General features: G+C 41.3%; 2 protein-coding genes across 11 annotated transcripts; one reads left to right on the top strand and one right to left on the bottom strand.

The window, feature by feature from the left end:
* Nucleotides 1–13,992: 13,992 nt before the first annotated feature.
* rabggtb (Rab geranylgeranyltransferase subunit beta) lies at nt 13,993–27,970 on the bottom strand. Of its 2 annotated transcripts, none has more exons than XM_061237318.1 (9): nt 27,839–27,970; nt 23,646–23,753; nt 23,345–23,542; nt 23,017–23,122; nt 19,980–20,032; nt 19,275–19,385; nt 17,671–17,796; nt 16,842–16,991; nt 13,993–14,844 (listed from the first exon to the last, which is right to left on the bottom strand). In XM_061237318.1, exons 1-9 carry the CDS (start codon nt 27,839–27,841, stop codon nt 14,704–14,706), a joined length of 996 nt encoding a protein of 331 aa, XP_061093302.1. In that variant the 5' UTR covers nt 27,842–27,970; the 3' UTR covers nt 13,993–14,703. The 2 variants fall into 2 exon arrangements, with proteins under 2 accessions (XP_061093302.1, XP_061093303.1); XM_061237319.1 differs by lacking the exon at nt 27,839–27,970 and adding an exon at nt 27,437–27,593.
* Nucleotides 27,971–37,775: 9,805 nt separating this feature from the next.
* On the top strand, nt 37,776–70,716 carry erich3 (glutamate-rich 3). 9 transcript variants are annotated; one of them, XM_061237311.1, is made up of 12 exons: nt 37,776–37,979; nt 39,634–39,727; nt 47,556–47,681; nt 52,268–52,339; nt 52,607–52,681; nt 59,660–59,830; nt 62,238–62,435; nt 62,535–62,715; nt 66,612–66,798; nt 66,915–67,159; nt 67,239–67,442; nt 68,607–70,716. In XM_061237311.1, exons 1-12 carry the CDS (start codon nt 37,960–37,962, stop codon nt 69,017–69,019), a joined length of 1,986 nt encoding a protein of 661 aa, XP_061093295.1. In that variant the 5' UTR covers nt 37,776–37,959; the 3' UTR covers nt 69,020–70,716. The 9 variants fall into 9 exon arrangements, with proteins under 9 accessions (XP_061093295.1, XP_061093294.1, XP_061093292.1 ...); XM_061237310.1 differs by having other exon boundaries at nt 52,553–52,681; nt 59,675–59,830; nt 62,241–62,435; XM_061237308.1 differs by having other exon boundaries at nt 52,553–52,681; nt 59,675–59,830; nt 62,538–62,715.
* Nucleotides 70,717–72,089: the final 1,373 nt, after the last annotated feature.

Here is a 72,089-nt window from a genome sequence, read left to right as displayed (position 1 = left end):
TCTCTCCTGGCCTGGGAACGCCTCAGGATCCCCCAGGAGGAGCTGGATTGCGTTGCTGGGGAGAGGGATGCCTGGAATACCCAGCTTAGCCTACTGCCACCGCGACCCGACTCCGGATAAGCGGATGAAAATGGATGGATGGATGGATAAAATATAGGCAGCGATTGCACAAGTGTTGTGCTTCAGGTGGATATTTGTACATTCGGGAAGCTAGTAATCGCTAATTTGCTTGTTATAGCGAACTGGTATTGTTTTCTAACGAGATAAGCAATAGTATACAGAGTTTCAGTGATCGCTTGTCTGGAGTGCAATTTGCCTCAGCTGCACGTTCCTTTTGTCTTTTTACATGTTCAATTATCCTTAAACCTTCATTGCAGTTGCATCGTTTGTAGTAGACTATGATATCTTAGTTATATAGCCAGCTAGTTATGCAGCCAAATAACTTGCTTGCTCACAATTTAATTGGTTAGCTAAAGTTAGATAAATAGTGTTGTGTAGCACACCAAAGTCAAGGTCTCATAACATCACCTGTTCAGCGAACATTTTCTTACTATAACACTACTCAAATATGGCCGGCTCTGTTGCGTTTGTCGCTGTCAGCTTTCGAAAACAATTTATATTACGCGTTATATTCATAGACTGTGGGAAGCATAAACAGTGTTGTGGTTTGAGATGTCTGTTGTTGCAATTCCTCTCTTGACTGTTACGAGTCCGAAATGTGTATTGTAAAACATACATTCCTATAAGATGATTTTATCAAGGTTATCTTCAGTTGTATGTAAATGTTATATAGCGCCCTCTGCTGCCTTTATGTGACAGATGATCTGTGCGTAGACTACTAGTCTACTACTGAGTAGGTTTGCTCCATGTGTCCACCAGAATCCATTTTGCATTGCAATAGAAGGTACGGATCTGGTATGTGTTAGATAATGATAGACAGAGATGAAAAGGTTCTCAACTCTTTTGTCAATGAAACACATTCAAGCCCCCAATCCCAATTCCCAACACATAACTCTGCATTTTGTAAACAAGAGCAATTCAGAAGTAAGAACTGTGTAACCACATACACCCAAGTCCATTCTAAAGGTCTAAAGGTGAAGTCTCATGGGTGGACGCGATTGCCTGCCTGAGGACGCAAAATAACTAGTCTCTGTCTCTTTGTCAGAGTCTGCTGCAGCCTGGGAGTCTGGCTGGTGAGTCTCAGGTAGGTGAGAGAGGTTTCTCCATTTATGAGAGTCCATCCTCTGTTCTCACCAGGTAAGACCTAGGAGCTGCTGCCTGTTCAATCACTGTTCCTTGAGTGTTCTCTGTGGTCAGCCATACACTCTGACCTGGGTGCACTTCAGGAAGGTGATGTGCTCTGTGATGCTTGTTGTAGCACTGCTCTTGCCGCTCCTTCTCGAGCATTTCCGTTCTCCGGAACTGTCTGATGTTGGGCCAGTGTGGAGCCAGAGACTGTGGCAGCTGGGGTAGGTAGTTGTCTCCCCATTAGGAGCTATGCTGGGGAGTAGCCACACTCCAGTGGAGTGGTGTAGTAGGCCAGCAGAGCTTTTACTTGATCTCCTCCTTCCTTCCACAGCCCTTTCACTGTAGCAATGGCTCGCTCTGCCTCTCCATTTGCTTGGGGATATCTGGGGCTGCTAGTGATGTGAGTGAAACCGTACTCAGTAGCAAAGTCTTTGAAGAGGGCGCAGACATATTGCAGGCCGTTGTCTGACATCATGGTCTCTGGGACCCCGTGGCGGCCCCAAGCCTTCTTCAAAGCTGATATGACAGTGTTAGCTGTGGCCACATGGAGACGAGCCACTTCAATGTAACGAGAGAAATAATAAATGACCAGTAGGTAGGTTTCCTTCTCCCAAACAAACAAATCAGTCCCCACGCGTTGCCATGGCCTCTCTAGTATGGGTGTTGTTATCAGTGGTTCTCTTCGTGCTGCTCTGTGTTTCACACAGGTGTTGCATCGTTCCATTTTCGGGCTGATATGGACAGACAGCCCTGGCCACCAGATGGACTGACGGGCTCTGGCTCTGCACTTAACTATTCCCTGGTGGCCCTCATGCAGAATGTGAAGCATCTCATTTATCATCACCTTGGGGATGACAATCCTCTGTCCCCTTAGTAGGAGGTCTCCAGCCATGGACAGGTTATTTTTCTCTGTCCAGTATGCTCTGAGCTCCGGGGGTAGGTGACCTTTGTCTGGCCACTCAGTTTGACAGTAGGCTATCAGTTTGTTACAGGCGGGGGTTGGCTTTCTGTTTAGTGTCGATCTCTTGGAGTCTACCTTCTGTAGCTGGGAGGCTCTGTCTGATGGAGTCAACAAAGACCCTGACCTCTGCCTCTTGTTCCTTCTCAGTGTGTGTTTCACTGGCGCTCTAGACAGCATGTCTGCTGTGATTAGCTGTTTACCTGGGACATGTCGTAGAGAACTTCAACAGTCTCAGACAGAATCTCAGAACTCTAGGGGGAAGCTTGTCTAGTGCTTTGGTGCTCAGTAGTGACAGCAGGGGCTTGTGATCCAGTGTGAGTCTCAGACCAAGCAGGTAGGAGGATAAACGGTCACATGCCCAGGTTGCTGCTAATGCCTCCTTTTCAATCTGGGCGTAGTATTTTTCTGCCTCTGACAGTCCCCTGGAGATGAATGTGATGGGCTTCCACTCACCATCTTCCTGTCTCTGTATCAGCACAGCCCCAAGGCCGAATGACGACGCATCAGCCGACACGTGTTTCGGCTTTGGGTGAGTACTGGGCTAGGACTCTGGGTGAACTCAGTTCTGTTTTCAGTTTTAGGAAAGCTTGTTGTTGTGGTGTCTCCCAGGACCATTCATTCTTCTCTGATAGGAGCTCTTTCAGTGGACAGGTAAAGGATGCAAGGTGCAGCAGGAACTTTCCTAAGTAGTTTGCCATGCCCATCACTCTTCTGATGTCTGCAACACAGACATCAGAAAAGGATCTGGCATCTTGAGGATCGCTCTGATCTTTCCTGAGAACCGGATGCAGCCTGGCATTGTGCTGCCCTAGGTTTTCTGCATACACCAGGAAACCATCGGCATGACACACCGCTTCCTCACAGCCTTCCAGCATCTGTGTCATTCGCCGCTGGAAATGCTCTGGGGCTGATGATATCCCGAATGACAGCCTGTTGAAGCAATAGCGACCAAACAGGGTGATGAAGGTGGTCAGGAGGGCACTATCTATTGACAGGGGCACCTGCCAGAAGCCTGATGTAGCATCCAGTTTAGTGAAGACTTCTGCATCTGTGAGCATGGCCAGTGTCTGGTCCACTGCTGGAAGGATCAGCCTCTCTCGTCCGACCCATTTGTTCAGGTGAGTCAGGTCCACACACAGATGTATCTTCTCCTTTGCCAAACTCCTTTGGCAAACTCTTCCTCCTCCTCTTCTGTATGTTCCCCAGTGATGTCATGTACAGCTCCAGTAACTCTGCATTTTTTTGCATAGTGTCCGATGACTCTCCGACACTCAACGTCTCTAGGCAGGGCATTCCTTCCATGGATGGTTCTTAGTGTTCCCACATCTCCCACATCCTGCTGATTGGTAGTCCTTCTCCTGTGATCCACTTTGTGTGCCGTGGCTTTTCTCTCTTGAACCTCACCATGCCTGTCTAGACCTTGTACTTATTGCTTCCATATTGTCAGCTGTCTGTTCCTCTCTTGAGCTACTTTGCATGATAGGCTGTTGTTTCTTCACAGCTTCACTCTGTCTTACTCTGGCTATTGCCTTAGCTAGTGTGAGATCAGGGTCTAACTGCAAGCTCTCAGACAGTTTTGCATCTCGTATACCAACAACAATTCTGTCCCTGATCAACTCTCTCTGAGATCTCTGAATGCGTACTGCTCAGCTAGCATATGGACAGCTGTTACCAATGCTTCTACATTTTCACCTGGCTCTTGGTTCTGCCTGTTGAAGCATGCTTGCTCAAAAACCATGTTACGTCTACTCACTCAATGTGCATCAAAAGCTGCTTTCACTGTTGCATATTTTGTCTTGTCATCTTCTGTTATTGATAGGATATTCAGTATATCTTCAGCCTCATCTCCCCAATGTGTACTGTAGTGACCCGCTGGTTGAGAGAGAGAGAGAGAGAGAGAGAGAGAGAGAGAGAGAAAAAAATCCCCACGTGCCTGCAGGGCACTTCAATCATCCAGCACAGACAAGTGCTTTCTTTTTAGAAAAAAACCCACAAAAGGAAAAACGGAAAAAAGCCGGCATTCACGTGGCCACATTCGTCCGTCTTTAATCCGCCTTTGGGTCGTTCAGTCCCGGCAGTGCCCCGGCCTCTGAAGTCTTCCTCGCCTAGTCGTCCATCTGATGTGATCCCGTCTAGGTTTAGCGAGAGAGACGTTAGTGAGCTTATTGCGGGAATGATCTGCTCACATGAATCCGGGACTTTGATGGTTCGTCCGCGGGGGTTTCCTCCATGCGCATGGGCTCTCTCGCAGTCCTCTCCAGAATCGCTCCCCAATACGATGTATTGCTCAAAATAAGTAGCCTAATATTTTGAAGATTCATAATATGCCATGCCATGCTTTGCATAACTAGCTAGCCTTAGCCGCTAGTATATGAAACAGTGAATACAACGCTATAGGCTAATCTATGCCAGTTCACGTTACGTATGATAACATTTTGTACTTTAAAAGTAAAACCATGAAAACCTTTTTATTTCATATCATTCAGAGAGAATACACACAGATCGCCTGTCACTGATTGCACTGAGGCGAGACAAAGTTCGACCCGTTTACACATACCAGACGTGTACTGTTTCATTGTTAGTTCAAAAAGATGTCATATTTATTTCCATCCATGTTCACTTTCCTTCCTCTGACTCTCTCCATATTAGATAAACTTTTTTAAATATAAACATGAATTGTATGATTAGTCACTTGACTGTGCCTTTTGAGTGCCTACTGGGACCTGGAGGTTAATCATTGCAGGGAAGGTCAGGCAGTGGAAACAAAGTGCTAGCCCTACCTATGATGCTTAACACAAAAGTTAGAACCCTACCCAACCCAGAAAAATTCTACAAATAATAACTTATTGTAAGAGAGGACAAGAAAGTGACATTTTATTTAATTATGTGAAATAAGTATTATATTAAATGATTTATTAAAAATAAATATAATATATATATATAATCATATATATATATATATATATATATATATATATATATATATATATATATATATATATATGATTATTATTAGGGTATTGACGAATATGGCACGCTCGGGACTTCCTACTAGATTACCCCTCATTATATTGCAAAAACAGATTGAGAAGCAGGAGGGCGACAGTTTCCGGAAAACCAACGACGTCATTGAAAACACGCCTCCTGAAGAATCTCAGCTAGTTGATGCACAGTCTCTGTTTGCACTGTGTTCGCACAGATTCTGACTGCTAAGCAAAGACATGGAGCGGAATACGAAATTCAAATTTGGGATGCTCACCTGTGCAGAAAGGAGCGATAACACCGTGAAGGCTCACCTTAAGAATGTATACGAAGTAAAGAGATTTTCGACAGACAAGGGGATAATCGAGAAGGATATCACAAATTCAGTGCTGGAAATAAATCGAGCGATACAGGACATTAAAGAGACATTGGGGGAGATAAAGAAAAACAGCGGATACTATCACAGAGCACGGACGCCTTCGTGTATGTCTGTAAGTGACGCCTCCTGTTCCAGTCTCTCAAATAAGCTGTTGCCAAAGCCATTCTCAGTAGAAGAAAAACATATCAAGCATTCCGATTTAATGTATGGATTGGGAAGCAAGCTTTGCAGTAGAAACAATGAAGATATCGTGAAGCGAGCTCACAGGCGTAAAGTGACAAGCAATTCGCCGGATTCAGGGTATCAGTCCTCCGATTTGAGAGAGGAACGATGCATGTCTGATGGCATGAGTGTTGTTTCACCTAGTCAAAGTTGTGAAATCCACCCAAGTCCAAAAACATTGCATGAAAAAGAGTTTCGAAATTTTAGAGGGATAACACCAACTTCCGAAAGAAGTGCGTCAAGTTCGTATATATGGAACTCTTCTCCAGCTGCAACTTTCCATGCAGGAACAGGTAGGAACGGTTCAGAAACATCTGCGGACAGACAGTATCCTACCCCGAAATTGCTATCAGAATATAACAGTGATGTCATGAATCTCGAATCGGCTGTGTTCCCTGTACCCATAATTACAATCCACGGACATAAGACGGAGAGAAGTGCACCTGTGACACATATGAATGAATCGATGAACACAGCGAAAACGACGCAGTACATTTTATCGAAAATGACACTGAACGCCCGCAGAAATAGTCATCAAACGGAGCTGTTTACTGAAAATCCTAGCCTTCTTGCAAAACAAAGGGAGTTATGTGAAACACCTTCAAACCACAATCTGATCCAAAATATTCGAGAATCCGTGTCAAGTACGAGAAAATTGCTGTCTAAATCAGCAGCGAGTATGAGTTACGCCGGCTGTGTCAGAGACAAGGAAAAATTTCAACCTGGGACACCAAAGTCCTTAGGAGACGAAGATTGCATTAACAGCAGGCAGACGCACAACCCAAGGCGGTTGCGAGAGGTTCTAGTTCGAGCTCCTGCTTACTCTCTCGGTACCAGGGACAGCGCCAAAGTGATAATGTCGAAATCGGCTATTCAAAGGAGCCTCAATCAAATGACTTTGGAGTATAATAAACCAAGAAGCATCACACACCTGGAGAAAGAGAGGCAAAAACTTTTGCATGCCCGGGTTACAGCTTTTGTAAACTTACTGTTTATGGATGGTAAATGTACATTATAGAAAATGGTTTGTCTGTTTAATGTCGCATTTTAAAACTCAACACAGCGTATATTTGCATTGGTTACTTGTACGCTGTTTACTTGCTTTCACCGTGTCCCCATGGCGATGATGCAAATTTGAAAAACAAGGAATATTCCCAGGTTGGCGTTATGTAATTGCGTGACGTATTTAGACCATCGTTTAAACTGGTAAACGGTACTGGTAACTTAACGTTATGACGTGTGTATGTAATGTATATTAGAATAAATCGGTTATATATTAGTTTTAACCTAAATTATGCCAAGATTGAAAATAGCATCCAGTTTGGTCTCTCATTAACAAAGCGTTTCTGTCTGAAGAAATGCTGTGCACCGCATTTTAATTTCACCACTCCATTCAAAATCTAGAGACTAGTGTGTGTGAAAATCCCAGGAGATCAGAAGTTTCTGAGATACTCACCCTGTCTGCCACCAACAATCATTCCACGGTCCAAAAAAAAAATTTTGTTCCCCATTCTTATTGTTGATATGAACATTAACTGAAGCTCCTGACCCGTATCTACATGGCTGTATGCATTGCACAGCTGTCACAGAATTGACTGATAAAATAATCGCATGAATAAGGTGTAATAGGTGTAATAAAGTAAAAATGTTCCGAATAAAGTCCTCGGTGAGTGTATATACCATGACAGTGAATTGCCTAGCCTTCCTTGTTTTTCACACACTATTAGAAATTGTACATGGCTGGTATACACCAAGTGTAATTTTACATGAAAAGCCTGGAATTCAAATCACACACATGCACAATCACATGCACAGCTAGTAATAATTAAACCCCTTATGTTGTACTCCATTTTTTTCACACAAGCCTAAAAATGACATCCCCAAAATAAAATGGTTGCTATTCCTGAACCCTTTTGACTACTTGCAAAATCCTTCTGTAAGGTCATCCTTGGGCGTTTGTGTTGCAAGGGTCAGAATTACTGAAGCAAAGTAAAAGTGGATTATGATGCTTGTGTCTGCTCAACAATTTGATGACAATACCACAAAAAATTAGTCTTAGTCTTGGATTGTTTTTTTCTGAGCCTGTCTAGGTGGCAAATTTGGCCTTGAATCAGTACTCAAATTACTCTTGATAATATCCAGAAAGATACTTTAAACTAAAAAAGAATACAGTTCTTGACATTATTTTCTAACAAGTGTAAAGCATTGTGCTATATTAATGATCAGCCAAAGTCTTATATTTAAACAAATATACTGTATATACAGTACCAGTTAAACGTTTGGACACACCTTGCCTTTTTTGATTAATGATTCATTTCCACTGTTTTCTAATCAAACAATTCATATAGTGCCCTTGATGACATTAAACCACTTAGCCAACAAATGTATTCCCTACTGTTTTGGGGGTAATTTACAGTTTTATATTGTCCCACCCCTCAGTTCCCATAGAGATCCATTCAAATGAAAAGAGATTTTTGTATCACTTGTACGACAACATGAAAATATGATATCCAGACTCTGGTGATGTTGATAGGTCACAGACTTCAGGAAGTGATGGCATGCAAGCAACATGCAGCCAAATACAAAACATGACTATTTTATTTGACACTATGTAAATTTGTCTCAAACATTGAAATGCAGGGCTATGTATAAAAAGTACTATACTTATAGTATAGTACTATGTACAAACATAGCCTTTAATAAAAGCTGAGAATCTGCACTTTGACCGTGTATGAATTATTTGATTACAAACAGAGAAAATAAAACATTAGTAGGAAAAATCAGAAAAAGGCAAGGTGTGTCCAAACTTTTGACTAGTACTATATATAAAACAGGTCACACAATTATTGGCACTCGAGGTTTATTATTTTGTGCGAACACCCCTGGCAAAGATGCTATTCATGACTATTTTACTAGAATTTGTGATAATGTTAGAGAACAGACTTCCATGTAGAACATTTCAGAATCATCAATATCCATGAGGTTGTGCTTATGGATCCTCTTCTTCAGTTCAGACCACTTGATGGGATTTAAGACTGGAAACCCAGAAGGCCATTGCAGAACATGTTTGTAGTCATTGTCCTGCTGGACAATCTACCTATGACCAAGTCTCAGCTTTCTAGCAGAGATGACCAGATTACCAGGTACCAGGTACTTTGTTGAATTCACTATGCCATTTATCTTAAATTGTGCCCCTGGACTACTGGCAGCAAAACATCTACAAAATATCATTGGCTCACCTTCATATTTGACAGTAGGTATGAGATGCTTCTCCATGCATTCCTCTTTTGTTGCCAAATATGTTGATGGTATGTATGGCCAAAATGTTACATTTTTCAGCCTTCATTCCAATGTCGTTTGCCATGTCATTAAATGTACATGTCATTTAGCTGACGTTGTATCCAAAGCGACTTACAGTTAATTAGACTAAGCAGGAGACAATGCCCCCTGGAGCCCCCTCAGCTCAGATCAAGGCCCTTGATCTGAGCTGAGCAAGGGCCTTGCTCAGCTCAGATCTTACTGTGGTTACATTGTGGTTGGCATTTATATAGCGCCTTTATCCAAGGCTCTGTACAATTGATGCTTCTCATTCACCCATTCATACACACGCTCACAGCGATTAGCTGCCATGCAAGGCACCAACCAGCTCGTCAGGAGCATTTGGGGGTTAGGTGTCTTGCTCAGTCACTTCGACACACCCAGGAATCGAACCGGCAACTATCCGACTGCCAGACAACTGCTCTTACCGTCTGAGCCACTGACCTTACAGGTCCCAGTCACGTGCCTTAACCATTTCTCCACTGTTTTTGAAGACTTCTGAATTGATCCTGCTGCTACCATCAAGAGTTACATCATCAATAAAGATTAGTCAGCCCACTCCAGAACAAGCCCGAGCGAAGACACTTAACTTGCTTCTCCATGTCTTTTCCATCACTTAAGCAGAGGTTAATCTTGGTCTCATCAGTCCATAAAACTTTGTTCCAGAACTTTTGTGGCTCATCTCTGTACTAATTGTAATCTCGCCTTCCGATTCTTACTACTGATAATGCATCTTGTGGTATAGCCTCTGTATTGCTGCTCTTTAAGTCATCTTTAAACAGTTGATTGAGATACCTTCACCCCTGCCCTGTGGAGATTTTCTGTCATCAACTGCTGTTTTCCGTTGTCGATCTGTTTGATGTCTGTTGCTCATTATGCCAGCAATTTCTTTATTTTTTTAGGACATTCCAAGTCGTTGTACAAACTATCCCCAATGCTTGTGCAATGGCTTGTGCGATTTCCCCGCTTTTCTTAGCTTCAAAATGACTTGTTTTTCTCCCAAAGACAGCTCTCTGGTCTTCATATTGGTTGATCTTTTCTAACACAATTGTAGTCTTTACAGGCAAAACCCAAGGCTAAAACCAAGAGTAGACATTCAGAACTATTTATTGTTTAACCAATCAATCTAACAGGACACATTTGGGAAACAAGAAACACCTGTCAGTCCAATACTTTTGCTCACCTTAAAATTGGGTGGTCTGATACAAAAGGTGATATGTTCTAAGTTGTTTAACAAATCTCGATAAAAAAAAAAAAAATAGCTGAAATTCAGACCTATCATCTCATGTACATCTTTTGACCTCAAACTCATCTGTCTTCAGTGTATAGCAAAAACAAAGGAATTGACCTTGCTGTTCAAATACTTTTTGAGGGGACTGTATAATACTAATTTTGGCTCAAAATGTCACTTATGCCGCTTGCGCACCATACCCTCACTATCCTTTTCCTGTAACGGCCTGACCCTAGACCGCATTGTAACCAATCTCTTAAACTGTGATCTCTGGGTTCTTTATGGCCTTCCTCATCATCATCCTCACTGTCCATGGGGACAACATGCACCTGCATCTTCTTCCTTTGCAACCACTCAATATGTTTAAAATGTTTTTGTTACTCCCCTTACAGTGCTAAGTGATATGTTTAACCGCTTATATATTTATTTTGTACCAATTACTGGACTTGTGATGGTCATTTAGCATTGGTCTCTTCTGAATTGAGGCTTTTCCCATGCTGATGGAAGACAAAGGGATTTTGCATGCTTATTACCTCATTTTTATACTATATGAAACAGGAAGAGGTGGAATGACACTATATAGTTTAGACTCAGATTAATTAAATGAAGTAAAATTGTATTGCCAATTTAACTTTGATTTTATTTACAATAATTGTTAGGGGTGCCAATAATTTTGGAATGGTTCAGACTACAGGAAACAGAAAGGAAATGCCATGAAACAGTTAGGACAAAACAACCACTGCAACTACAGTATGTGATTCATAAAATAAGTTACTCTGAATCCTACTGAATACAAATATTAGTTTAAATATTGTACAGTAGGTCATATTCAATATGTAAATATAAATCAATAGCTTATTACCACTGTGAAATGACACCCCCCTCCCCCAACCCCTTTGGAATATTGATATTACCCTTGAGCTCTTTTGAGGAAGCTCAGCACTTGCTCAGCACATGCAGTTCCTATCATCTCTTCAAAAAATAATTGGTGAGAGGCAAGAAGTACAGCACTTGTTCCTTTGCAGCAAAACAAAAGTGACAGATCTCACCTGGGGCCAAACTGTGGTACGTACAATGCGGTTTCAACAGTAATGAAGCCCTACGGGGCTCTGCAGTAGCCTAACAACCACAGCCTTTGTCTCAGCTACTCTCATTGTGTGAAATAGCTCTCCTGTGACAGAAAACATGTTCTTGCCTGTTTTGCCCAATTGTTTTTGTGTGTGTGTGTGTGTGTGTGTGTGTGTGTGTGTGTGTGTGTGTGTGTGTGTGCGTAAAAATTCATCAAATGTGTGACCAAGGTCACGGTCTCGGTCCAGCCACATACGAATACCTGTCCTAAATGCACCATTGTATTTTACTTCTATGCCACTGTACAAATGTGCTTATGTGCATCTGTATTGCTACAGTACAACACCTGAAACTGAAGATAATTGCAGTGTCTTGAAGACTACATTTATTTTGTTATGTTTATTTATTACCAAAATAAATAAACATAACAAACAATTTAAAATTGATTACCTTTTAGGCATATCAATACATGTAATGCACATAAACATACTTGAAATTAAACATGAAAATCAACAATATGATGAACTGGGAGGAAGCCTCATCAGTAAGAACAGAATTTCAAATCTAATTTTAAAATGAATTGAGTCAGGTCTCTGACATAATAGGTAAATGGATAAGACTGGTGAGGAGCAAGTCTAGAGGAGTATGCATTTCCAATCACATGGGTAATGGCATATGGCAATTGCATAACAATTATATTAGGCAGTGGCATAACAATTTAGGCAATGGTATAACAATTGAGTTTAGAATTTGATATTCTGAAATAAACATTTAGATTACAACAGTTTTTAAATTACAAGATATTTTGCCTATTTTTCTTGTAATTCTGAATTGTGTTCACCAGCCTGCTTTTTTCACACTGCAGTCCACAAGCTGAGCTTGGACAGACATGATTTCATTATGTTAATGTAACCCATGAGACTTTAAACCGATATAATTGATTTATTTGGTTCAGTCTTTTCATATTGAGTCATGATAACCCTGTTGTGGAGTGTTGAATTGAACAAATTATTTAACATTAACTATTCCACTGCATCAGCTAAATAGAGAAGAATACGTAGATATTGACCTTTCCACGCTAGCTTTCCGGATAAGATTTCTGCTTTTGTATTTTAGTTTTTTTCTTTAAATTCTCCATTTGACGTCCTGGTGAGTTGCTAATCTTAATAGCCTTCATTATCAATAATGCTAGCCAGTTAGCTACAGGGTATACCGTTCACTAATTAACTTATAGAAGATGTTTTAATTAAATTTCCAGTGACAAAACCCAGTCAGGATAAGTAAAAATAATATGTTTCATACTGAAGTGGGGTATTAACATTTTGGACTGTGTAGTATAATTTTTTCTTCAGTTATTCCAAGGAGTAAAAAGGTGGTTAGTTTTTTATTTAACCCAGCTTCACTGAGGTTATGCCATGCTGGAATATTTTCGCTGCAGTGTTTAAACTAAAAATTACATGTTTATACTGTTGTTGGTTGCCTTTGCATCTAGCTATATTTGTAATGTAGTATCGATGAATGATAGAAATCATTTTTGGTTTTTTTTATACAGGCTTTTTATTTTATTTTATTTTTTACATATTAATATTGACTTGATCTACGCCACGGAGCTCAAATCAACTGCAAGTTGAACTTTTTTTTTGGGATGCGCTGAAGTTGAAGTTAACTGGTATAACTCCAAGTTAGCAAGAGAAGTTTTAAATTGGTTGCCTGATTCATTGTGTCATAGACTCAAAGATTCAAAGATAAATGTTCTTCTTGAGTAACTGAAAAGGTTTATGCATTTCCCTGAGAAGATAAAGAGCAACAACTAAAGTCTCAGATTATTAAAATAAATGCAGGTGAGAAGGGATTGATTCAGAGAATTCACAACTATCTTAATGGACCTCCAGGAATAGGGGGGAAACTATCAAGACACATACTGGGGCATGATTTTCAAGGGAGCCACGGCAGCATCAGTAGTGGCGTTACTGATTGTATCAGCTCCGACTTGCAACCTTCGGGTTTTAATAAAACAACATAAAAAGGATGCTGAGCACAGGAAAAGGAAGGCTTTAATGGAAGCCAGAACACAGCAGTCTGTGTGTAGAGTCATCTAGTGTTACTGGGGCTGCCCTCCCTTGGTATGGCTCCATTGTGGTTGTTCCTGGTATCCAACGGTGTCAAACATATTTCCTTATGTCTACTATGCCTGTGGCCTTTTTAATAAGGATGTGTTGTTCCTGAGTTTTATAACTAGATATGTAGTCTTCGCTTGGATAATAAGTAATAGTATACAGAGTTTCAGTGATAGCTTGTCTGGAGGGCAATTTGGGCAGCTACACGCAAATCAGAAGAAGCCCCCGAGCCATTGGCTGTGGTCATTAGAACCAATTATATAGGCCCGTCAGCTGTATACTTTGAAACCCGAATTTAAGGACTATAAACACAGGCAGAGGGTGAGTCAACAGGTCAGTGAGCCTTTTTCAATGATAGGAAGGGATTTACAATGGTCTTGTAACAATGTTTTAACACAAAAATCTTACCTATTGTACCTTTAAAGATCTTTCAGTAATTCGAAAAACCAAACAATGATCAAGGTACTGAAGGCAATGAATACATTTATTGACTGAGAATGAAATGCATGACAGTAGTGCCACTGTCATGCTTCATGGAACTGCTAATATCACGATTTAAAAAAACAATATATGGGTGTAAAGATGATTTAACAATAAAACAGACTTGCATTTACAAAAGTGAGACTTGGTTAAAGACATAAAGGTCAAGGGACCATAAAATGAACACCCTACCCGTCCATCCAACAAAAAGCTTTCGTTAATATTAAGAGTAAATCTGTAACCCTACATAAAGGTGGAATTTTAGACAGAACACAATTTTAAGTAAGTGAAAGCGTAATCTGACCTCCCATTAAACGATTCCAATGTCACGGCTGTTCTTGAACATAAACGTGCGTGCAAGATCAAAAAGGATAATCATAGTCATAATTATTATGTGTGAATGTATACATAATGTAAAATACATGTTATTGTACTTGAACTTGAATTTGCATATTACACTTTCTAAAATGCTGAGAACTGAAGTGATAAACTACTGCCAAGACTGTTCTATCCCATCAAAACTGCATGCTTTCAAAAAAAAACCTTTTGAAATAACATTTAACTTTTTTCTCCCTTGTAAACAATGGAACATGACAGAGTTTCCATCTCAGCTTGCAGCAAGGTGAACAGTCACAAGATCTCAGGCACCTGGTCCTCAAGGTCTGGTCAACAGCGTCATAGTATGGAGGTAGAGGAGTTAGCTGAGGAGCTCTGGGTACAGGCCAATCCTTTGGAGGACAGCCTCTGGCATACAGAACACTGGGTTGACAGCCTTGATCTGCTCATCACCCAAGAGGGATAGGCCTGCAATGCCAAACAAGGTGTGGAATGGGTCCACCTGCAGTTCATGGGAAAAACAGGGCATGTTTAATAAACCACAACAAACAATTTCCAAAATGGTCACATGGTTTAAAAATGTTTCAAATGCAACATTTCTTGCCAAGTTATTAAACTAAATGATGTAAAAACCTAAATTAAACGAGGTAAAGTATGAAAGGCTTATTTTAGCTGTACTGCCCAAAAATCAAGGTACTGATATGGAGAATGTCATCTGTGGAAATGTGGTATTTTGGCACAAACATTACTTCTGCACATTTTGATACTTTGATGCTACTGACAAGAGCACAGGGAGTACATTCCAGGGATTCCTTTCATGCACTTGCCTACTCCACAAAATCAATTATTTTGCAGCATCAAAAATATTGCGAACCATAAATAAAAGCATATAAAACGGCCATAAAATATAAACAAAATAACGTCCTAGTAATCCCTGCATTTCCCCCAGGATTTCTTTTTAGGAGTGCCCGTAAGATTGTGTGATTGCAATGCAGGATAAAGTGTGTGAGAGTGGCTTGAGGTGTGTACATTGTCGCTGGTTGCTTGTTGTAGTTACAGGGGGCCATTTATTTCTAGCAATAATCAGTCAGCTATCTCTTAGCTGCCTGGAAATGTGCATTTTTGGTGGAATAATCCACAAGGAGGTACGCACTTGGGGGTTTTGACTATAAAACTACAAAACATTTTTGCTGGAACTAATTACTCCGACCCTATGAGGCGGTGGATGCCTTCTATATTATTTGCAGTTTACAAGCTTCTAACGCACATGGAGTAGAATGGAATATTCACCCAGACCACGGTATACTGTTATAGTTTTATTTGTGTTGGTATTCAAAGGGCCTACTCAAGTAAGACTGTTGTTACTTTAAAATAATAATTCCAAGTATCCAAAAAACTACCTGAGTAAGAGTAAGTAAAACTACTGAAAAAATTCTTATGTACCAAGTTATTTTATAGGATCTGATTTAATATTCAATAGAACAAGCAGTATAATGGCTACAGGAACTATAACCGCTGAACACACATGTACCCTTCAGTCTTCCATTGGTTGAGCTAGATATGACACAAGATAGAGATGGGTGCACTGCAGCCATCAACATCAGCAATCGCCATCAGCCATCATTTTGACATTCTACTGGCTCCATTGCAGCCAATGGCAATATCAAAAAATCTGACAACCTACTTTTGTGTTTTGCTAGCTCACTTTACATTGGATATCAACAGCTATGATGTTTTCACTCATTAGATTAAGCGACAATTCTCTGGTTCAGTTGTAACCAGCTAATTTAACTAGCAAAATTTCAGACTGTGATGATGTAGCTGACGTGAATAGCCGCCAACCTTTATAATTTGTATGGAGTTAAATAAGAAAAAACAAGCAGAACAACTACATTTCTCATTAAAATGAATTCTCTATATGGGAATAAACGTGCCCGTCTTTGGACTGCAGGAGGAAGCCGGAGTACCTAGAGGAAACCCACGCAGATACGGAGAGAACATGCAACCATCTAAACCTTCTAGTTATGAGGCAACAGTGCCACCCACCCGCGTATGTAATCGTTATTGCGCTGAAGTCTGGAATACAGTCCAATTTCAATAAATCGCTTACTATAATTTTGCAAGCTAACATTAGTTAATTGCCTAACGCTTTATTTTCTTTCGACGATGGCAAGCCAGTGAACCTTTTTTTCAGTGATGGTGCAGTTGGCTTTTAGTTGCTGGGGAGAATGCTGTAATTACTGAAGGAAAAACCCTGAGTCATATAGAATGTGGATTCACAACCAGCTCCAAAAATATAATAAAAAAAAATATTAAGGGCCTAAAGATAACACATAAACAGTACATTTCAGGATGACAAAAGAATCAAGAGCATTTAAATCCTGCTGTTACAATAGTGATATTTTAGTTGAGGGCTAATAAACCTTCTCAAGGGATGTCAGAACTCTGCTTATAGAGCAGAGATAAACAGAGAAAGGAAGGAGGTAATGGGTCACTTGCCATATCTCCAGGCCGGTCGGCAAAGCCACCAGTCTCCTCATCTTGGCACGCCAAGATAAAAGAACGCAACTTGTTTTTGTCAATCCAGTGGATTCTGCCAATGATTTTCAAGGAGGCCAACACCCACCAGGAATAACAAACATCTGGTAGCTGTAGTGTGAGAAATGGGAGAAGCTTACGGCATACATTCTGCACACAGTCTTCAGTTCTTGTCGAATCGCCAACCAATAAAAGCACAATTAACTATATTTAGTAAACGTTACTTTTAACGTTCATTATTGACCTTACAATTTCAAACTCTTTTCATCATCTGTTAGCTTATCTTAATTTGGTACTTGTCACATTTAAAGGGAATATATATTGAAATTGCAATGCATGCCACAAAGAAGTTCCATACTCATATTGAGCTTATTGTGCTATATTTATTTATTTATATTTTTGCCGATCAAATTAAAGTATTAACTCCTAAATAGGTTGCTGACCACAGGCCCATTAATTTTTCCCTTAAACTTACACAATGCAGATTTGGCTCATTATCATTTTCTTTGTGTTTGAATACTTCATTACTTGATAGGGGACCTCATTCTTCATGGCATGCATAGCAATTTCAGAGATGCGGCTTAAAAGGGTAAAGAAGTACCTAATTTAGAGAAGTGAAATGCTTTTTAAAATTCTGGGATTTCGATTGGAAAGAAAACCAGCATGCATGGCCGCCCCCCAGGACCGAGTTTGAGAAACAGTGCTATAGATTAACTCTACATATAATGCATACAAAGTATTTTACAGATTTAATAAGAAGCAGCTCCTGTATTCAGTAATGTTGATTTACCTTTTCAGGACGCCCGTTGAGTCCTCCGGACGGCAGCTGCCTCTCGCACAGCCACCAGCCCAGCAGGTCGGCATTGACTTGGTGTAGCTGCCCCGTGATGGAGAGGAATCCTGTACAACAGTATATCTGAAACAACAGCCAGGCCAATGAACACAATACAAAAATATTTGTAGCATTTATAGAATACCTGCACAGATGCATGGTGGGATGTAGAGAGAACAGGTGTGAAAACTGAAATTGGAAACACATGCCCTTTTCTCCAGCCACAGCAGCCTCTAACATTTTTTTGTTAAATTTCTCAAATTCAGGGGAGCCGCGGTGGCGCAACAGGCTAAGACGCAGCGGACTTGCGGTTGCAGTTTGCTGCAGTTGCACACCGGGGACCGGGGTTCGATTCTGGGTCCTGCCAAAAGGCCAAGTTTGGCCAGCTCACATGGGGCAGCAATAATTGGCTCGCTGCTCCAGAGGGAGGGACTTGGCAGGGTTAGTAGATCGCCGCACAATAAGCACCTGGGGCACCTCGGAATCACGGCAACGGGCATGAGACGAGACGGCTTGAAGAAGGCGTGTCATTCTCCTTCGGGCCGCCGAGGGACAGGGTACGGGCGGTGCATCTAATACTACTACCTCCAATTGAATCAGACGAGGTACAATTGGCTACCAAATTGGGAGAAAAAGGGAAAAATCCAGAAAAAAAGAAAAACCTATGCACTTGTAAGTTGCTTTGAATTAAAAGCCTCTGCCAAATGACTAACAATGTAAAAACAAATGTAAAAAAATATATATATTCTGCAATAATTAATTTTTCAGTTTTTATTTCTGGAAATGTATCTATTTTATTTAGGGGATGTATGAATAAAGAGATAAATCCCCCAGATGAAACAGATCTAATATAGATGTAATGTATGTCCCTGTATCTGTAATAAATGTATATGTATAACTAATATCTGATCTCAAGGCACAGCTTAACAACACCTGTCCTTATCTTGAATCAGCTAACCAGAAATATTAAAGTAATTTTGTGTCCTGTTGCAGGTGTAGGTGTTAATTTTAAAACAAAGTTTAAAAAAACAACTTCAGGAATAACTTTCATGGTTTTGTTTAACTGAAACATTGCAGTTGCCCAAACTACCTTAGTTCCTGTGTGGTTCTGATTAATGAGGTTCTACTCTATCCCAATATTAAAGTTAGCAAGCCAGAGAGATAGCAAGCAACTTTTCTACGTCTGCTACATATTACTCATCTAATAACTATCCAATTAGCAAGGGGACAGTCATACTCCTCTACAAGCAGGTCAGGACCATGTCCTCTTCATGATTATAATAACAGAAGCTGCCATTTTCAGCAAAGAAAATGGTATTGATTTATTAAAATGGTGAGTTTTAGAAACTGAGTGAATTGGAGAAAGAAAGCTTACAGTAGGGCCTAAGTGACATGACTAAAGATAAGGGCATGTGTTGATTGACATTTTGACTTCTCAAAATCTGTGCTCCCTGCATCTTGCAACCCCATTGTCAATGTTAGGTAACCTTAAAATGACCTGAACTTCACAATCTATCACAATACTGAGAATGAAAAATGTGAGTTGGATGCTGAGACCATACCTGACCAGCATGAGACTCTGAGCCTGGTCTGCAGCCAAATCCACCATCAAAGTTCATACACGATAGAACAAACTCTACTGCCTTGTTCACATTAATTGCATCCAACTTGCCCTGAAAAACAAAGCACTTCATTACTTTCAGGTACACCCCCATCAATTCTGCAGGACTAAATCCCGCAGTGCACTGGCATATTGGTGTAACATACAACCTTAGGTTTGAAAGTATACTCACTTCTCGGTTGTGATAACAAATGGAATAAAGGTTAAAATACCATTAAGAATACTGTTGTGTCACAAGCATTTTGTGGCCCATGGATATATATTTTTCTTTTTAATTTATTTCAGATTTTTTCTCAGTTTTCTCCCAATTTGGCAATTATATCCATTCCAATTGCCCATGCTAACTGCTTATGATACGTCTTCATCCCTCGGCGGCCCAACATGATCTAGTGATCTGTAAAACGACCGTCTCCAAGCTGCATTGTTCCAGCCCGTGACCGTGATACTGAGGTGATCAGGGCGCAGCTATATACGGCAATCCTACTAACCCTGCCGAGTACCTACCCCATCCTTAAAGTGGCGGGCCAATTATGGCTCTCCCATGTGAGCTGGCCAAACTCTGCTTTTTTTGCAAACTGCTGTCCTTGGGGCCCATGGATAGTTAAGACATATACAATTTTATAGATTGGTGAAAAAATATTCATACCAATAATGCCAGAGTTGCTGCTGCACAGAAGGAAAACCGTGTATCTATTTCACCTGACAAGAAAAAAAAAAAAAAAAGATTAGGCAAGTGAACATTTACTTTGCAACTGTCCAATTCTGAAGAATCAAAACTGAAAGTAAACAAAATAAAAACATGCTGTGATTTGAGCAAAAAAAACGGTTCCACAAGCAATGTCACTATTTTCAATTAAATATTGCAACAGCAACAAATGACACATCAAATTTATTCAACCAACATGAAAAAAGCAGTTTTTTAAAATTAACACAATACACATACATGATGTAAAAACAGAATACCTTTAATACCAATTTAAGGGCTCTATCTTCATGGTCTTAGCGCATTGTTAAAATGCAGCAGACAAGTCCATTAAGGGCATGGCCAGACGCACTTTTGCTAGTTTCATGGCGGATAGTTCAAGATTGCCAAGATAGCATCGGATTTGAGTAGGGTATGTCTGCAGACCGGAGAATTTGCGTGGGCAGAGTTCCTGTCACTCACTTTTCATTCCATCCAATCAGAAGGCTTGAATTCATATACAGTGGGAGCAATAATTATTTGATCCCTTGCTGATTTTGTAGGTTTGCCCACTTACAAAGAATGGAACTGTGCAGAATTTTAATCATAGTTACATTTTAACATTGAGACAGAATATCACAAAATAATCCACAATAACAACATCATATAAATTTTATAAAGTTATTATCGTATTTTTGCATGAAATAAGTATTTGATCCCCTACCAATCAGCAATAATTCTGGCTCCCACAGACCAGTTAGTTTTGTATTAAGAAGCACTCCTAATCTCAACTCATTACCCAAAACACCTGTGTCAACTCGTTACATTGTTATGTAGCTGTATAAAAGACACCTGTCCACACAATCAAGTCACCGCCAATCTCCCTCGGTCTGGGGCTCCAAGCAAGATCTCGCCTCGTGGGATATCAATGATCATGAGAAAGGTCAGGGATCAGCCCAGTACTACACAGGAGCTTGTTAATGACCTGAAGGCAGTTGGGACCAAAGTCACGAAGAGAACCATCAGTAACACATTACACCATGAAGGAAAAATCCTGCTGCGCACGCAAGGTTCCTCTGCTTAAGAAGGCACATGTACAGGCCCGTCTGAAGTTTGCCAAAGAACACCTGGATGATCCAGAGGAGGCTTGGGAGAAGGTCATGTGGTCAGATGAGACCAAAATAGAGCTATTTGGCATCAACTCGACTCGCCGTGTTTGGAGGAAGAGAAATGCTGAGTACAACCCCAAGAACACCATCCCCACTGTGAAGCATGGAGGTGGAAACCTTATGCTTTGGGGGTGTTTCTCACCTAAGGGGACAGGATGACTTCACCGTATCGAGGGGAGGATGAATGGGGCCATGTACCAGGAAATCTTGGACGACAACCTCCTTCCCTCAGTGAGAGCACTGAAAATGGGTCGTGAATGGGTCTTCCAACATGACAATGACCCAAAACATACAACCAAGGCAACAAAGGAGTGGCTCAAAAAGAAGCATATAAAGGTCCTGGAGTGGCCTAGCCAGTCTCCAGACCTAAATCCCATCGAAAATCTGTGGAGGGACCTGAAGCTTCGAGTTGCCAAGCGACAGCCTCGGAACCTTAAGGATTTGGAGAGGATCTGCAAAGAGGAGTGGACCAAAATCCCTCCCAAGATCTGTGCAAACCTGGTGAAAAACTACAACAAACGTCTGACCTCTGTGCTTGCCAACAAAGGTTTCTCCACCAAGTATTAAGTCCTATTGTTCTATGGATCAAATACTAATTTTATGTGAAAATATGATATTAAATTTATAAAATTTATATGATGTTGTTATTGTGGATTATTTTGTGATATTCTGTCTCTCAATGTTAAAATGTACCTATGATTCAAATTCTACACAGTTCCATTTTTTGTAAGTGGGCAAACCTACAAAATCAGCAAGGGATCAAATAATTATTGCTCCCACTGTAAACCCGACCAGTCACAATCTAGAATCAGTTGTCAATAATTTCCTAACCCGGCCAATGAACTATGCGTTTCTCTCTTATTATTATTATTTTACTTTCCCTCCTCCTGTTAAATTCCATGGTGCCCAAACACTCTTTAGAATAGTTTTGTTTGCTAGCTAGTTTTCTAGAGTTTTACCTTTTACAAGTCTATAAATCCTGTTGTTCAGACATCATCATGAATGCAATTGTTCAAAACACTCCTTGCACTTCCTAAAGCATTTTTGGGCACACAGATTTCTCTAGGTTTAGAGCCAACAGAAATCAAGAGATTTCCCATCTTCCAGGTACACCCCCATCAATCCTGGTGATGATACCGTTATTAGAACAGGATTTAAAGGCTGCTGAAAATGCTCTAAAATGAAATGCTAATTTGTGAGTGTATGTTTTGCTATAACTCAGAAAAGAATTTAAATTAAATGAAAAAACTTTGTAAACTCGTATAAAACAATGTGAATGCCCTTTTAGAGTTAAATCTGAGACCATAAGGTGGGAGCCATCAGTTCACTAGTTGTAGAATGACTCGATTGTGGGATGTCTGATATTATGATCATCCATTATGACATGTTGTATTTTTATTATTTTTCGCATTGTAACCTTGACATTTTTATACATGTTAATTTGTGCCCCTGCCTATGTAACAGACACACATTGAGCAGTAGCCTATGTAGGTGCATTACTAATATTATGGAGGTAAAATAGCAATGGATCTATGAGAAAAGTTAAGATCAGGTTTTGGTTGTCCATAAACACATTCAGTTGCATCTAAATGGCAATATGCTGGGAATTACCATGACCACAACTAATTTTAAGACTAACACACCCAGATAGATGTATGGTCAGTTGCTATTTTAAAAGCAAAGGCACTGGATGTAAAAAGAGCAGTTGCATCTCTCTGAAACTAGCAATGACTCTTGCGTTCGTTTTGCCTTCAAGTCCGAGATAAGAGCCCAACTATTTCTTAACAAGAGACAAAATATGAGTTGCAATCCAAGCCTTGCATTAAAATTACCCCATTTGTCCCCAGCAAAAGATCCGTCTTCCTGCTGCAGTCCTTTCACATACTCAACCACCTTATGAACATCTATTGCACTGAGGTGATCATACAACGAAAGGATCTGGGAGAAAAATAGAAAATCAGTTGGATTTAAACCCATGTCCATGTTTTGTGCAATGAAAGCACATCTCGCTGTTATTCTTATACATGCAGAACATAAGAGTAATGTAATACTGTAACAAAATTAATGTAAAATTCAAATATGCAGACAAGTCACATCTAACATCACAACTTCACATAGCAGTTCAACCTTGGAAAGGGGAAGGGACTCATTCTTCCTCACCTGCACAGTGCTCAGAGTGTAGAGTAAGTGGGGGTCATGGCCAATACTTGCGCTGATACCGCCACACTCATGCTGGCATGCCCTGATGAATGCAGTGATCTCATCCCTGTTCATGCGGTGCAGCTGCCCCATCAAGTCCATCACAGTCAAGCCCCAGTAAATACCACTCATCCGCAAATATTCTGATAATGTGTATTCCTGGAGGAAAGGAATTGAGCATTAAAAACTACATAGGCTACAACTACATCATAAATATTATTTCAAACAAATAAGTCACATTGGCCTATCGACTCATGCTTACATAGTCATCCTTCTTGGAGCCATAAGCTGCAATGTAGTCTGCATGCTTGTCCAACAGAAGTGTGTTTGGTGCATCAGGTTTTAAAACTACATCTTTCACTTGGGTCCCCTGAAAAAAGTGTGAATGATAAAAGAAACATTTAGCTTTTTGTTGTACTGCATGACAGTATTTATAATCAAAACCACAAGAATAAAAAGAAAACAACAGGTTTGTGTTGGCTTAAATCAGGTTAAAGGAGCACAGTCACGCACGTTTCAGTTGAGCTTGTTTGGATTACATGTTTTGGAATTATGTGTGTAGGCATTTTTAAAATCACCGTCAGTGTGGCTGTTTCCTGAATATGGGGCAAAACAGTGGACATCTCCAGCCTATGTTTGCCAGAAGGTGACGGGCGCTCAAACCCCACCCTTGAACACAGAGACTGGTTTATGGGTGGCCACCCATCCAGGCGAACACGACACTTGCTTGAGCGATATGACGGACAGCTCCGAGATAGAGGACCAGCTTTTCGATTTTGACAAAGAAATACAACAGTTTTGATACAAGAATACAATAAGTTTTGAACCGGAATTTACAGGGGAAGAATTGCGTGAGCGAGAGAGACAGACAGCGGAGAACGAGGCAGCCAAAGCTAACGGAGGAGATTAATTGGAAGAAGATTTTGATACAGCTTGTTAGCTAGATATTTATTTTGTCATCGCTTAGTTGCCCTCCCGGACCCCTTGGTTGAGGATACTTCTTCCAATGAATCCTCCTATTGCTGCAGAAGAAGTTGGCAAGTACTGCAGGATGTAGCAAGGGTTCTAAGTTATTATTGGCAGTGATGCAATCTCTATGTTCAGTTTCTGCCAACAGCCGTTGCCCTCAATCCCATTCACGGCAGCAAAGGCTCTCCTTCTCGGTAATGTTAGGCATGGGTTCACACACTGAAACCAATTTCTGTTCCCACAGCTCTGCTATTGGTTAGCTTCAATGTCACCGCTGTCTCTCGTGCTCACGCAATTCGTCCTCTGTAAATTCCGGTTCAAAACTGTATGGTTGTATTTCTTCATCAAAATCGAAAAGCTCATCCTCTAACTTGCCAAAAACAGAGTTGTTCGTCATATCGCTCAAGCTAGCCAAGTTCTGTGATATTTGTATGGTAAAGTTACAGTATTTTCGTGAGAGTGTCATCTGATCGCCTGGATGGGTGGCCACCCATAAACCAGTCTCTGTGTTCAAGGGTTGAGTTTGAGGGCCTGTTACCTTCCGGGAAACACAGGCTGGAGATTCAAGCTCATTTACAATGCCTATGCACATAATTGAAGCATTTAATCCAAATAAACTCAACTGAAACAAGCGCGATAGTGCTCCTGTAACTGTAAAGAAACAAAGAAAAAATTATTATGATAATAATCCAAAAAAACTGGACATACTACCTACACAGACTCTCAGAACAAATAAACAAAGCATGCAGATATAAAGGGGCAACAAGACCTAGAATTAGGGTAGGCTATATAAGGGGAGTTATTACTGTCTCATAAATAATTAAATAAATATAAGCTGTACACAAATAAAATGAGATTTACCAATCTTAACTTGAAAAATAATTGGTTAACAAATAAGCGTAATTGTTCCAAAACAGGACTCCGTTGTTGTACTCACAATCTCCACCAAACGTAATAAAACATTTACATTTTTGACACGCCTTATTACAGTAGCCGCTTTCACACAGAAGCAACGACACGGGAATGTCCTGTGTTTGCTTTTGGTGTGAAAGGGTTGTGGCATTCTTCACTTCAAGAAAATTGTTTTGCATCTCGTATTTTTAATATAGGCCTAAGTTTCAAGAACAGTCAATTAACTCCTCCAAAACTGCCATCAAAAAAGACAATAAACCAGAAATATTCATAACTGTTCTGTGTGCTAACTCATTTCACAAATAACGATGTTCAAGTCCTGCATTTTATTGTAAATTATGATGGCTAAAGTTAGAATTGGGGTTAGGAAATGTAAGGCTCAACCTGGAGCTGCATATCAAGGTGCATTCAAAGTATGATTTTAACAGAATAAACAACAAACAATAACGGCAAACAACTTGTTAGCCTAAATACGTTCATATAGGTTCATCCTAATGTTTCCAACGAACAGCATATGTTAAAAAGTCGCTGTAAAGCTTATGGTGCTCATAACTACAGTGAGTTTTTTGCCAGCTGCTTCCAAGTTCACAAGGAATGCAGCAACAGTAGTCAAACATTTTAACTCATTGTTGCTGTCCCAATGTAGCCTGCATTCTAGCCTGCAAGAATAATAATCTTGCTAATGAACTTTCAGAATAGTCATATGAATAACTATAAATTATCACAGAAGGATGTATCCACTACACATCCACCAAATATCTATTCAACTGAAAATAACTTTGATAACACACATTTCAAGTCAGACATAAATGATTTGTCAGGACTGTATGAGTGTGGTCTGGACTGCCTCACCACCCCACCTCTCTTCCCAACTCCTCAAAAAAGGTGCCACCTACAAATAAATAATATTGGAGAAAGAAGGACACTGGGAGTGCGATAAGGTCGGTAGAGGGATTGAGAGCTGAAAAATCGCAAGATGCAAACTCCACAGAGAAAGACTCCTGGTTGGGATTCAAACCCTTGACTTTGTTGTTGCGAGGCATCGGTGTTATCAACTGCACCACCATGCCGCCATATAGCTCAGGCTACAAATCTCTCCACAAAAAACCTCTACATATATATATACAAATCTCAGGAAACTATGGGAGGAGATATGCAATAAGACATGTATTGGCCTAATGGCTTAGATCAGGGAATGTTTGATGTCATCAAGCTACCTGACCCAAAAGCTCAGGTAATAAATTGAACTCCTCCTATTCCATCCCCACATAGGAAAATATATACTTTACTCATTTTATACTCATACAAGTTGATATTACAATGAATTTGATTTCTCAAATTTTGCTGATGCTTAATTCATACCATAATAACACCATTCAATGTAGTTTGAAGCCATTCAAAGATTTACCTGTACAGTCTTTTAGCCCTTAATTCTCATTGGCCCAGGGCCATTTTGGGCATGTCATTTTTATGCTTGTGTCAAGAAAGGGGGGGGGACACTTAAGGGGTTAACAACATGGACATTTAAATCATAACGTTTTGTTTCTATTTCTACACGACTCTGATGAAGTTTTAAACATGGATTTCTTTGCAACATTTTTTTTTGCCTGTAGTTCATTGAATGCAGACCAGACAAAAATGCGAAACTCTACACCCGCAATACACTCAAATAAAATGGCATTCCTAATTGGTAGCGGGTTTAAACATCGATGCAAACACGCTCTGTTGAACAAAGTGTTTTTGTCCTGTAAAATAAAGCAGATATGAAGAAATTATGCAGTTATTACAATTGTCCCACAGATACTTCACATTTGTAACAATGTTTACGTTTGTGTAACTTGTACGTTTGTGCAACTTTTGACTGCATTAGCTTTGAGTAATTGAGTAAGAAGTTAAAACCATAAAAACTTGGTAAGAGTCACATATGCAATCTATTTCAGCATACAGTGACATGGTAATTGTGATCGGGAAGCTGTTGCTAACGAGAGACTACGAACCCGACAGGCTTATACGACCATCCTGATCTAACACGGTCTTCCGAACAAAGGGAACTGCAGTTATTTGTCGTTTTCTCTATAGTGCTCCAATTTACATCAATCAAAGTGTTTTAGTGTCTGGGATAGTCAATAAGCAAGCATAATCATAAACCACATTCCTGAGGCGAAAATCTACCATTAAACGGACGCAAACTTCTGGTGGAAGAGGCCGCTTCCCCGTGTTGTGTTCGGAACGGTGAACTTACGTTGACTAACGTTACTTATATCGGAACGTTACGGTAAGACACATTCCATGACGCTAAATTCAATGCAAGAACAGTGGCCAACGTTAAAGTAAAGCCCAATTTTATGCAAAACACGACCGATTGTCGATAAGCTAGCATCAGCACCCAGTAAAGATATTGGCTAGCAAGCTTAGCTAACGTTAATTTTTACCTATTCAGCTTAGCCAGCTGAGCATTGCAATATGTCATTTTCATTAAAAACATACACTGTCTTCAGTTATCGCTCCCTATACAGTTAAATGTAAATTGACGTTAGTCTTTAAAGATAGAACAGTACTTTTGTGCACACTTGCCATTATTGGGTGATGCCCAGGATCTCACTACTGTTCTCCTTCTGCTTCTTCAATGAAATTACTGTTGCCTGTACCCAGCCCAAAAGCACTATGCCGCCACCTACTGTGCTGGAGGGTGGATACACATTCTTCTTCTTTTGGTTTCAAAATTAGTGCATTACTGCCACCTACCGTATGAATTGCCATTGTAACGTCTCCTTTATTTCTAAAAAAAAAAAGAGAAAAAAAAGAACCCGCCTATACCTGTATGATCTTTAGCTGCGTCTTGCACAATTAATCAGCATGGCAATACATGGCAAAAACCTTCTTCTTTACTCTGTGTTCATGTCCTTTCATTACATTATATTACATTATTGGCATTTGGCAGACGCTCTTATCCAGAGCGACGTACAACAAAGTGCATACCCATAACCAGGGATAAGTTCCCTGAAAGACCCTAGAGGGAAGTACAATTTCGACTGCTACCTGTACAACAAAGATAAGGACGAGGGCCAATTTTATTTTATTTTTTTTGAACAAAGAAACAAACAAACAACAGAGCAAAAGTGACCAAAGTTAACTACCCAAACACTGCTTACCTAGCCAACTAAAAATACCGATACACAAAGCAAGTCACAGAGACAACAATTAAGGTTCACAGGGAGGTAGGGAGGGATGGGGAGAGGTGCAGCTTGAAGAGGTGTGTCTTCAGCTTGCGCTTGAAGGTGGGGAGAGATTCTATAGTTCTGACCTCAACGGGGAGTTCGTTCCACCGTGGAGCCAGAACAGACAGTAGTCGTGAGCGTGAGGTGGAGGTTCGGAGAGGGGGAGGTGCCAAGTGGCCTGTGGAGGCTGAACAAAGAGGTCTGGCAGGGGTGTAGGGTCTGATGATTTTTTGTAGATAAGCTGGGGAAGACCCCTTAACTCCTTGGAAGGCTAGCACCAATGTTTTGAATTTGATGCGAGCCATGACAGGCAGCCAGTGGATGGAAGTAAGCAGGGGGGTGACGTGTGAGTATTTGGGAAGGTTGAAGACCAGACAAGCTGCTGCATTCTGGATAAGTTGGAGGGGTCTGATGGCGGATGCTGGAAGGCCAGCCAAGAAGGAATTGCAGTAGTCCAGGCGGGACAGAACCATCGCTTGGACCAGGAGCTGGGTCGAGTAGGGGGTGAGAAAGGGGTGGATTCTCCGTATGTTGTATAGGAAGAACCTGCAAGACCGGGTCACCGCCGCAATGTTCTCGGAGAGGGACAGTCTGCTGTCCATCACCACGCCGAGGTTCCTTGCACTGGGTGACGGTGTGAGTGTGGTATCCCCGAGGGAAATGGAGAGATCCAGATGGGGAGAGGTATTAGCAGGGATGAATATAATTTCAGTCTTGCCTGGGTTGAGCTTTAGATGGTGGTTGTCCATCCAGCTCTGGATGTCCCTCTGGCAAGCAGAGATACGGGCTAAAACCTGCGTATCAGATGGCGGGAACGAGACAAAGAGTTGGGTATCGTCCGCGTAGCAGTGGTAGGATAGCCTGTGTACAGTGATCACAGGGCCAAGGGAGCAAGTGTAAAGAGAAAAAAGAAGTGGGCCTTTCCACTTCACTTTACCTCTTCCTACTCTCACATTGCTTTGCCCCTACTTTGTGATTTTGCCCCCACAGTGAAAACAAACAGCCTGTCAGGTTCTGTGTTTTCTGTTCTGTTTATTTTTACCCTCTGAGCACACCGTAGTCGGTCTGTCAGTTCATTTATTCCCTGTCATTCGTTTCACCTGTTTCCCACTTCCTGATTGTTTCCCACACCTGCTTGTCATTACTTGTCTCATTACCTCTGTATAAAAACCCCGTTGTTAGTTTAGTTTGTTGCCAGATTGTTATGGGTCCCAAACATACTCTCCAGCATTAGTTCTTGAGTGCTCTCTGGATTTACTCTTTTGTTCTGATTTGGCCCATTGTGTTTGGACTCTGTTTGGCTATTCGGTTTTTGATTTTTGGATTCTGCTTTTGTTTGGATTTCCCATATGTTATCGACTCTTTGCTTGTGACATCGACCACATATTACATTATCCCTGCTGTACCTGTTTGCTTGTGAACCAAACCTTTGCCTTCCCTCTCTGTCAACCTCACTGCTCTAACTTCTCTAACTGTCAGGGTTGGGAGGTAGTGACTGATTGTGGCCACCAGGGGGCAGGGGTTCATTATTTTCACCTGGCCCTCATTAGTGCCAGGGGAGCCTACCTCCTGAGGGTTTTTAAAGTACTCACTGGCAGTCTGTCGGCGCTTTGGTGCCCTTGCACCAAGCTGGAAAAGCATGCGGTAGACTCGGGTTGAGTCAGGTATCGTGCTGGTTTTTGGTTTCTGTCTTCCTTAAAAGAAAAAGTTAAGGAAGGTGATCAGATTGTTAGTACTGTGTGCACTTCTGACACCTTCCTAAAAGGTTCTTTTTATTTCTAGCTCGTGTGAGCTTTTGGGTGAGGGACGTTGTCCCCGGTATTGTATTTTGGTTTGTGTTTTTCTTGAGCTGTGTCTCAAGGTTCTTTTCTTTTGCGTGCCTAGTGTTTTGTACTAGGTTGTACTTTTATTTTGGTCCCCGGTCTGGGGTTTCAGTGTTCGTCACCTAGCACTTATTTCGGTTGGGTTGTTCGCCCTGTTTTTCAAGGGTCGCTTTTATTTCCTTTTAGCCGTTTTGGGCTTGTCCTCTAATTTGGTCGGAGTTTGTCTCCGGGTTGGTTTCTGTTCCCCTTCCTGTTCCAGGAGAGGTCTCCCTCTGTATTGTTTTCTCCCTGTTCCCTTATCTCCCAGGATTTTGTGGCGAACACGTTATCGTGTCCGCTTATAAGGTATTATCCTTAGTCGCTCCTGGTTCTCCGCCAGTCCCCGTCACTACACTGACTTCATCTCCTTCATAAATCTCCCTATTTCACAGATGTCATTAAAAAAGCAATTTGCTTCCCATCCAGATCCACCCACCTTCATTCAAACTACATATTTCTCATCCTTATCTTCATTTTCAATCTTCATTTTTTCTTCCTTCCACCATTTCATACTCCATTTGCACCTTTCTTGGCAACTCACTAGGAATCATCCCTCCAGAGGTGAGCATCACAGATATTTGAAAAATGGCAAAATGGCTTAAATGAAGACACATGTACCACTTACAATAGTTACTTAATTTAGTTTATTTTCATAATTTAGGTATAAAGTTCAAATGTAAAGCAGGTAAACCTTCTGAATCATAAGCTCATGAACCTCAATTCTGAATCATTACCAAGTGGGAATTATTATCTTGTCATCGGCATGGGGGCCTTAAAATATCTATGGGTCCAGAAACCCACTCTTAAAATTATGAAAATACTTTTTGTCCATTGTAAACATGTAATCATTCACTATCAAGTTTTCTGTATGTAATCTTTTGTTGCCAGTAGATTTCAACACTCCATTTCATTGACATGAATTCTAACAAAACATGCCACGATGATCCAGGACTCTCGCTATATTTGGGCAAAGTAGTCGCAGCTGAGTATAGTGCACCTATACTCAGATGCAGCTACTTCGCCCGAATACAAGCATGCCTAGCATTATTAGCTAAGAATAACTGTTGTTTATTACAGCCAATACTGTCAGGTTTCGTGTTTATCACTGTGTAGTCTTTTGTCTAATTCATTCATTGTTTTGCGTTTCCGTGTCTTAATACCCTCTGTGTCACCTTGTCAGTTCATTCATTCATTATTATTTGTTAACCGTAACTGTGAACCGTTATTTGTTTCACCTGCGTTTTCACTTCCTGATTGTTTCCCACACCTGATTGCCATTTCCTCTTGTTGCCTGTATTATAAAAAAAACCCTCGTTTTGTATGTTTCATCACCAGTTTGTTATGTGTCAACTCCATTCCTTCCAGCGTTATTTTGTGATAGATACCTGGTTCGACCTGTGTTGTTTTCAACTTCCACATTCCACCTATTCTGGCTGTATCGTTTTGAACCACTGTGTATCGACCCGTTTTCTTTTTTCGACTTCATTTTGTGGATTCCAATTCTGTCTGATTTGCGTGTTTGTTTTCAACCCTTCATGCATGACCACGACTACATGTTGGATTATCCGTATTGTACCTGTTTGCTGGAGCGTTGACCCATTGCCTCGACTATTGACTTCAAACTGCCTTATCCCTGGTGATTCCGTTTGCTGGCTATTGACCTAGCTGTCTGACCTGCCTTTATTAAAGACAAGCTACGTCTTGGTCTCACATCTGGGTCTGGGGTTCTACATACCTGATACAATATACATAAAACAATATCAAAAATATGACTATGCAAATAATTGAAATATTACAAGCAGTACATCTTTTCCATGTTCACAATACTTCCTCATCTGCTAGTGATTCACTCCCCCCAAATCTGTCAGCATGTCTTGAATTGGCTTTAGCAATGTTGAAGTGAAAAGAAAAAGAAAGACCACATGAAAAGAAACGACTGGAATACCTGTATATTAGTGCTTAACAGCGGTGCCATTACAGTGCGCTGTCCCACCCCTGATTTGTCAGTGCTGAAAAAAAGAAAATAATAAACATTTTTTATAAAAATATTAGTAAGATCAAACATTGGCTTTTCTGTCCTCTTGGCTGGGCATGCATCTTGCTTCTGGCTGTGGGGTGCACTGTACCAATTGGAGGGGTGTGTTTTCTCTTTTGGGTGACCAATTTGTGCCGCACTGATTGGCTACTACCAGAAACCCAGTGGGTATATTCTTTGCACCCCTGGACCACTGATATGCTATTCCCGGATGCCCAGAGAGTCTTTGCTAGAGCAGAGACTACCAATCGTTAGTTTACGGTGGGTGTTCGACTGCAGGCAAGAATGAAGGCCGCTATCACACTCCGCATTTTCTCGAGGAAATGCACATCTCTAGTTACACCTAGCAACACCGTAGCAACACCCTAGCAGCTACGTAACAGCACCCTAGTAACCACAAAGGAAGACCTTAGCAACCACCTAGCAACACCTTAGCAACCACCTAGGAACACATTAACACCTTACAACCACCTAGCAACACCTTAGCAACCAACTAGCAACACCCTGCCGGAATGTTCTGTTTTTTGTGTGGTGACAGTTGGAATTTAAATGTTGTATTTTGTGTTTTGTGTGTGCTTGTGTGTGCAAACTGTTGCAACCACCTAGCAACACACTAGCAACCACCTAACACACCTTTGCAACCACATAGGAACAACCTAACAACCACCCAGCAACACCCTAGCAACCACCTAGTAGCACCATAGCAACCCCCTAGCATCACTGTCCTAACCACCTAACACACCTTAGCAACCACCAAACAACACCATAGTAAACACCTAGTAACATCTTAGCAATTATCTAGGAACACCTTACCAATCACCTAGCAACATCTTTGTAAACACCTAGCAATACCCTAGCAACCACCTAGCAATAACTTAGCAACCACCTAGCAACACCCTAGCAACCACCTAGTAACACCCAGTGGCGGGCCGTGCATTTGGTACCTGGGCCTTCAGTGGGGACGTACCCGACTTAGTCCACCTCTTAATACAACTACTATCACGTCGCAATTATAAAAATAAAAAAAACATCAATACTATTCAAAAATGCAGAATGACAAGGCGTGGCATTAGAGAGAGGGGAATTTCGCGTATTGAGAATAATTACCATTATTAATACAGCATGAAACACAGTTAGGACAACTCCAAACCTCTACACTACAACCTCAACAGTGCCCCGTACATCATCTGGAGCAGTTCAGAATCCATTTTTATCTAATAACATGAAAAAAACATTTTAAAAAACCCTCTGTGACTCTAAACACCAAGTCGATCGCTTGCGAATAACAGGCATTCCCAGCAGTATAATTTGCAACGCTCCTCAGAGGCTGTCAGCCAGTGGTACCGCTCGTAGTCACTGGTCTAGAAGTGGCGAACAAAGCCTTTCCTGGGCTGAGACAAGCTAGCTAGCTTCGGGGTTGGCCGACCTCTCCTCACGATGTCTAGCTTTTCTGGAAAAGTCCGCCTTGAAAATAGATTTTTTTGTATGTCTGAGACCAAGTCAATTTCTCCTCCTCCTTCGGCCATTGTAGGCGTAAAATATTAAAACTTAAATGTGTGTTGATCGCTACAGACGTGTTTTGCTAGTCGAACTTGATAGTCGCACTTGGCTGTGTGTTTTGCTCTGACCAACCAATCAGAGGACGGAAAAATGCCGACGCTTCACAGGGCCAGCTAGCTGGCGAGGAATTTGAAATCTGATTGGTTAAAGAAACAGTCAATCGCTAATATAGTATAAATTGCATCGGCCAGCACTACTGATTCTGAAGGCCCTGGGCAGATTAGATTGACATGGCAGCACATAGAGGCTGAAATCTGTTTAGACAAAAATCTAACATCTACATACACGTCCTGGAAGCAATGCAGCCAAGCGAAACACTACAAAATGAAGAGAATAGACTGTTGGGAATAAATTAATACAATTTAAAAAATGAGATTTTAGGTTGTAAATGTAGGTCAGTGCTTCTGATAGTGTTTAGGCCAGCAGAGAAGGCCTTGCTGGCCCTGACGGCCCACCACTGGTAACACCTTAGCAACCACCGAACAATACCATAGCAAACACCTAGTAACATCTTAGCAATTAGCTATATCAATCACCTCGCAATACCCTAGCAAATACATAGTAACACCTTAGCAACTATCTATGAACATCTTAGCAAGTACCTAGCAACACCCTCACAACCATCTAGAAAAACCTTAGCAACCACTTGGCAACACATTAGCAAACACCTAGCAGCACCTTAGCAACCACCTAGCAACACCCTAGCAACAACCTAGCAACACACAAGCAGCCAGCTAGCAACACCTTACCAACAACCTAGCAATGCCAATACACCCAAGGAACCACCTAGCAATACCTTAGTAACCACCTAACAATACCCTAGCAACCAGCTAGCAACCGCTTAACACACCTTAGCAACCACATAGTAACACCATACCAACCACTTTACCAAACACCAGGTACACCATAGTATTAGCAGTAGTAGCAATAGTCCACCAATTTGCCGCAATCACACTTATTTTGAAAAATGCGGAGTCTGAAATGACACTTTTGTTATGTACTGTTATGTCCATGTATATATTTTTTTTTATTTTAAACAAACCTACCATTTTGGTTTCACTTTAACATTACTGCCTACACTTTACGTTCTATGATCCTCATGATTTGTGTCAAACATGTGGCAAATTGCTGATCGAGAAAAGTTGAACATACAGGTTCATGAATGTTAGTTCTAATTACATTACGTGGCATTTAGCAGACGCTCTTATCCAGAGCGACGTACAACAAAGTGCAAATCAATCACAAACAGTTATATATAAGTTCATTCATTCATTCATTATCCTAACCCACTTATCCTGAACAGGGTTGCAGGGGGGCTGGAGCCTATCCCAGCATGCATTGGGCGAAAGGCAGGAATACACCCTGGACACTTCGCCAGTCCATCGCAGGGCAGGTATATAAGTTCTTTCCCAAAATTTATGTTCTAAACCCAGGACCACATATAGGGATATTTAAGGCACTTAATAAACACACTTGTTCATTTCATTTTCAAAGTCAAATTGTTTGTTATTTCAATGTCTGTGGGATGAGGAGTAACTGTCAAATCACATTAGCATCACAGCTAATTGTATCCTATTGCATTGTATCGCGATCAATCACATTGTATCTTTATAAATTATTGGTATCATATTGTCACGTCCCGTGCCTCCACATTCTGGTTATTTCTTGATTTCCTTGTTTTATGTATTTAAAACAGTTCCATGTTGTTTCATGTTTTTTCTGTCACGTCCTGTGCCCCTATTTTTGTAGGTCGTTTCCCCTCTTCATCTGTTTCTATGTATTTTCTAGTTCCATATTCCATGTTTTGAGTTTACCCCTATTCCTAACCACGCCCCCCAGACCTGATACGTGTTCCCTCACGTTTCACTGCATTCACCTGACTCCCATTGTGTCTCGTTACCTGTGTACTTAAGCCTGTCTGTTTCTTTGTCCTGTGCCAGATTTTCTTGGTGTCCTGTTTTCTAGTGGCTGATTTCTCAGTTCCTGAAACCCTGCCTATTCCTGAAATCCAGCCTATTCCGGATACCTTGCCTGTTCCTGATACTCTGCCTGCTTTTCTGCCGAGCCCATGGCCCCTCTTCCTTCTCTTCCATGCTCCTTCCTCACTCCTGCCTGCCCCATCAGACTGACTTCCTGGTTTTGACTTTCACCTGCCCAGTCACCACGTTCTGCCTATTCTCTGCCTTTTACTGTTTGCTGGCTCTGTACCTGCACTGTCTGACCCAATTATTAAAGATCCTTTTTTCGTTGACTGCGCTTAGATCCAGTACTCTGTTCCGTGACACAAAGGTTTACACCCCTACTAAACGCCTTGACATACTTATAACGTGTTATGGAGAAGTGTTTAATCCAAAACTATTGGTTTTAAGTGTGGAACAATACTATTTGTACTAGCCAACCTTTCACAGTATTGGAAATCTATTGTTCATTTCAGTTTATCTTTCAACTCTAACTAATTTACTGTACTCAATTGTACTTAATTGGAAACCAAATTGACAGGGTCTGTATGTCCTGTTTCCTTTTCACCTTCTTTCATTTATATGAAAGAAGTATACCACTGTTTGAGTCATGGAATCAAAACTAGATACTGGATGCTTTCTTGTACCTGCACTAATTTAGTTATTGTATAAACCTGACAAATCAGAAACAGCTGAGAAGCCAACCATCCGATTACATATGGTCCCCTAAAATGGAGGGCCTATGTAAAGAAAATCCTACACAGATTACCTGATATGGATGTACATACCCTCATATTAAAGGTGACTTTAACTTCATTATGTATTGCTTCATTTCAAATCCAATGTGCAGGTGTACCTAGTCAAAAGAACAGAAATTGTACCACTGTCCAAATGCTTATGGACTGCACTGTATAATAAAGACTACAAAAGCATCAACCATCAATTTTCTTTTCTACAATTAGTCTTTATTATATGTTTAATTGTATTATACACTCAGTGACAACTTTATTAGGTTTTCTTTTGTCTTATTTTTTAGACTTATTGGTATTCTGCTGCAGAAGTCCATTTACTTCAAGGTTCAATGTGTTCTGTGTTCAGAGTTGCTCTTCTGCATACCACTGTGGTAAGGTGTGGCTGTTTGAGTTACTGTTGCCTTCCTGTCAGCATTTAGCTTACTTTTGTAGGATCCTCATATTAACACTGGACGCTTGGGTACATCAACCTAATCTATGGTATCTTGTGCTATTACACGGTGATAACAGCAATAACCACAGAAAAGTGAAAGCGACGCTACATGCTTGCAAAAATCTGGTACCCAGCCAACCAGGATTGCTATTCCGTTCAATTTCAGTTGCTAGCTTGCAGCAGTCTGGCATATACAAGAGATTTGGAATTTATTTTCATAACCTGGGATTTGTTTACCCTTTGAGATAATACCAGGGTTTATCAGTCAAATCAAGAATGTCACATTTCAAGTGTCAAAGTCGTATGGGCTAGCCTATGTAATACATGTACTGCAAAAATAGTTTTTTGTGATTTTACAACCACCTATATAGGTCTAGCTAATTAACTGAAAAGGGCATCGTCCTACACCGCCAGAACCAGGAGTGGGAAACACGCTGTTTGCCATTTCAGTCCATGTTGGCAGGAGGTAAAACTTTATCTTATAAGGTGGAATTTATGATATTTACTAACCTTTATTTATGCAGGGTAGATTGACTGAGCACGTGTGCTCTTTTGCAGCAACGCCCGGTTCATCTCTCCCCCAAGTCGTCTACGTTGCTTTTATCTGAGGGCTCCCAGCGCCTCAATCGCATCATCACGTGACTTTCCCTAGCAACGAAATATGCCATAAATTCTGCACATACAAAAGTGCTGGATGTGACTTGTGAATATAGGCTTTTGCTTTGTATTAGAGAACCGACACATTCAGTAATCGTTTTACGTTCATGCTTGCTTGTCAACTTGTGGTTTATACGCATCGAGGAGACAGACATTTACGTTATAATTTTCCGACCAGATGAGTTAAATGAATTCTAGGTAACAAGCAACTGCCTAAAACATGAGTTACCTACATTCAGGGTAAGTGAATGTATGATATTACTCGATAGTGTCAGTTTCTAGCCTAACGATATTTCATGCAGTGCTTGTTAGTGTTTGCGTCTAACGTGTTTAAGTGTTACAATTGTTTTGCTATACTTAAATTAATGTGTTAATCGCGATAGTAACTGGGATAACGTTACAGATTAAAGTTGATGACTAAAGTTGAATATGTATCTTAGCCAAGTTGTTACACCTACGTTAACCAGTTTAGGTAGAATTACTTTGTTCCTAACGTTATATCGGTGCTTTCCAGCCATTACAGAAGTCAGAGTGGGGTAGCTCGCTGTTGATTAATTTAATGTCGCAGTTCCACTTGCAGAAAACATTTTCTATCGAACAAACACACACACATACACACACGCACTCACACATTTTTAGTTATACTACTACTACTACTACTACTACTACTACTACTACTACTAATAATAATAATAATAATAATAATAATAATATAGATATTTCCCAGTCTGAAGAAGAATGTCTGTTAACATTTAGGCGAAAACCTAAAACTAAATCCCATTTAATTGGCTACCCTGGTGTAAATTTTTTTTTACACCAGTGACTCTATCCAGCTACCTGGTGTTTCAAAACATAGTTTGAGCTGGTCAAACCATGTTAAGTATGGAGCTGGTCTTCACTGGTCACCCAGCTACCAGCTGAGCTGTTTTTTTCAACAGAGTATGTAACTAGTTTCACGTCGCTTACTTGCTGTCTTCCGTATTTTCATATTACTATTTTGAGAACTATAGGAAAGGGATAAGAAACAGTACCTACTGGGTTGGATTAGTGCACTATCCATCTCCAGTAATACACAAACGAGTAATAAGATATAGTACTGTAATGAATACTTTTGCTGTAGGGATTCTGTTGTCTGACCTTGCAGAAGGGGAATTTGTGATGGAAAAAGTAGTTGACAGCCACTGTCTCAGTTGTTAAGTGATACAACCTAACAAACCAATAAAATGGAACCTGCGTCAGTGCAGGAGTTTTGAGCAGGGTGTTAATTCTACATAGGTAAAATGTAAATGTACGACTTGCATGGCCTGCAAATGGCAAATGTCAAATCCCCCTACAGGAACTTTATTGCTTTTAGGATTCTTACATTCTTAAGGTTAATATCACAGTGTTAATATTCCATGGTCCTTTATTTATGATTTCACTAATAATACTTAAAGGATGCAATTGATTGCAGAGAGACTATACAGCAATGTGTTGTGTGATCATATATTACTTTACCATTGTTTAATTTAATATACTGTTTGGGTAAAGATATAACATTATTTTATGGCACTATGGTAAAAATTTTTCCAAGAAGCACACAATGAATAATTTACTAACAGCTACATCAGAATTAGTGGATGTACTTCTAAATTTGTTTTCCAGTTAGTACACATACATTTTCTGGAGAAAATGTTCCTAAAATGGGATCCTTGAATTTAAATGACAATCAATAAAGCAGTGGGGAAGCCAATGCAGGAATTTACAGGAATGTTCCCAGGATCTATTGTTTAGAAAGGGAGAAGTTACCAAGACAAAACCAGGGCTGTGAAACACAAAAACATTTTTTAACTAAAGCTGAAACTGGGGTTGTTTTTGAACATTGTTAACACACACTTTCTTTTTTCTGTTACAGTATACTGTCAACCTACAACAGTCTCACTGACAAACACCTAGCTGGATATTTTAATAACACAAGAATAAGGAGACACCTCCAGAGAGTTGGACTGGTATGTCACAGAAACTAGAATTTGGTTACCCTTTTTAGTTTAGTTTCTTTGTTTCTGAACATGTTAGAGCATTCCAAATAATCAGGATGAGATTCTTATTTTAATTATGTTTTGTTTGTATTATCTTAAACATGAATTAGAATATTATGTTGTTAAAAGTAATCAGGAACCAGTAACAATTCTGAATATTGTATGACTTCTGAATATTGTATGTCTCTTTGTGCAGTTTCATACGGTTTATTTTTTCTTGATAAACAACAAAAATGTTTTGGACACTGAGCATGGAGTTTGCCCATTTAAACCATTTATCATGCTTTTAAAAGAATAATTTAATAACAGCTAAAGATGAATGGAAAACATCAAGTGTGTAGTAATGCACCAGATTAATATGTCATAAAACTTAGCTTTCCTTAATTAAGAGAAAGCATCCTTTGTTTAAATGGTTAAAAGCACAAAACAAATCATTGCTAGGGTTCCGATCCAGGGATATTTGTTTACACTGAGCGTAAGTGTAAAGTTTCTTTGCTATCATGGGGCAGCCTGTAGCTTATTGGTTAAGGTATACAACTGAGACCTGTAAAGTCGGTGGTTCGATCTCTGGTGTAGCTGCACACTGCTCCAGATCCACACAGCAGTTGGGCCCTTGCACATTGCTCCAGGGATTGTCTCCTGCTTAGTCTAATCAACTGTAAGTAGCTTTGGATATAAGCTAAATAACATGTAATGTAATCTACCGGAACCTACAAAGCCACATTGCACACTCGCCAGTATAACTGAACCAAGCATACCCAAAGGCCCTATAGCGATTTATTGTAATTGGGTGAATTTGACAGAAACATTAACATATTTCGCCATGTGGGGTTCCACCCATCAATTTTTTTATTTTTTTTAATCAGAAGGACATCCGGGTGATATTTAAAAGCTCAGCATAGCTTGTAGCTCTTTTTCAGCTGTTCTGGGATAAGTTTTGTGCTGGTTGGAGGTAGAACCTCTTCGGCTCTTTGGACTGTCAAAATATATTCTACATTACAAACATTAGAAGTTTTTTATTCATGCTTAAATGTGAGAGTTTGAATCTTTGTTTCAGGAACAGCTTTTTATTATTAACATAAGCCTAACGCGTATTTCACCATTGCAATTACAAATGCAACTCTATTTTAAATGCCTACAGTGCATGCCGTGGCTAGTGTGGTGACCCACTGGGTGAGAGAGGAAGAGAGAGCAAAAATAGGTAAATCAAAAAAATAATTTTCCTAAAAAAAAATTCTAAGTGCCTTCTGGGCACATTTCAATAGCCCCGAACAAAAAAATGCTTCCTTTTACAAAAAGAGACAAAAAAATAGGAACGCCAGCTCTCCGGGATTCACGTGACGGTGTTGGTCTGTCGTTATTAGTGGCGGGACCGTCCAATCCTCGCCTTTCCTGGCCTCGGAAGTCCCGCTTCTCCGCCTTGTCGTCCGTCTTTCTAATAGTGATTTCTAATGTGCTGGCTCCGCGCCCTCAGTCCTCAGCCCAGTTCTGTTCTCCCGCCCGGCCTTTTGTAGAGCGTCTCTCTCCCTCTTGAACTCGGTCCAGCTGCACCTGTCCAATCAGAAATGGTTAGTATTCATTGTTTGCATTCCCCACGCGCCTTTCCCCGGTGTTGCTGGCCTTGGTGCTGATTCTCCTCGCCGGGCTCTCTCCAAGGTGCTGACCTGTTAAATACGATCTAGGGAAATACACGTTATTAATTATTTTCCCTAGCTCTTGGCGTCGGCGCACGGGTCGTTCCACTCCCGTGGTGTACCGATCCCTGATCGGGCCGCCACAGTAGCTATCAAACAAAACGTCCTCATCGCATCACAAAAAGAAAACAACAGGCTAAACTTAGCACTCTCTTATTTTCCTTGGCAATATACTATAGACAGTTACTGTAACTCTCGAACAGCAAGAATACTAGCTAGCAGTTTGCAGGGCACAAGGATGGAAGACACAACATTTTTGCATGCTGGGAGAAATTGAGATTCTGCTCTCATCGCTGTCTGGGATGGGTGTCACAGGGTCTGCACTCGCTTGGTTTTCCTCCTACCTCTCTGGTCACTCCTACCAGGTGACTTGGAGGGGCTCAGTCTCCGACCCTCACCCCCTACAAACTGGAGTCCCGCAGGGCTCAGTTCTTGGGCCTCTCCTGTTTTCGCTATACACCATGTCTCTTGGTTCTGTTATCTCTTCCCATGGCTTTTCTTATCATTCTTACGCTGATGACACCCAACTCTTTATTTCCTTCCCCCCCGACACCCAAGTCACTACTCAGATCTCTGCCTGCTTGGCTGATATCTCTGCGTGGATGACTTCCCACCACCTGAAGCTCAACCTTGCCAAAACTGAGCTTCTCTACATCCCTGCTAAGTCCTCTCCGTCAATCGACCTCTCACTGACTGTTGAGGACTTTGTAGTTTCCTCCTCCCATACGGCAAAGAATCTTGGGGTGACGCTTGATAACTGCCTCACCCTGGCTCCACAAGTATCCTCCACTGCCAGAACCTGCAGGTTCTTTCTGTATAATATACGCCGTATCCGTCATCTCCTGACGGAGAAAGCCACCCAGCTCCTAGTCCAGGCGCTCGTCATTTCCCGCCTGGATTACTGCAACTCCCTCCTAGCCGGTCTTCCAGCGTGCGCCATCAAGCCCCTCCAGCTGGTCCAGAATGCTGCAGCCCGCCTGATCACCAGTCAGCCCAGGTCGGCTCATGTCACCCCACTTCTCATTCGCCTCCACTGGCTTCCTATTGCCACACGCATCCGTTTCAAGGCCCTAGTGTTGGCATTTCAGGCTGCTAAGGGGACTGCCCCACCTTACATACAATCCTTGATCACTCCCTACTCCCCTGCTAGACCACTCTGGTCTGCCAGCTCTGGTCGCCTTATGGTTCCCTCTCTACGTGCACCTGGCACTCGAGCTGCACGTTCACGCCTGTTTTCCGTTCTGGTTCCTCAGTGGTGGAATGACTTGCCTACCACTGTCAGGACAGCAGAATCCCTCCCCCTATTTCCTCCTTCGTCATTAGTGCATCATTGTAACCAGGTGTGTGGTATCGTTGCGGACCGTCCACTAGACGCGGTAAAGTGTAATTTTATCATTGCTAATTTGAACAATCTAAGGTTAGGGCTTGAGCCAGTATGTTTGTTGTATTGCTGTTGTATTTCTGTTAATCGCTCATACTGGTTGCATACCTGTAAAGTGATTGAACGTTTGTTTTGAAATTGCTGAGTTTGTCAGGAGTTTGTCAGGAGATTAGCGCTAATTTGATACTGCTTGTGAGCGATTTGTAGGTGCTTTAAATAGGCGTCTTCAGAGCGACGCCAGCGTCACTCCGTCCCAGTTTGTTATGTTATGTTTCACCCCATCCCAGTATGCCCTCTCCCCCGAAGACACCCCCTGCGACGTGGGCCTCCACGGCGCCGGAACCCCTCCAACCTCAGCTACCCCCCGCTGACCCCCTGTAAGGACTTTGCTGTCACAGGGGGACTATGGAACTGCTAGTCTGCCACTCGGAAGGCTGACTTCATCCCTGCATATGCCTCCCTCCAGTCCCTACAATTCCTTGCCCTAACTGAGACCTGGATCACACCTGACAACACCGCCACTCCCGCTGCCCTCTCATCCTCCTTCTCCTTCTCACACACTCCCCGGCCTTCCGGCCGTGGCGGTGGTACTGGTCTTCCCCCAGACCAGACCCCCCCCTTTCCCCCTCGTGGAAATTCTCTGTTCTCCCCCTCTCTGACCTGTCCATATCTACTTTCTCCCCCCTTACAGACTCTGATGTTTCTCAACTCCTGTTCTCCCACCGCCCTACAACCTGTGCCCTTGATCCTATCCCCTCTTCTCTTCTCCAAACTATCACACCTGACATTCTCCCATTTGTCACCTCCCTTGTCAACTCCTCCCTGTCTTCCGGCTGTTTTCCGGCATCCTCCAAGAGGGCCCACATCACTCCGCTACTAAAAAGCCTACTCCGGATCCCTCCATCATCCAGAACTACCGCCCGGTATCTCTTCTTCCTTTCCTTTCTAAAACTATAGAACGAGCCGCTTCTACTCAACTTTCTTCTTTCTTTTCTAACAACAACCTGCTAGACCCCCATTAGTCTGGCTTCAGATCGGGCCACTCAACAGAGACTGCACTCCTCTCCGTCAGTGAGTCACTCCATGCCGCACGAGCAGCCTCCCTCTCCTCTGCCCTCATTCCACTGTGTAGTATTCCCCTTGTCCTCCCTAGTTCCCTCCATGTGTTTCCTTCCCATCCCTGTCCTCTCTCCTCTCCCCAGGTCCCAGTCAGGTAGGAGGTTCGCCTCCCGCCAACATGGGCAGAATATCTCTAACCTCATCTTCCCTCCCAGATCCCCTGGTATTGATCTCTGTGTGGCTGGTGGCCTCTGGAACTGCCAGTCCGCTGTCCAGAAAGCAGACTTCATATCTGCCTATGCCTCCCACCTCAACCTTGACTTTCTTGCTTTAACTGAAACGTGGCTCTCACCTGAGAACACGGCCACCCCGGCTGCCCTTTCCTCTGCCTTCTCTTTTTCCCACACACCCAGATCCTCTGGCAGAGGAGGTGGCACAGGTCTCCTAATCTCATCCTCATGGAGATCTAGTGTCTTCTCCTCATCCCTCTCCTTCTCCTCTTTTGAATTTCATGCGGTTTCTGTTACTCTGCCGTGCAAACTGTTTGTTATTGTTGTTTATCGCCCCCGGGTCCTCTGGGAAACTTTTTGGATGAGATGGACATCCTCCTCAGCTCCTCACCTGTCAATGACACCCCCCTGATCCTCCTGGGTGACTTCAACCTCAACTCAGAGTCCACCCAGTCTACCTTTCTCTCCCTCCTCTCTTCTTTTGACCTTACCCTCACTCTTTCCCCTCCCACCCACAAAGCAGGCAACCTTCTTGACCTCATCTTCACAAGGAGCTGCACAACAACCAACCTCTCTGTAACACCACTCCATATATCTGACCACTCCTTCATCTCTTTCTCTCTTCCACTCTCCTCTAACACCCATCCATCTCTCCCACCGTCCACTGTCACCTGTCGACGGAACCTACGCCACCTGTCTTCCTCCACCCTCTCATCTACAATCCTCTCCTCCCTACCATCTGCGGTGTCTTTCTCTCGACTGTCTACCGATGATGCGGCTACAACTCTCATGTCCTCCCTCTCATCTTCCTTTGACTCTCTGTGTCCCCTCACCACCAAACTAGCTCGGGCCTCCCCCCCCAGTCCTTGGCTTTCTGATGCTCTACGAGCTGTCCGAACCGAACTGCGGGCGGCGGAGAGAAAATGGAAAAGGTCCTGTCTCCCCAGTGATATGGCTTCCTTCCATGCCCTCTTATCATCTTTCCATTCCTCTGTCTCTCTAGCTAAATCTTCCTTCTTTCACTCGAAAATTAACGCGGCCGCCTCTAATCCCCGCAAACTGTTTTCAACTTTCTCCTCTCTTCTGGCCCCCCCTCCCCCCCCACCCCCCTCATCACTCACACCTGATGCCTTTGTCTCCTTCTTTGAAAAGAAGGTCGATGCTATTCGCAATTCCTTCTCCCAACCCTCCACCCCTGCTGACCCTCCTACCCTCCCCAACTCCCTAACCTCCTTTTCTCCCCTCTCTGACGCTGACACACTGAAACTCCTTACTTCCCACCGCCCGACCACCTGTCCTCTTGACCCCATCCCCTCTCCCCTCCTACAATCTATATCTGAGGACATTCTCCCTTTTCTCTCCTCTCTAATCAACACCTCCCTCTCTTCCGGCACCATGCCCTCTTCCCTGAAGAGGGCCAGAGTCACTCCCCTCCTCAAAAAACCTACTCTTGATCCCTCTGCCCTGAACAACAACCGGCCTGTCTCTCTTCTTCCCTTTCTCGCTAAAACCCTGGAACGGGCGGTCTGCTCCCAACTGTCCACTTATCTTCTCCACAACAATCTCCATGACCCCAACCAGTCTGGCTTCAAGAGTAGCCACTCCACTGAAACCGCCCTGCTCGCGGTCACTGAGGCACTCCACTCTGCTAAAGCAAAATCCCTCTCCTCTGTCCTCATCTTCCTCGACCTGTCAGCCGCCTTCGATACAGTCAACCATGAGATTCTGCTCTCATCGCTGTCTGGGATGGGTGTCACAGGTTCTGCACTCGCTTGGTTTTCCTCCTACCTCTCTGGTCGCTCCTACCAGGTGACTTGGAGGGGCGCACTCTCCGACCCTCAACCCCTACGAACTGGAGTCCCGCAGGGCTCGGTTCTTGGGCCTCTCCTCTTCTCGCTATACACCATGTCCCTTGGTTCTGTTATCTCTTCCCACGGCTTCTCTTATCACTCCTACGCTGATGACACCCAACTCTTCATTTCCTTCCCCCCCGACACCCAAATCACCACACAGATCTCTGCCTGCTTGGCTGATATCTCTGCGTGGATGACTTCCCATCACCTGAAGCTCAACCTTGCCAAAACTGAGCTTCTCTACATCCCTGCTAAGTCCTCTCCGTCAATCGACCTCTCACTGACTGTGGAGGACTTTGTAGTTTCCTCCTCCCGTACGGCAAAGAATCTTGGGGTGACTCTTGATAACTGCCTCTCCCTGGCTCCACAAGTATCCTCCACTGCCAGAACCTGCAGGTTCTTTCTGTATAATATACGCCGCATCCGTCATCTCCTGACGGAGAAAGTCACCCAGCTCCTAGTCCAGGCGCTCGTCATTTCCCGCCTGGATTACTGCAACTCCCTCCTAGCCGGTCTTCCAGCGTGCGCCATCAAGCCCCTCCAGCTGGTCCAGAATGCTGCAGCCCGCTTGATCACCAGTCAGCCCAGGTCGGCTCATGTCACCCCGCTTCTCATTGGCCTCCACTGGCTTCCTATTGCCGCACGCATCCGATTCAAGGCCCTAGTGTTGGCATTTCAGGCTGCTAAGGGGACTGCCCCACATTACATACAATCCCTGATCACTCCCTACTCCCCAGCTAGACCACTCCGGTCTGCCAGCTCTGGTCGCCTTACGGTTCCCTCTCTACGGGCACCTGGCGGTCGAGCTGCACGTTCACGCCTGTTTTCCGTTCTGGTTCCTCAGTGGTGGAATGACTTGCCTACCACTGTCAGGACAGCAGAATCCCTCCCCCTATTTCGACGCAGACTCAAAACACACCTCTTCAAACTCTACCTTAGTCCTCCCTCCTGATTTACCCCGCCCCCCCCTTCTGATACCCCTATCCCTATCTAACCCCCCCCAAAAAAAAAAAAAAAAAAATTGCACTTATGATGACGACTATGTTTAGAACAGCAGTCCAGGTGTATTTTCCTAGTTCTGGATGTGATGCTTTGACTTGTGGTAGAACCTATGCACTTGTAAGTCGCTTTGGATTAAAAGCGTCTGCCAAATGACAAAAATGTAAAATGTAAATGTAAATTATCCTCCTATTAAAGTAAAGTTAAATAAAGTGCGTATGTTAGGTAACGTTACCTGGCAGTTTTAAGTTTAAGCGTACTATGCACGGCTGCATGTAAACGGGAATATTTAAGAACATTACTTTCTCAGTAGCTGTGTAAACAGCTTATTCCAAATATTATCTTATTAAGAATAATGGCAATAACATTATTTTAAACATATTCATTTAAACATATTCACTGTTACACATTCAGTCATTACAATATGTTTGGACATGACTGAATTGATCTGTTTACCTGTTAACTGTTTTGTTTCTGGTGACTTTTTCCAAGGTTTATTTTTTTACATTTTCTATTTTCAGCATTATGGTGATGTTATACATTTATAAGTGAAGTTAATATGTGGCTATTATATGATGCTAGATTACAAGAAGTGGGAGGATTGTTCCTGACAAAGAATATAGACTCAAGATAATCCGCAGAGATCACCAGAGACACGTGAGAGAATGTCTTGCCCAAGCAATCTTCCACAAGGTGCTCGACATGGAGGTGGGAAATGTTCAGTTAATTTTGATGTGTGAAGTTTTGAGGCAACCTCCAAAGACCCCAAAAATATTCTCAAGAACAATGTACAAAGGGACATTCAATAAAAATAAATAATATTTTTGAAAACACTGCAGCATATTTTTGAGACACAATATTAAAATACTTAAAACCATGTGACTTGAGAGGCATGTGACCAGTATTTCAACCCTTTTCCTCAAGGCGACACCAATAATGAGTATCAGCATTAAAGTGTGACCAATAATGCCATCAACTTGAGGAAGCTTTGCTCAAGTCAGTATTATGCAGTTAACCTGGTGATATGCACCTATATAACATAACTCAGGATAACTGAGTGTCAGTGTGCAACAGTGTCCACCTGGTTCTGTGCATATGTATAGTCAGGTCCAGAATTATTGGCTGCCTTGATATACAGTCAGGTCCACAATTATTGGCACCCTTGATAAAAATGAGCAAAAAAGACTACAGAAAACAAATAATACCATTACTCAGATATATTGTAATTTTCCAACATGTGGAAAATATTTTACTTTATTAATGATTCAATGGAATTGACCAAAGTTACACATTTTTCAAATGGCACCCCTGTTACTGGCACCCCTGTTTTTAGTCGTTGGTGCAGCCTCCCCTGGCAAGGATAATGGCACTGAGCCTATTGCTATAATGTTTAATAAGGTTGGAGAACACATTTGGAGGGATCTTGGACCATTCCTCCATGCAGAACCTTTCAAGATCCTTAGGTTTGCGCTTATGGACTGCCCTCTTCAATTCAGACCACATGTTTTTGATAGGGTTTAAGTTTGGAGACTGAGATGGCCATTGCAAAACATTGATTTTGTTTTCACAGAACCATTTCTGTGTTGATTTTGAAGTATGTTTGGGGTCATTATTTTGTTGGAAGGTCCACCTATGGCCAAGTCTCAGCTTCCTGGCAGAGGCAACCAGGTTTTTAGCTAAAATGTCCTTTGTACTTCGTGGAATCCAAGACACAACTAAATTCTGCAGTTCTTGAACTGTGGTCCTTGGGTTCTTCTTTGCCTCCCTCTCCATCTTCCTCACTGTGCGTGGGGGCAACATGCACTTGCTTCCTCTTCCTGGCAAGTTTTCCAGATGTTTGAAACTATTTGATTATTGCCCTAACAGTGGTTAGTGGTATGTTTAACCGTTTATGTATTCTTTTGTACCCATTACCTGACTTGTGTAGGTCAACAACCATCTTTTGATTTGACAGTTCTTTGACTTTCCCCATGGTCATGGAAGACAAAGGGATTTTACATGTGTGTTACCTCATTTTTAAGGCCACAATACAGTTCCTTAAGACTGAGATTAACTTAAATAAGTAGAATTTTACTGCAGATTTAACGTTGTTTGGTTTTTATTTAAAATAATCTTTAAGGGTGCCAATAATCTTGACACCTACATTTTTCATAAAAAATAGTATTACTCAATAAAAAGAAAAGAAAAATTAGAATAATTGTATTAGGATAAAAGTATATAGTTTTCCAATATGTTTGGACATAAAATATAGCTCATTATCTGGGTTTAATTTATACAGCCTTTTTTGCTCATTTTCATCAAGGGTGCCAATAATTCTGGATCTGACTGTAAAGAAGACAAAACATTGAGTATATGCTAATAAACAACACACATAATAATCTATGATAAGAATATATCTATATTAATATAGATAATTAAACCTGCAAGCAGGGTTGAAGGGGGCCAAGCAGTCCAGCAGAGCAGGGTCGCCAAATCGTATCGTCTGACACATGAACCACTTTTGTTAAGGGAAACACATCAACACTTACGAGGCAAAAAGTTGTTTTTGCTTATTGCAGCGCCACCAATAGCCAAATGAGACCACATCCACATCCTTAGGAAGGAGTCCTGAGTCCATATACCAAGAAAATAAAAAATCCAATGAAATCTAATATGGCGGTCACAACAATGAGGTTGTCATAAAAAGTTGGGACCTCTCACAGTTTCACCACACATTTTTGTTTTCAAGCAAACACATCACCAGTTATGAGCCAAAACTCATTTTTGCTTATTGCAGCACCCCCCATTGGTCAAATGACGGAAAATCTTTGGTGCTTTTTCAAAATGGATTCCCGGGTCCATGGACCATGAATTATGACCTCACTTCCTGTTTGGCAAGTTTGCCGCCATTTTTAATTGACTGTAATTGACAAATGCATTTGTCTCTGGGATCTCCCAAGATGCAACCACACACAAGAATAACTTTTTTAAGGCAAACATGTCGACAGTTATTGAGCAAAGCACATTTTTACTTATTGTAGATCATTTATTTATAATTTATAATTTATTTGACCCAGTGGTCAAATGACTTAGGTTTTTTTGCGCGTCTACAGGAAGGGGTCTATGTACTGCATTTGGTGTTGATACATCAAATTGTTTCTGAAATATGAGTTCACTTGCTGTTTGGTGACTTTGCCGCTGATTTTGACTGCCTGTGATAGACGAACGCTTTCGAAAATCCAAAATTTGTGGCCAAATTGGGGGAAATTGACGTCAATAGGTGCATTGAACTTGGCTTGATCCAAGGAATCCTTTACATACATTTAATCCAACAGTACATTTTAGAAAATTGGGCATATGGCTCAAAACTTACATGCATAATTGTACCTCCAGCTTTGACCCGTTGGTGGAGAAAGAGCACTCGAGGTAGAGACATGAACTGTCCTCAATCAGTGTGGAAAATTTAAAAAATTTTTACCATAAGGTTCTAGGGGCTGCCATAGCCACCCTAGCCAGAAGAAAAAGATGATGATGATGAATAAAAATAATAAGAAAAGGTAAAAAGACACTGTGTGCCTACACAGCTTCGCTGGCCTTTGTACGGAGAATTTCAAAATTGTATTTAGTCTGGGACTAGGCTATGTCATATAACTATGTTATATTCACCATCTGGGGAACCTATATTCTTTTATATAACCTATATTCATTTATTTATTTCAATACATTTATTCTCATATTTCAATGAAAACCATATGCCCAAATTTATTGGTACCCCAAACAATTATTGTTAATAAAAATCAAACGAAGTTAAATTGCCAGTTTTTAAAATGTAGTTAATCTTAGTCTAAACTAACTATATTGTGTCATTCTATCACTATGTCATTCTATCACTGTTTCATTAGAATACAAAAATATGGTAACAATCATGCCAAATCCCTTTATTTTCCATCACCGTGTGGAAAGCCAAAGACCTATCAATCAAGAGAGAGAGATGGTAATTGACTGTCACACGTCTGGTAATGGGTACAATAAATGGTTAAACATGCCACTTAGCACTGTGAGGGCAAAAATAAAAACATTTAAAACATGGAATTTTTGAACTTGCCAGGAAGAGGATGAGTGCAAATTGTATCCACAGACGGTGAGGAAGATGGAGAGGGAGTCCATAAAGAACCAAGGACTACAGATGAACAATTGCAGAGATTGGTTGCATCTTGGGGTCACCAATCTCAAAAAGAACCATAAAATGGCACCTCCATACCAACAAAGTCTTTGGAAGGGTGGCATGAAGACAGCCCTGAGCACCATAAGCAAACCAAGCATCTGGATGTCATTAGAATTAGAATTAGGGTGGTCAGATTAACATTTTGGCCATACCCACCATCAACATGTTTTGCGGCAAAATGGGGAGGCATACAAGGAGAAGCACCTCATGTCTTCTGTCAAATATGGAAGTGGGTCATTGATGTTTGGGAGATTTTTTGCTGCCAGTGGTCCAGGGGCACTATTTCAGATCAATGGCACAACGATTTCCATAAATTTTGGCTGAAAATCTGGTTAAGTGTGCAAGGAAGCAGGACAATGACATCAGAATCCAGAAACCACAGAAATGGTTAAGTGAAAGCAGTATCCATCTTCTGCAAAGGCTATCTGAGTTTCCAGACTTAGATCCCATCAAAAACCTATGGGCTGAACAGAAGAGGGGGGCCCATAGGCACAAACCCAAGGATATCAATGAGTCTAAAAATAATAGTCAGAAATCTCTTGAAATGTGTTCTCTAATCTTATGGGAAATTATATTTAAAAAAAACTATTGGCTGTCATCTTTGCCAGTTTGTGGCAAAGTATTAAACCAGAGGTGCCAAAAAACCTGTTTTTTTAGGGAAATCTTTTATTTTTAAAAAATGGAAGATGTTGGTTGATTCCATTGAATCATTGATAAAGCACAGTACTTTAAACATATTGGAAAATAAAGTTCATGTCAATAATGGTATTATGTGTTAGTTTACAGTATTATTCATGCATATTTATCAAGGGTATCAATGATGGAGCCCACTGTATGTGTTTGTGTCTTTGTGCATACTATAACCCTCATCACCTTAAGCAGGAAATATTATTTCAGCTAGCTCATTTTGGAAAGTAAATAACCATAAGCAAGTATGCAAAATTTGGATAAGTGTACAGAGATGCTTCAACTGTGGTAATTAGCTTGAGAAGTTCTGCTCTGGGGTGACTATTTCACAAGAAGCTTAAACCAGAATATGGTGAATATAGTCATGTGTTTGTCTTCTTATTTTGTATTCTTTACAATCTAGCGCCACCACCAGATAGAAATCAAAAGAAAGCTGGAAGATTTTTCAAGGAGAGAACGGGTACATAAAATCAAGGTAAATTACTTTGTTTCAAGAAGTATTTAATCAGTCATAGCCTGTGTAGTACAAAACTTAATAGGCAATGTTATGTAAAATTGTCTGTGTCATTTTCCTTTGATAGTTATTGGACTGTTGTTGATTTTTACTAAATGTCCTTTCATTTGATTACTGAAGTTAAAAGAAATGTAGTGAGGGTTGGATACTCATAATGTCCATCTGTATTGTAAGGTGGAACGCTCCAAAAGATATGATGAAGATATTATTCCTTTACTATCTCCTAAGCCACCATCTGCTCCTAGAAATGGCCACAAACAGCCATCTGGTACAGAAGGAGAACATTCGGAATCCTCTGAATCTGTGAGTGAAGTCAGTCATGAATCGTGAGTGTACACATAATGTATAACTATCCTGACAATGACAAAGCTACAAATGGCTCCAGAATTATTGGCACCCTTGATAAATATACACTGTAAACGAGTAAACTAGAAAGTAATACAGTTATTGACATAAGCTTTGTTTTCCAACATGTATAAAGAAGTGTGCTTTATTAATTAGACTTGCTGGAATCAACCAAAGTCTTACATAAAAAAATTAAAAAAACTTCATGCCCCTAGGTTCATGCTGTGTGCAAACGCCCCTGGCAAGCTTGACAGCTATGATTCCTTCCTTATAATTTGTGATCAGATTAAACAATACATTTGGAGGGATTACTCAATGCAGAACTTTTCAGAATCATTGATATCCTTGGGATACCCCCCTCTTAATTCAGATCATAGGATTTTCATGGGATTTTAGTCTGGAGACTGAGTTGGCGATTGCAGAAACATTGTTTTTGTTTTTCTTAACCATTCCTGTGTAGATTTTGATGTATGTTTGGAGTCATTGTCCTTCTAGACAACTACCTACGACCAATTCTCAGCTTCCTAGCAGAGGCAACCAGTTTTTCTGCCAAGATTTCCTGGTACTGTTTGTGCCATTGATCTTAAATAGTGCCCCTGCACCACTCACAGCAAAACATCTCCAAAGCATCAATGACCCACTTCCATATTGGACAGTAGGTATGAGGTGCTTCTCCTTGTATGCATTCCATTTTGCCACCAAGCATGTCAATGGTGTGTCTGGCCAAAACAATGGTCAATTTTGGTCTCATCTGAACATAGCACCCTCTGAGGTTTGGCAAACTCAAGATGTTTGGTTGGTATATTCAACAGGTTATGCTTTTTTTTTACCTGACTTGTGATGGTCAATTACCATCTCTGTGTCAGGGTTGGAGGTAGTACTGGTTGTGGCCACCAGGGGGGCTTATTACTTTCACCTGGTGGTCATTAGTGCGTACTTGATGTCTACCTCCTGAAGGTATTTAAAGCCCTCATTTCCCCTCAGTCTTCGCTTCGGTGTCACTGTTCGCTCAGCCACCTAAAGCCGGTATTTAGCACATGGTAGACTCAGCAGCTAACGAGTCAGGTATTGTGCTGGTTCACATTGTGTTCAAAAAATGGTAAGGAAGGGGTCTGCGTGCTAGTGTGTGTACACTGCGACCGCCTTCCTTTTAGTTCTGTTGTTCTTTGTTTCTTTTTATTTTCGGCTCATGTGAGTCCGTGGGTGAGGGACGTTGTCCCTGGTATTTTGTATTTTGATTTGTGTATTATTTCGGAGCTGCGACTCCTGAATCTTTATTTTTGTTCGCCCAGTCTTTTATACTGGGTTGTACTTTTATTTTGGGTTTTCCCCGGTCCGGGAGAGGAGTGCTAGCCTTTATGCACTCATTTTTGGTTTGTGATTTTCGCCCTGGTTTTGTAGGGTAGTTTTATTTTCAGAGCCGTTATTTGGGGCTCTTCCTTTTATTTGTGCGGAGTTGTCTCCGAGTTTCAGAGCTGTCTCCTCTACCCCCCGGGGTCTTAGTGGCGGGCACGTTTGTGTGTCCGCTTACAAGGGATTACCCCTTAGTCACACCTGGCTCTCCGCACCTCCTCAACCTCATACTCTGTCTTCTGAATTGACAGTTCTTTGACTTTTGGCATGCTGATAGTTGACAATGGGATTTTGCATGCTTGCAGAAATGCTTGTTTGCTTAATTTGTTTTTTATTTTTGTTATACCCTCATTTTTGTGAAAAATATTTTAAAAAAAGAAGTATATAGTTGTCCAATATGTTTGAATATAAAATATAGATCATTATCCATGTTTGTTATATGTAGGCTTTTTCTCCATTTGTATTAATAGTGCCAATAATTCTGGAGCACACTGTATGTGGGAGAGACTGAGGCATTTTTTGTTTAGGCACAATTTACTTTAAAAAGACGAAAGGCTTGTTCAGAAATTCTGCAGCTTTTGAGCAGTCTGGGAAAAATGCTTGTGGCACATCATGTTTCCTGATTGATTTGTCCTTGCTGTGAATTGGATCTGCCCAAGCTGCCCGCTTGTGAATTGCCCATCTCTGTGGCAATGAATTATGGCACATTTGAGAGAAACAATAATAATAATTAATCTGCCTACTCCTGGTTGGAACCGTGGGGGGCTGGACCCTGTCCCAGCAGACATTTGGTGAAAGGTGGGAATATACCCTAGATAGGGCAGTAATTTATTTGCAGAGCTGACACACCATTCACTCACACATTCATACCCTAAGGACTCCTAAATTAACTGAACCTGCATTTCTTCAGAATGTGAGAGTAAACCAGAGGAAGCCCACACAGACACAGAGAGAACACATAAACTCCACACAGAAAGCTTTTGGCCAGATTTACTAAGCCTTTTGCGATGATTTTCAGGCTCACATATGACCCATTTTGCCAAGGAAACATGCGTTATGTGTATCATATGTTCGTGGCGCAAGGGGTTGGAACCACAGTATGCATGTGATCTAGGCAAGTCATCTCGAGCTGCGCTTAATGAATATGCATTTAAGGGTGGATCATGCAAATAAAGGGCGGAGATAATATAAATGTGGCTGATTATGTATTCCGTTGAATTTACTAAAGTTTACTAAACGAGGGTCGATTTGTGTGTGAAATTTATCCGCCTGTAAATAGCAGGCGTAAACCACAAGCGAGACAGGCTCTGAATAATCTTTGCAACAAAAATCACGCTATTTCAACTTCAAGAAATCAAACAGATTATTAATATTAAATATGAATTAATGATTGCAGTCAAGCAATAATTAAGGCTAAGTGTTTCTCAGATACAATATTTAGAAAAGAATGAATTAAATTAACCAATATCTTATGCAAAGCAAAATTTGAGTAGGCTGGATGCATTGATATGCTGCTTTTAATCGCTTTTGTTCATCGCGGAAAGACATGCTCTAACAGAACATTGTTAGAAACCGAGCATGCTCAATGGACATTGCTAAAATAGTAAAAACAGGATTGTTTGTTTTGATTAGTTATTGATTAGTTGATTAGTTATCCCTCAAAACAATCACAGAAAACAATGGGGAAAGACGTCTGTGACAAATGACCAGCCATAAAAATAAGTGCACTTCTGGGGGAAATAAAATATGTCATGTCTCCGACACGTTCCAATTCTATCCCGGCAATAGTCAAGTTCATCTCCCATTTAATTCAAATGACAGTAGCCGCCACAGCTGGAATACGGATACGCATTTTTACGTGGCAGCCAATACAAGGAATATGGCACACACAGTGAAGATATTCACTGCACTAAACTGTTCGTGTTATCTGCGCTGTTTAAGATCTGCCTGTTTTGTAAAATGCGGTTCGTAGGCAGTCCCATTCTCTGATTGCGTAATGAGCTGTAGCCTTCATAAATAATACATTAATTTCAGGCAGGCTGCGACTGCACCAACATTCCCCCGTCAGGCACCATTTTGCGCTGCAGGTTTCATGTGAGGAAATCTGGCCCTTGGAACCTACTCACTGCACCACCATGCTGTACAGTGGTAGTAGCAGTAATAATAACAATAATAATAGTTGTTGTGTTTAATTATTATTGTGTCACTGTAACATAGTCATAGAGGCTGGAAACAGGTGCAGGTGAAATGCTTTTTAATTAGACTTAGGTAAAGATAAGGCAAGGCAAATGTAATGGGTAACGTACAAAACACGAGGGAAAACCAATACTGCCTGCTGGCAACAAAAGACAAAGGAACATACAGTACTGTGCATGAGTCTTAGGCACCCTAGACTTTATTATATATATATATAGGAACAACCTCCCTGCTGATTGTCGTATAGAACTGCAGGATAGCGTTGGCTATCTCAGAGAAGTGATGCAGTTTTAACACCAAAGGGTGGTCACAAACAATGTTGATTTGATTCAGTTTTAACTATTCTGCCAAATTACTAATTTAATCTAAAATGTGTAGTACGTTTATTTAGGACCTTTCATTGAATTATTTTTGAAAGAATCTTATCTGTACAGAATGTTATACTGGTGCCTAAGACTTTTGCACAGTACTGTAAATAGGGAGTAGTGATTAAGAGCAAGTGGTGGTGATACTTCTGAAAACCTTTAATAGTTTTTGTTAACTTTTTCACTAGAAGATATAAGACAGGGGATTTGGCTATACAGTCCCGGCCAAAAGTTTTGTTGCATGAATGGACAAAAGTGACAATTGCTAATTACCCAACTCTTAATTAGGTAATAAAGTTAGGAAACAACACAAAGTAATCATAAGTGTCTAAAGTTTATTAGAAGCTAGAAAAATGACATTTCAAAATTGTTAATAAATGCTACAGCTTGATAATGATCAACAGGCCAGTTTTGGCCGGACAAAAGTCTTGTCGCAATGGCCAACTCCAATTTCTAGGCCACAGTGAAAAAGGAAGAAACAAACAAGGGGCTTGATTAGTCAGCTGTAGGTAACTTTAAAAGCTATAAAAGCAGAAATTTGACACTTTAAGCCATCAAGTTCATGCTCAAGATTGCTTCTGTCAACATGCCCAAGATCAAACCAGAAACCAAAGTGCTGATCATCAAGAATCTCAAGTCCAAGTCTCCTGCTGAAGTTGCAGACATCTTCAATGTGTCTAAACGGCAGGTGGAGAGGATTCGCAAGCACTACCAAGAGACTGCCCCAGGTCGGGCAGACCACGCAAGACAACTGCTCGAGACGAAAGCTTGCTGGTCCGACTGTCAAAAGTCAGCCCCATGTCAAACGCCTCACAGCTCCAGGAGGAGTGGACACCAGCAACACCTGTTTCGTCAAGAACTGTACATCGGATTCTTGCTCACAATGGTCTCCACGGTCGCATTGCTGCCCAGAAACCAGCTTAGCAGCTAAGAAACCGTGTTGCGTACGCCAAGGCCCAAAGCCTGACGGAAGGTTGGACAGCAGAAAAGTGGAAATTTTTTTCAGATGAATCGGCAGTTGAGCTCCATCCCAAGTGCCGCCAATATTGTCGAAGACCCTCTGGGGCCCGTCTGGACCCACGGTTCACCCAGAAGACAATCAAATTTGGAGGTGGAAAGATTATGGTTTGGGGTTACATCCAATACGGAGGTGCCAGGGAGATCTGTAAGGTGGATGGTAACATTGACAGTGCCAAATATCAACAGATTCTTGCCTCCCAGTACATTCCCAACTACAAGAGGGGTCAGATTTTTCAACAGGATGGAGTTCCTTGCCATACCTCAGGTTCCACTATGAAGTTTCTCAGGGGCAAGAAGATCAAGGTCCTTCAGGGATGGCCAGCGCAGTCTCCAGATATGAATATTATTGAGCATATCTGGGGAAGAATGAAGGAGGAAGCTTGGAGGACCAAGCCGAAGAACTTGGAGGAGCAAGCCGAAGAACTTGGAGGAGCTTTGGGATGCCTGCAAGGTGGCCTTCCATGCCATCCCCGACGAATTCATCAACAAGCTCTACGACTCTCTGCCAAACCGGATGGCAACTGTTCTGCAGGCCAAAGGAACAACAAGATATTAATTTCTTAACTTATAGTCCATGATGAAATACTAGACTGATTTTTAATTAGGTATTTTATTTACTTTTTGAGAGAGAAAATTTATTGATTATAATTTGATTTGCGACAAGACTCCAGGTAGAAACTGGCTTGTTCATCATTATCAAGCAATAAACCTTATAAGCAAGGAACCTCGGCGTGGTGATGGACAGCAGACTGTCCCTCTCCGAGAACATTGTGGCGGTGACCCGGTCATGCAGGTTCTTCCTATACAACATACGGAGAATCCGCCCCTTTCTCACCCCCTACTCGACCCAGCTCCTGGTCCAAGCGATGGTTCTGTCCCGCCTGGACTACTGCAATTCCCTCTTGGCTGGCCTCCCAGCGTCCGCCATCAGACCCCTCCAACTCATCCAGAATGCAGCAGCTCGTCTGGTCTTCAACCTTCCCAAATACTCAAACATCACCCCCCTGCTTACTTCCCTCCACTGGCTGCCTGTCATGGCTCGCATCAAATTCAAAACATTGGTGCTAGCCTTCCAAGGAGTTAAAGGGTCTTCCCCAGCTTATCTACAAAAAATCATCAGACCCTACACCCCTGCCAGACCTCTTCGTTCAGCTTCCACAGGCCGCTTGGCACCTCCCCCTCTCCGAACCTCCACATCACGCTCACGACCACTGTCTGTTCTGGCTCCACGGTGGTGGAACGAACTCCCCGTTGAGGTCAGAACTGTAGAATCTCTCCCCACCTTCAAGCGCAAGCTGAAGACACACCTCTTCAAGCAGCACCTCTCCCCATCCCTCCCTACCTCCCTGTGAACCTTAATTGTTGTCTCTGTGACTTGCTTTGTGTATCGGTATTTTTAGTTGGCTAGGTAAGCAGTGTTTGGATAGTTAACTTTGGTCACTTTTGCTCTGTTTGTTTGCCTTCTCTTTGTTGTACAGGTAGCAGTTGAAATTGTACTTCCCTCTAGGGTCTTTCAGCGAACTTATCCCTGGTTATGGGTATGCACTCTGTTGTACGTCGCTCTGGATAAGAGCGTCTGCCAAATGCCAATAATGTAATGTAAAAAAGCATCTATGAAATTTTTGCTAGTATCTAAATAAACTTTAGACACTTATGATTAATTTGTGTTGTTTCCTAACTGTATTAGCTAATTAAGAGTTGGGTAATTAGCAATTGTCACTTTTGTCCACTGCAATTGTCACTTTTGTCCACTCATGCGACAACTTTTGGCTGGGACTGTAGACAAAAGCATTTAAATTGAGAAATGGAAAACATGGACATGGTTATGCAGGATAATGTATGAGAGGATACAGTGAATCTGTAAAAATGATTCATTAAAAGCACTATAAAAAGTAATACTTAGTACTACTATAAATGACAGTGCTGTACTGTAAAGGCATGTTCACTGCTTTACTGTGAAAAATGAATGTCTACATCACACACTGTTGGCTACTTTTAACAGTGTGGTGTTCTACAGCCAGGTTCCTCCAGACCTAAGACTGCTCCTGGGAAAATGCAGCGACCTCATCGGCTCCAGCCCATCAACAGAAACACTGCATCTGTTCGGCGGACTTCCCCTGTATCCAGGCACAGAGACTCTTCAGATGACACAGAACAGCAGTTCAGCTGCATGGTGAGACCTGCCTCAATCAGTGATATCACACACATATGAGAAGTAATGTTGCTTATAATATGCTCCTCATCACTGAATGCAGAATGAAGTCTTGTGATATGATGATATGAAAGAAAATGTTTGCCAGGATTATCTCGAGGCACAAATCTGGGGAAGGGTACAGAAAAATTTCTACTGCTTTGAAGGTCACAATGAGCACAGTGGCCTCCATCATCCGTAAATGGAAGAAGTTCAGAACCACCAGGACTCTTCCTAGAGCTGGCCGCCCATCTAAACTGAGCAATCGGGGGAGAAGGGCCTTAGTCAGGTTCCCGATGGTCACTCTGTCAGAGCTCCAGCGTTCCTCTGTGGAGAGAGGAGAACATTCCAGAAGGACAACCATCTCTGCAGCAATCCACCAATCAGGCCTGTATGGTAGAGTGGCCAGAAGGAAGCCACTCCTTAGTAAAAGGCACATGGCACATGGAGTTTGCCAAAAGGCACCTGAAGGACTCTCAGACTATGAGAAACAAAATTCTCTGGTCTGATGAGACAAAGATTGAACTCTTTGGCGTGAATGCCAGGCGTCATGTTTGGAGGAAACCAGGCACCACTCATCACCTGGCCAATACCATCCCTACAGTGAAGCATGGTGGTGGCAGCATCATGCTGTGGGGATGTTTTTCAGCGGCAGGAACTGGGAGACTAGTCAGGATTGAAAATGAATGCAGCAATGTACAGAGACATCCTGGATGAAAACCTGCTCCAGAGCGCTCTTCACCTCAGACTGGGGCGACGGTTCATCTTTCAGCAGGACAACGACCCTAAGCACACAGCCAAGATATCAAAGGAGTGGCTTCAGGACAACTCTGTGAATGTCCTTGAGTGGCCCAGCCAGAGCCCAGACTTGAATCCGATTGAACATCTCTGGAGAGATCTGAAAATGGCTGTGCACCGACGCTCCCCATCCAACCTGATGGAGCTTGAGAGGTGCTGCGAAGAGGAATGGGCGAAACTGCCCAAAGATAGGTGTGCCAAGCTTGTGGTATCATATTCAAAAAGACTTGAGGCTGCAATTGCTGCCAAAGGTGCATCAACAAAGTATTGAGCAAAGACTGTGAATACTTATGTACATGTGATTTCTTGGTTTTTTATTTTTAATAAATTTGCAAAAATTTCAAAAAAGCTTCTTTCATATTGTCATTATGGGGTGTTGTGTGTAGAATTTTGAGGAAAAAAATGAATTTATTCCATTTTAGAATGGACATAACAAAATGTGGGAAAAGTGAAGCGCTGTGAATACTTTCCGGATGCACTGTATATCAACAATGAAGATAAGTGAGCCAGTACCTTCGGCAGCCACACATGACCAGGCCATAACACCCCAACCACCATATTTCATTGATGACGTGGTATGCTTTGGATATTGGGCAGTTCCTTCTCTCCTCCATACTTTGCTCTCGCCATCACTCTAATGTCAGTTAATCTTTGTCTCATCTGTCCACAAGACCCTTTTCCAGAACTATGGTTGCTCTTTTAAGTACTTCTTGGCAAACAGTAACCAGGCTGTCCTCCCACATTCAACACATCAACCACGAGAACCAATGGTTAATTTACCATCTAATATATTCCAATGTCCCATTCTTACGAGATAATCAATCAATCAGTAATTATTCACTTAATCTGTGAGTGGTCATAATATTTTGACGCATCATTCAGACCTCTTCAGCTTTTGCGCTTGCACATTGTGTATATGTATCTATCAATCTACACCTATAATGACAAATGAAAACCTATAATAAAATTCTAAAATGGAAATATCATTTATATAAGTATTGGAAAAAGTTTAGATAGGCTCACAGCTGTGTATACAAAGTCCCACAATTCACACTGCATGTCAGGACAAAAACCAAGCCATGAACTGAGTAACCTGGCAAGATGGCCCTTGGTAAGGCCAGGTGACCAAGAGACCAACGATCACTCTAACAGAGCTTCGAGAGATGGGAGAACCTGCCAGAAGGACGACTATCTCAGCAGCACTTAGATAGAGACGGGCATATGACAGCCCGCATGGAGTTTGCCTACCAGCGTTTAAAGGACTCTGAGAGCATATGGAAAAGGAATATCTGCTGTGATGAGACAAAAATGTAACTCTTTGGGCAGTACTCCAAGCACTATGTTTGGCGACCACTAGGCATTGCTCATCACCTCACTAATCAAGTGGGATTTATCATCACCTATACAAACCATTACAGATAAACTGTCCTTATTATATGAGTATTCCTGAACTTGTATGGATTATGGATTCCATGATAATCCATACAAGTGAGACCCTCTATTTTGTGACAGCATTGTGATAACATTGTATGCCACTCTGTATAGTGTAGTCAGTAAAATACTTTTCTTCTTACTCTGTTTTTGTTTTCAGCAGGACAACGATCTGAGGCCTGTGACAATGGCTGAGTTTTCCCGTGGAATATCTCCTTACCAGCTCCCCATTATAAACAATTACATTACTCCTGTTCCTCCATCAACTAAGAGAATCTTAAAAGGCACTCCAAATGGAACGATGAGGGGCCGGAGGCTGCGTCCCACTACAGCCCCCAGTATTCCTGCTGTAGAAAAGGTCCTTAGTTATTTTCCTTTTTCAGAAGAGAAACATTATTGTCTGTTACACAATGGTAATAGACTTATTTAAGACTACATTGTAATGTGTTTTTACCAGCAGGACTCAAAATTCCACAAGACCACAGTGCACAGTAATGTATCAGTGACCATGGTGTACTATGGGAAGACAGTCCACCTGTCTCACAATGACATTGACATGAGGGATGAAGTGAAAGTCTTCCAGCAGCACTGTGGAGGAGAGAATGTTTGCATTTACAAAGGGAGGCTGGTGGAAGGAGGTCAGTATATTACTTTTATATCTGTAAAACCAATTAAAATTTCCTCTGAAACATTGAGACAGTTGTGAGTTGTGTCAGTTTAACTGAAAACTGCCGCTTCCTCAAGTAGCTATTATAGTCTTGCACATTCTAAAGGCTGTAATTTTGGTAGAGATGACCATCTGCCAGATATTTCATATTCTGCTATTCAGCTCCCTGGGGAGGGGGTATTCTGCATTGAGTTATTGGCAAAGCTATAACTGAAGCACTTTGGAGTATATTACTTTAGCATTCAATTCCCTGTGGTGTTTGCATTCTTAACCCTCTGAAATGGCCACAGATTGCTAGTTTAAAATGGAAACAGCGTATTGTAATATTCCGTGCAGCATTTGTCTAATGATGTATTAGCTACTTTGTTTATTTTTATGTAGATACGGCATAGTGGAAAGCTACGTTCAGTTGCCGGTAGTTTGAACTCGCGTGTCAACAAATAAACACAGATCTTCTGTGAACCTAATGTTTAAAACTCGCCGATACCCAATCCAGCTTTTTGGGCTGTATCGGAGGCTATTCTGATACTGGTATCATTATCAGAACAACTCTAACTGAACATAAACAATGGCGAATTTTCATTTTTGATATTGTCCTAAAATCTGAAAGGGGAAGTCCTGTATTGTGACTTGTTTCTATGTGCACCAGCCACAGCAACAATAATCTGTATCGAGTTAAAAACAGAACATCTTTTCAATGAGAAAAAAAACTTTCCACTTTCAGTGTATTTGAGCTTCTCTAACTTTGTCTTGGTAATATTTAGAGTACTTCTGACTTTTGGAAAACAAACCCCAAAAGGGTTACCTTGCAGAAGAGACCAGGGCCACGTTTCCCGATAACGGTGTCTCTTAGCATTTTACGAAGATTCGAAAGGTATACCCATTTTACGAAGACTCGAAAGGTATACCTTACTAAAGTTGTTTACTTTTCTGGGCATGTTTCCCGAACACTCTTAACACTGCCGTTATTAACACTGGGCTGTTTTAGGAGGTTGCTTAAGGGATAGGTTCTAGGGAGAAAGTGGTGTTCTTCATAAATAAAACACTGCAGGAATACTTAAAAATATAGCATTTATCGTGACTGGTGGGAACTTAATTGAATTCAAAATGTACAAACGGAATTATCCAACCGTATATATCATTTTCGCCAAATGGGTGCAATAAACCGGCACCTCAGATTGTGGTATCATAAAAATAATTTTGCCACTCTAAATCAAAATAAAATATTAATTATTGGATTATAAAAGCACAAAGCACGCTTTACAACCGTGGGCTTTCAGTTCTGCGCACAATACGAACAGCTGAGACCACTCGTGAAATTCGTTCAGCTCCTACGAAAAACTGTATATTAGAGTTTAATGTTTTTCGTGTATTCTACTGTCAGTGTCAGTAATCCTGCTTCGTCAGTGGAATTATAGACGGGATGTCTTGTGTGTCTTATCACTTCGCCGTTCCCGGTCCTAGGTAGACTATGATGCAGGTGGGAGACTGCATAGTTTTGTCCCTGGCGCTGTTTGCGTACCTACTTCCTACTCTCCTCGTTTTATGATCACCGTAATCAGTATGGCATGAGGTTGAGTTCCTTGCCGTTTGTTATTTCCTCACTTGAGTCAGATTAGACTCCTCCTGACTTGTTGGCTAAGTGCCGGGGAGTAATTGATTCCCTTTCTGGTTTTACCTGTCCTCTAGGGTGTATCACTTGTCTCTACGGATACCCCTAGAAAATATTAGTGGTTATCCCACTTCTGGTGGGCCCCTTTTGGTCGCGTTTGATCCTCCGACCCCATTCTTGTACCCTTGACCATGCCTGTGGTCAAGGGTTCAAGAATATTAACCATTTTATTTTGGGTATGTAATTTTCAAGCTTGTGTTAAGAAAAGGGGTGATACTTAACTTAATTAAGTAACATGTTATTGCCAATTTAACTTCTATTTGATACGATTTGAACTTCTATGGTTTTCAGAAATAAGGAGATTACTGAATAAAAAACATTGAAAATTCAATGTAAATGTATTGAAATAAAAGTATATAGTTTTCCTATATGTTTGCACATACAGATTATTATGTGTGTTATCCATTATATGCAGCCTTTTTACTTCATTTTTATTAAGTGTAGGGGTCCTCGCACGGGACTCCAAATTATGCAGGGTCCTCGCACGGGCCGCCCAATTATAACGCAGGGATTTTACTCTCTACGATACCGGGGCGCCAGTTAAACGTTGTGTAGCAGTATAACTGCAAAAAGTAATCAGTCTCATAAAATTACTATTATCAGAAATATCTAACCACAAATTTAGTATTTTAATTAATAATTAAAATAACCAATATTAATGATTAAACATACCGATAACCTGAAGGTTGGAAGTTCTTCGAAAGACTGCTTTAACTCGGCTCTCATGTCTATGCGATTCCAAAACGGACACCGGGGTTTAATAAAATATATTTATTTATTTATTAAACACAGAACAGATAAACTAACGGGAATTAGTCGGGGAAGTTAGGGTGTGTGTGTGCGTGTGTGTGGGCGCGAGCAAGCGCGCGTGTCGCTTGAACAAAGGAAAGGTGGGAGTAGCTAGCTTGAGTAAGCTAGAGTTCTGGGTGTGGTAATGAGTTAGAGTTAGCTGTGAGAAGGGACTACTTGCGTAGTTTTACTCTATATATGCGCAAAAGACGGCGAATCAATTCACGTACATATATATGTAGCTAACCAAACACATTACAATGGTTGGATGGTAAATATTGAAACACAGATTCACAAAAACAAGACTAAACTAAACACTGGCTATGCCTGAATGTTTGTTTTCTTACTGAGTCCATACGCATTGCTGGATCCAAAAGACATGCTGTCCTTGTAGAAGCGGCGATGGTGCTGTGAATGGTGTCTGGGAGAGATGCGCAGGCTGGGGTGTTCCCGTCTTAGCAGCGCGTTGTCGTCTGATCCGCTGGTCCTTTTCCAGGTGTAAAAGTTTGTTGCTGTTGTTCGATGGTGAGCTTTGCAGGAGTAAACTGATGTAGCGTTCCGCGTACACCAGTTTCCACTCGCTATAGGCCACGAAGTTACCGCAAGGTAACTGGGTGTGTCCGTAGGCCTGGTAGTGCGCTGTGCAGCATTCAGCCTCTGTCCGAGTCTCGGAGCAGATGAGCTGAAGCGAATGGCCAAAAAGGGTGCGTCGAAGAGAAGAAGCAGAAGAAGAAGCAGAAGAGAGAAGAGAGATCCCAAGAACGTGTCTTATACGGGACCGTTTATTGCTCCCGCCATTACGGGATTGGCTGAACCAAGTTAGACGTCATTCGTGGTGGACGTCGCGGAATTTTCCTGTGGGAATGTGGAAGTTGTAGTCCCTACAAAGGGTGTCAATAATTCAGAGCCTACTGTATGCCTAGTAATTGCATTTTACTTGCCTTTTGAAGATCTGGCTTGTATTGCATTTTTTGACAAGTGGTAGAATTAAGTTGGATCCTCTCAAAGTCAGCAAAATCAACAATTGTTCAGTGATTACACCTACAATTTGCCCCTGAACCCCCTTAAACATCTTCACCCTGCCTCCTCACTTTGCCAACCCACCGGCCGCCACTGCTTTCAACAAAATGTAATATCAGACAAAGGGAAACTGAGTAAACACAAAACACTTAAAAAATATATATTCTTTCATTTATTTCAAAAAAATAAAAAGTTGTTAAATACACATTGTAGAGGGCAATGGTTTTTTATTATTAATGTAATTATTAACATTCATTATTAAAAATTATTTATTATTTGCTCTGTACTTCATGTGATAGTCATAACACTGTACCTGGCAACTAGACAAGTTGAAGCTTTATTACAAAAGTAAAGTGACATTCTAACAAACATTTATTTTCCTGCAGAGGCCTTCCAGTTTGTCTCCAGGCGCCATCACGGTTTCCCCTTCAGTCTCACCTTCTTCCTGAATGGCTTGCAGGTGGACAGACTGAGCTCTTGTTGCGAGTTTAAGCACCATAAAGGATCCCGACTAGGTGGGAAACATGGTCACTTTGGATTCTCGGGTGTGGACGGAGCTTCTCCCTGTTACAAGTAAGGAGTTCTTAACAGCATTGCATCAATTCATCCCAATGTGCCCGCTTGCTAAAGGCGAATCTTAAGTTGAATACAGTTGAAAATCTAAAATTACAGCCTCTGATTCCTTTAAGGTGTATTATATCTATGGGACTAGATAAGAAGCCCACTCCCCCAAAAAGAACCAAAGAAGAAAAGGGGAAAGGGAGCCTCCCTGGTAATTCTCAAGAGATAGCTGAAGAGGTGAAAGAGGTGGATGAAGAAGAAACTAAACAAGATAATCAGTCTCATTTAGAAGCAGAACTCAGAAAGGAGCATGTTGAGGATGACTCCATGGAAACAGAGACAAAGGACATTGACAAGGACAAAGCCAAAGATGGTAAGCCACAGACTCAATAAAGAATTCTTCAGTTTTTGCAAGTATTCAGAAATAAAAAAAAGGGTTTCTTGTGCCACAGACTACGAGGAGGACTTTGAAGCTGATGATGAGAGGCCAGATGTGGACATGGAGGAAGCAAAACACTTAGCTGTGGATCCTTCCTCATCCAGAGAAAAAAGAGATTCCGTAATCAATGACAAAGATGAGAGAGAAATAGCCGATCAACAGATAGAGGATGAAGAGAAATATTCTGACAGCGAGTTTGAAGAGGACGACACGGCTGGTTAGTAAACAACACCCCATTATACACTCACCAAGAACTTTATTAGGAACATTTTTACTTTATTACACCACATATTCATGCGATTATCTAATCAGCCAATTGTGTGGTACCAGTGCAATGCATACAATCATGTAGATACATCAACCCAGAATGGGGACTTTGACCATGCTGTGATTGTTGGTGGCAGACAGGATGGTTTGAGTAACTCCTTGGATTTTCATGCACACTAGTCTCTAGAGTTTGCAAAGAATGATACAAAAAACAAAAATAAATCCAGTGAGCAGCAGTTCTGCAAGAAGAAACACCTTGTTAATGAGAGACATCAGAGGAGAATGGCCAGACTGGAAGGTGACAGTAACGCAAATAAATTGGGGCCCTTAACCCTGCATTGCTCCAGGAGAGGATTGTCTCCTGCTTAGTCAACTGTATGTTGCTCTGGATAAGAGCATCTGCCAAATGCCAATAATGTAATGTAATGTAATAACCACACAGTGGTATGCAAAAGAGCATCTCTGAACGCATCATAACTCTAAAGTGGATAGGTTACAGCAGTAGAAGTCTAAAAGATAAGTCTAATAAATACCTAATAAAGTGCTCACTGAGTATATGTATCATTATTATTATTTTTATTGCTGCTAAATACTATTTGCATGGCAATAAGTGCAATATACTTTATGCAGTGATCTATACATGTTTGGCAATATTAGTGACTGAGTGAATATTTCTTGTGTAAAAATGTAAGGGAGTAGCTACAAATCCTTAACAGATCAATTATTTTAGGGAAAAAAGGCCCTTAAATGTACATTTGGTACATATAGTAGTGTTATTGTATGTCAAAAGATGTCCTGGATGCTGCTACCATGAAATCTGTTGTTGTAAAAATGAAATGTTTTATGCCTTTATGTCCTTTTACGTATATGATGTTTCTGCTGTTCACAAACTGAAGGGAAATTAAATGTTGTGGCCTGATTTCTAGTTTTTGTATGTATGGCAATGATGATTGATCGATAATATATTTATTATAAACATAAGAAAGGAATATACTGACCATCTGTCCAATGACATTTAGAGGCTTTTTAGCTATCAATCAGAGCTTCTAAGGTTCAAACTTTTTTGGTTATCCCATCAAGCTTGACATTTTGCCATTCATCTTCTCTTATACAGAAGATAAGAAATCACCATCATGCTCATCTGGAAGTACTTCCTCAAGCGGCAGGGAAGATTCTGACAGCGAAGCTGAGGAGGTGGACGAAGCTGTGAAAAAGCAATCAGAGAATGAGACAGGACAGCTTCCTGAGGAGCAGCTCCAAGTGGAGGGTGCAGGGACAAACTCGGAAAAAAAAGCCCTAGAAGAGCAAACGGAAGACCACAAGAATGAGACCAGATCTCTAACACCCCCCCAAACAACAACAGGAGACACTGAGGCACATGGAAACAATGCAGATAGCACTGACAGAGCTGATATGGAGCAGGAGGGAAAAGAGGTGGGAAAATCTGGTGCTGCAGTAGATATTGGGGACAATGCAGCCAAGCCAGTGGAGTGTTCAGGGGACACAGAGCCAGAGAGAGGTGAGTAGTCTGACATTTGAACTGTGTGCTGCTGTGTGTCTCACTAAACTTTGAGCTTTCTCAACCTCAGTCATGGGGTCCCTTGTACAACTGCATGCATCAAAAACAATTTGGCAACTCTTCAAGGAAACTGCAATGTGCTGAAGCATACTGGGCTTGCTGTGGACAGTGTGAAATATTCTGTGTTCATATATTTTGAAGTCATTTTGGTAAATCCAGTATTTTCAGAATGATCATTTGGTATTTATATAAGAGCATGAATCTATATCAATTTGATTTAGGCACTGAGTGTAAAATGTCAATTTTACTATTAGATCTGTTAGTTATGTCAATGTGTTTGGTTTCTGAAAATACTGAACTGCATGTTGCAAATGTCTTCATATCATATGATCTGCTGCATGTTTCAAAATAAATAATACACTGGCTAATTTTGCTGGTGGGAAAATAATAATAATAATAATAATAATAATAATAATAATAGTAAATTGAAGCCAATTTAGACATGTATAAAATCAAGTGTTTTTGCAATAAAATAAAAAATAAAAACCCAAGCTCAATCATGTTTTGCACATTTTAAATGTTTGTGTTTGACTGAATCATCAGTTTCTTTTTTTCCCCCTCAATATATTTGGTACCAGCACATGTTTCCAGGTCTGGTGAAAGGAGGTACATGTTGCATGGATTTTGAGCTACAGTCAGCAAAAGCTTTAATTAATCTGGATTTTAAAAAAACAAAACTTTTAAATGTATTTAATAATTAATGTCATGCTAAAATATTTTTACAAAGCTAGATAAGAGCACATCTTAGTCTTTAACTTTACGATCAGACAGGCTATGTGTCTATGTATTGGTCTAAAACATACTTAACTGTAGTGAAGAGAACATGTATTTTGATTTTAAGCAATCATGGTTCTTAGTCAGATTAGGTTTGTTGCCACAGGAAAATAAAAGTATGTTTTCTTGGGCTGCTGATTGGCTCATTCCGTTAAGGCACTACACCATGGTGCATGGATGAACTCACAGGTGTAAGCTGGGCTATGGCAATGCTGACTGTGGCCAGTAACACCATACAGCGAAATGTAATTGCTGATTGCATCGGTCAGCTTGCAGGATTGTTCAGCAGGTTTAGGATCTGCATTTCATTGTTGTTTAGCAACACCCACTTGTTGATCAGGTGCCTGTGGACTGCTTGTCGCATATTTTCCTCTGACTTAACTATGTAAGCTTGCCTGTGCGCTGTGGTGTGGTGGAAATGTAGTCACATTTTAACGAGTTTTAAAGGTAAAACAGTCTACCTCCAGAAACCTCAAAAGTTTATTTTCTGACATGTACCTCCTTTGCTAGAACTGATGTAGTTACATGCTTGTATTACTGAACATTTCTCCTGAATGCAATTTTGTATATTTTCCTTTTTACGACTTTATAAAATATTGTATTTGATTGCATTAATTTCACATTTCATCATCATTCATAATTGTGTTCATGATTTAGTTCAAAGCTTTAAATTAAGCATAAGGAAATACATGTGTATTATGCTGTAATATTGGCAAAAAAAGAATCTGCTTCTAAAAAGGTCATGTGTTATTGGATGTTTGCATGCAATCTCTCAATCTTAATTTCTACTTAGTCTGTTCCAGGTTTAATTTGATTCATTATTGTTAGCTAAACCTGTTTGAAATCTTACTTCATGCTAATCTTTCGAATGTACCCCTTCCCTTTAATAAATGTGCCACATGTACTGTTCACTCTGTGTATTTACCTGTGTGCTAAGTAAAGATATCATATCGGGGGGAGATTTACATGTTTGCATGTTATATCATGTCATACTATTATAGTGGAATATGATGTGTACATGCTGAGAGGCTACATGGTTTACAGGTCATATTCTGTCTACTTCACATTACTGTGTTTTGTCAATGTTTAACTCAAGCCAAGTCTGTGCAGGAGAAGCTAGTTGAAGCCATTATGAAAGAGTCTCAAAGCAGTTCAGAACCAGAACTCAGTGATACCAGCACTGAGGAGGAGGATTTGCCCACTGAAATCAAAACTAAGGAGCAGAAGAACTCTGGTACTCTATAACTTTTCTTTCTCAGAACATATGCAAAGCTTGGTAAGATTGATCATGATATTGGTTGAACAGAAATTGTGCTATTACTAGGGAGGGCAACCGAAAATCCCGGAAATCAACATGAATATTGTGATTTAAAATATCAGTCTAACCTGCCTGTAGCGTAGTGGTTAAGGTAAATGACTGGGACAAGCAAGGTTGGGGGTTCGAATCCCAGTGTAGCCACAATAAGATCCGCACAGCTGTTGGCTCCTTGAGCAAGGCCCTTAACCCTGCATTGCTCCAGGGGAGGATTGTCTCCTGCTTAGTCTAATCAACTGTACGTCGCTCTGGATAAGAGCGTCTGCCAAATGCCAATAATATAATGTAAATTAACATGTTGCTGGGCAAGAGAAATTGATAACGATTCAGAAAATGTATAACTTTTAGAGCTTTATATTAATCCTATAGTGGGACTTATGGGTGTGGAATGGACATTTCCGGTGCTGTTGACCATAATCGAATGCAGGTATTTATATTGTTTGACTGACTGAGTGCTGTTAAAAAGCAAATTTTATGGGTTAGTGCAATTGGCTTATACTAGCTATATTATACTAACCTCAAATGGGGATCAATAAAGCCGAACAACACACTATCACTTAGGGCCAGATGTAATAAACCTTTTGCAATGATTTTCAGTTGCACATATGACACATTCTGTCCATGAAATATGCATCTTATGTATGAAACTGGCACACGAGGTTGGAACCACAGTATGCATGTCATCTAGGTGAGTCGTTGCGTTTCTTTCCTTAATGCATATGCATTTAAGGGTGGATCGCGTAAGTAAAGGGCAGAGATATTATAAGTGTGGATGATTATGTATTGCGTTTAATTGACAAGTTCACGTTCGTAACAAGGGTCGATTTGTGTGTGAAATGCCTTCACCTCTAAAGAGCAGGTGTAAACCGAGGCACAACTGAGAAAGAGACACAGGTATTGCCTCTGAATCTTGAAACAACTTTGCACTG

Source organism: Conger conger, chromosome 4, assembly GCF_963514075.1.
Source record: "Conger conger chromosome 4, fConCon1.1, whole genome shotgun sequence".
Classification (NCBI taxonomy): domain Eukaryota; kingdom Metazoa; phylum Chordata; class Actinopteri; order Anguilliformes; family Congridae; genus Conger; species Conger conger.
The sequence above is the reverse complement of the archived record's forward strand: the minus strand, read 5'-3'. Positions and strand labels throughout refer to the sequence as shown.

Bases quoted from the DNA above. Each gene is read 5' to 3' on its own strand.
- rabggtb (XM_061237318.1), bottom strand. The intron at 16,992-17,670 runs GTAAATCAACAT...CTCACACTACAG, and splicing joins TCAACGGGCGTCCTGAAAAG to CTACCAGATGTTTGTTATTC. The intron at 14,845-16,841 runs GCAAGTGACCCA...CATGAACTGCAG, and splicing joins CCGACCGGCCTGGAGATATG to GTGGACCCATTCCACACCTT.
- erich3 (XM_061237305.1), top strand. From the start codon at position 37,960: ATGAGTTACCTACATTCAGG. The intron at 62,436-62,534 runs GTCCTTAGTTAT...TGTTTTTACCAG, and splicing joins GTATTCCTGCTGTAGAAAAG to CAGGACTCAAAATTCCACAA. The intron at 66,799-66,914 runs GTAAGGAGTTCT...GATTCCTTTAAG, and splicing joins GGAGCTTCTCCCTGTTACAA to GTGTATTATATCTATGGGAC.